A 72,089-nucleotide genomic window follows, 5' to 3' on the forward strand; every position below is an offset into this window, starting at 1 on the left:
GATGACGTAGGTAAGGGGGAGTGCACAGTTTTTCGGGTTAATTATAAATCCAACCTCCCTGTTTCCTTTAGTCATTGTGACCTGTAGAAGCACATACGTGCGAAACAGCTGTCGTCTTTTTATCTGCACGTTTTTCCTCGTCTGTAACCGCCTTATGTCCAAATAAAGGAAACTGATTTATGGGACCGGTGAGTGCACATAATTTTTTTCTTTTTTTTACCTTGGACTTTGTTTTGTCTATGGATGTAGCACCCGAAGTGATCCCATATAAGATTTGAGGCATTGCTGACACAGCCAAATGGATGGTATGGAAATGATGGGTTAATTGCCAGCAGCGGTGCGGATTTACATTTTCTCCTATTGTTGGATTGTTTATTTGTAACGAGACATGTCTATGTTCATAAAAATCTTGTAAATTGCTTACATGACCTTCTAATAATTAGTGTTTCTCCTTATCCTCTACCCTTTCCTTCCCCCATCCTAACGCCAATAAAGTTATTATTCCCCTTTCCCTATCCACCCTTCTCTCCCATCTTCTCCTTCCCCTTCACTAAATAGTAGTGTTGAGCGATACCTTCCGATATCGGAAAGTATCAGTATCGGATTGGATCGGCCGATATTCAAAAAATATCGGATATCACCGATACCGAAACCCGATCCCAATGCAAGTCAATGGGACCAAAATATCGGAATTAAAATAAACCCTTTCTTTCCTTGTAGGTTCATTCTACATGAAGGAAAACAACTAAGAATAATGCAGGATGTATTTGGGGAGGTGGCGGAGACATTAAAGTCATAGAGGTTTAGCCCAATCAAATAGAATAGCCTTATTTTTTTTTTTTTAAAGACGTTCGGAGTGACAAAGATATTGACTATGTAATTTTTTTTTTTTTTATTTTGTCAGATATTGATGTTTCACTATTCCATGCCCTTCCCCTTTTTTTTTTTTTTACTTTTCCCACACTTTCATCTTCATCATCATCAGCATCTTTGACATCAACTTCTTCTTCACCTTATTCATCTTCTTCTTCATCTTCTACCTATTTTTTTTTAATTACATTCTTCATATTCATTTTATTCAACTATTATTATTCTTCCTATTCTACATATTCATTTTATTCAACTATTATTATTCTTCCTATTCTACTTCTTCATCATATTCTCATTTGTGACAGGCATTCTCGTAGTTGTTATCTATAAAAGTTTGAAGATTACACCTTCCGTTCTGCCAGTCACAAAAGTTACATTTGTCCGGGTTCAGTTTGGCCTGCAGCATCAGGCTTTATCCAGGGGCACCACGAGGAGGAACGGACTCACCCCCATACACTGCTTAGTCTTCTTCTGCATATAATTTAGATAATATCTTTTGCTCTGATATTAAGTGTTATGCTTAATGTTCTTCTGCTCTTTGCTCTGCAGCCTCTTGTTCTTCTGCTTCTCGGTCTTCCATGTCGTCTCCAGGGTCGTCGTCTACGCCGTCGTCGTCGTCATCGGGGTGGTCTTCCGGGTCGTCGACTTTAGGGTCTTCAACTTGGAAATGTAGCAGAAGGTACAAGAAGGCTGAGAAAATGCCAAGAACCAGCTGATGGAACTGGAACTCGGATGGCTACCCGAAGGTTCAAGAGCCTATGGAACTACCGAGGACCAGCTGACGTTACTGGAACCCGGTTACTAAGCAGGAGGTACCCGTGCTAAAAAGCACTACCAAGGACCGCCTGACGTTGGCGGAACTCGGATACCCAGAAGGAGGCACCTAAGCCAAAGGCTCTGCCCGGAACCAGCTGACGTTACTGGAACCAGGATGGGGAGCAAAAGGTACAAGAGCAAAAGACACTGCCGAGAACCAGCTGACGGTACTGGAACCCGGATGGGTAGCCGAAGGTCCAAGAGCCAATGGAACTACCGAGGACCAGCTGACGTTACTGGAACCCGGTTACTAAGCAGGAGGTACACGTGCCTGAAAGCACTACCAAGGACCACCTGACGTTGGTGGAACTTGGATACCCAGAAGGAGGCACCTAAGCCAAAGGCTCGGCCCGGAACCAGCTGACGGTACTGGAACCAGGATGGGGAGCAGAAGGTACAAGAGCAAAAGACACTGCCGAGAACCAGCTGACGGTGCTGGAACCAGGATGTGGACCAGAAGGTACACAGGAGAGGAGAGAACAGCTAGGCCGCGAGGCAGCCACAGTTACCGAACCCCAACAGTCCTACAGGGGGAGCTTGGCCTACTGGCACTACAGAACCAGCCTTGACTACCAATTCACGCAGCCCACATAGGAAGCTCCTAAACTGTAGGCACCCTGGAGTTGGCTAACTCGACCGCAACACGACGGGGCAACGCATAGATGTCTCAGTGAGTTTGACAGTACCCGGAAACAGCTGACGGTGCTGGAACCAGGCTGGGCACGAGGGAGCACCCGTGACAAAAACACTGCAGAGAACCAGCTGGCGGTGCTGGAACCCGGATGCGTCGCCCCAGTGTGCAAGAGCCAATGACACGACCGAGGACCAGCTGACGGTGCTGGAACCCGGTTACTAAGCTGTAGGTGCCCGCACTTAAAAGCACTACCAAGGACCGCCTGACGTTGGCGGAACTCGGATACCCAGGAGGAGGCACCTAAGCCAAAGGCTCGGCCCGGAACCAGCTGACGGTGCTGGAACCAGGTGGTGGACCAGAAGGTCCACAGGAGAGGAGAGAACAGCTAGGCCGCGAGGCAGCCGCAGTTACCGAACCCCAACATTCCTACAGGGGGAGCTTGGCCTACTGGCACTACAGAACCAGCCTTGACTACCAATTCACGCAGCCCACATAGGAAACTCCTAAACTGGAGGCACCCTGGAGTTGGCTAACTCGACCGCAACACGACGGGGCAACACATAGGTGTCTCAGTGAGTTTGACAGTACCCGGAAACAGCTGACGGTGCTGGAACCAGGCTGGGCACGAGGGAGTACCCGTGACAAAAACACTGCCGAGAACCAGCTGGCGGTGCTGGAACCCGGATGCGTCGCCCCAGTGTGCAAGAGCCAATGGCACGACCGAGGACCAGCTGACGGTGCTGGAACCCGGTTAATAAGCTGTAGGTGCCCGCGCTTAAAAGCACTACCAAGGACCGCCTGACGTTGGCGGAACTCGGATACCCAGGAGGAGGCACCTAAGCCAAAAGCTCGGCCCAGAACCAGCTGACGGTGCTGGAACCAGGTGGTGGACCAGAAGGTCCACAGGAGAGGAGAGAACAGCCAGGCCGCTAGGCAGCCGCAGTTACCGAACCCCAACAGTCCTACAGGGGGAGCTTGGCCTACTGGCACTACAGAACCAGCCTTGACTACCAATTCACGCAGCCCACATAGGAAGCTCCTAAACTGGAGGCACCCTGGAGTTGGCTAACTCGACCGCAACACGACGGGGCAACGCATAGGTGTCTCAGTGAGTTTGACAGTACCCGGAAACAGCTGACGGTGCTGGCACCAGGCTGGGCACGAGGGAGTACCCGTGACAAAAACACTGCCGAGAACCAGCTGGCGGTGCTGGAACCCGGATGCGTTGCCCCAGTGTGCAAGAGCCAATGGCATGACCGAGGACCAGCTGACGGTGCTGGAACCCGGTTACTAAGCTGTAGGTGCCCGCGCTTAAAAGCACTACCAAGGACCGCCTGGCGTTGGCGGAACTCGGATACCCAGGAGGAGGCACCTAAGCCAAAGGCTCGGCCCGGAACCAGCTGACGGTGCTGGAACCAGGTGGTGAACCACAAGGTCCACAGGAGATGAGAGAACAGCTAGGCCGCGAGGCAGCCGCAGTTACCGAACCCCAACAGTCCTACAGGGGGAGCTTGGCCTACTGGCACTACAGAACCAGCCTTGACTACCAATTCACGCAGCCCACATAGGAAGCTCCTAAACTGGAGGCACCCTGGAGTTGGCTAACCTGACCGCAACACGACGGGGCAATCATAGGCGTCTCAGTGAGCTTGACACTACCCGGAAACAGCTGACGGTGCTGGAACCAGGCTGGGCACGAGGGAGTACCCGTGACAAAAACACTGCCGAGAACCAGCTGGCGGTGCTGGAACCCGGATGCGTTGCCCCAGTGTGCAAGAGCCAATGGCACGACCGAGGACCAGCTGACGGTGCTGGAACCCTGTTACTAAGCTGTAGGTGCCCGCGCTTAAAAGCACTACCAAGGACCGCCTGGTGTTGGCGGAACTCGGATACCCAGGAGGAGGCACCTAAGCCAAAGGCTCGGCCCGGAAGCAGCTGACGGTGCTGGAACCAGGTGGTGGACCAGAAGGTCCACAGGAGAGGAGAGAACAGCTAGGCCGCGAGGCAGCCGCAGTTACCGAACCCCAACAGTCCTACAGGGGGAGCTTGGCCTACTGGCACTACAGAACCAGCCTTGACTACCAATTCACGCAGCCCACATAGGAAGCTCTTAAACTGGAGGCACCCTGGAGTTGGCTAACCCGACCGCAACACGACGGGGCAAGCATAGGCTTCTCAGTGAGCTTGACACTACCCGGAAACAGCTGACGGTTCTGGAACCAGGCTGGGCACGAGGGAGTACCCGTGACAAAAACACTGCCGAGAACCAGCTGGCGGTGCTGGAACCCGGATGCGTTGCCCCAGTGTGCAAGAGCCAATGGCACGACCGAGGACCAGCTGACGGTGCTGGAACCCGGTTACTAAGCTGTAGGTGCCCGCGCTTAAAAGCACTACCAAGGACCGCCTGGCGTTGGCGGAACTCGGATACGCAGGAGGAGGCACCTAAGCCAAAGGCTCGGCCCGGAACCAGCTGACGGTGCTGGAACCAGGTGCTGGACCACAAGGTCCACAGGAGAGGAGAGAACAGCTAGGCCGCGAGGCAGCCGCAGTTACCGAACCCCAACAGTCCTACAGGGGGAGCTTGGCCTACTGGCACTACAGAACCAGCCTTGACTACCAATTCACGCAGCCCACATAGGAAGCTCCTAAACTGGAGGCACCATGGAGTTGGCTAACCCGGCCGCAACACGACGGGACAACGTATAGGCGTGTAAGTGACATTGACACTACCCGGAACCAGCTGACGGTGCTGGAACCAGGCTGGGCAGGAGGGAGTACCCGTGACTAAGACACTGCCGAGAACCAGCTGACGTTGCTGGAACCCGGATGCGTTGCCTATTAAAGATTGTCTTCCTAGAGCCCCAACTAGCAGGGTTGGAGCAAAGGGTAAGCAGGGGGAGCAGAGTGTAGGCCGAAGCCTGCACTGGAGGCAGCTTTGTGTCTGCGTTGCGTTTGCAGGACACATTGCCGGCTACACAGCAGGGGAACAGCTGGCGGTGCTGAACCCCACTAACACAATGGCGGGTGTTCTTCTCTGTGCAGCTAGCACTTCCAGGCAAAAACTAGCGGTGTTTGAGCCCAGGGTCAGCAGGAGGAGGAGAGGAGCAGAGTGTAGGCCGAAGCCTGCACTGGTGGCAGCTTTTGGTCAGTTGTGCCAGCGTGGCTTGTGCTGTACACGATGCCGGCTACACAGCAGGGGAACAGCTGGCGGTGCTGAACCCCACTAACACATTGGCTGGTGTTTTTCTCTGTGCAGCTAGCACTTCCAGGCTACAACTGGCGGTGTTATAGCCCAGGGGCAGCAGGAGGAGGAGAGGAGCAGAGTGTAGGCCGAAGCCTAGTTGAACCAATTTCAAAGGTAACCTTTAACCCCCCCTCTGGTGTTGCAAGGTACAAGAGCCACACCTTGTGCAGCATTAATGCTGCACAAGTAAAAGGTTGCTCTATTAATTTTGCTCCTTGCACACGCTGAATAAAACACGTACACTATTTAGCCCATTATACAGTCAAACTGTAGTGGAGGCATGATTTGTCTTTTTAAGGAGACGCAGCACAGGTGTCCAAAATAACACCTTGGTGCATGGGCGCAGCTTCCTGAGCATTGTTATTTGCTGTACAGGAGTCTGCGCTCTTGTTATCCCTTGGCCATGCGCTGTTAGTGCTGCCTGTCTTCTGACCTCATTTCATGTCGGCCGTTGCGGTTAGCGATGGACATGAATCCCAGACCCACAGTGTGTTTGCAAAAATTCACACTGCGTGGCTGGGATTCGTGGCCTTGTGCAGTAAATATGTCCTTACACCTGCTTCAGACTGGGCGGCCTCATCTGATCCCTTATCGCATGCCGCGGCCATGAGGCCGCCCAGTCTGAAGAAGGCGGAAGGAGATGAGTGAACACAGGCAAACATATGCACTGCACATGCCCATCAATCACACCTTCGCTGTCCAAAGAAATAAGACACCGAGGGGCGTTGTTTCGCGCAGGGCAGACGCACAGGCGCAGCCAGCTAACCAATGATGTCAAAAGACGGGCAGCGCTACCAAGGGTGGTGCTGCGTATCATTAGAAAGGAAAGTCACACCTCAGGGACAGTGGAATGGTCTCAATGAGACACATTTTGTACGTGTTGATGTTGAGTTACACGTGGGCAAGGAAAAAAAGTCAGCCACCTTGTACAAATGCAGCATTCCTGCACTGGTGGCAGCTTTTGGTCTGTTGTGCCAGCGTGGCTTGTGCTGGACACGATGCCGGCTACACAGCTGGGGAACAGCTGGCGGTGCTGAACCCCACTGACACATTGACCGGTGTTTTTCTCTGTGCAACTAGCACGTCCGGGCAAAAACTGGCGGTGTTAGAGCCCAGGGTCAGCAGGAGGAGGAGAGGAGCAAAGTGTAGGCCGAAGCCTGCACTGGTGGCAGCTTTTGGTCTGTTGTGCCAGCTTGGCTTGTGCTGGACACAATGCCGGCTACACAGCAGGGGAACAGCTGGCGGTGCTGAACCCAACTAACACATTGGCTGGTGTTTTTCTCTGTGCAGCTAGCACTTCCAGGCTACAACTGGCGGTGTTATAGCCCAGGGGCAGCAGGAGGAGGAGAGGAGCAGAGTGTAGGCCGAAGCCTGCACTGGTGGCAGCTTTTGGTCTGTTGTGCCAGCGTGGCTTGTGCTGGACACGATGCCGGCTACACAGCAGGGGAACAGCTGGCGGTGCTGAACCCCACTGACACAATGGTGGGTGTTTTTCTCTGTGCAGCCAGCACTTCCGTGCCCCAACTGGCGTAGTTAGAGCACAGGGTCTGCAGGAGGAGCAGAGTTTCGGCCGAAGCCTAATTGAACCAATTTCAAAGGTAACCTTTAACCCACCCTCAGGTGTTACAATGTTGAAGAGCCACACCTTGTGCAGCAGTAAAGCTCCACAAGTTAAAGGTTGCTCATAAAGTTTTGCTCATTGCACACGCAGAATGAAAGACGTACACAATTTAGCCCATTGAACAGTAGTTCAGTTCTGTATTGGAGGCGTGACTTTTCTTTTTAAGGAGACGCAGCACAGGTGCACATAAATAACGCCTTGGTGCTGGGCGCAGCCTCCTGAGCGTTGTTATTTGCTGTACAGGAGTCAGCGCTATTGTGATCCCTTGGCCATGCGCTGTGAGCGCTGCCTGTCTTCTGACCTCATTTCATGTTGGTCGGTGCGGTTAGCAATGGCCATGAATCCCAGACCCACAGTGTGTTTGCAAAAATTCACACTGCGTGGCTGGGATTCGTGGCCTTGTGCAGTAAATATGTTTGCCGCTCACACATGTCCTTACACCTGCTTCAGACTGGGCGGCCTCAGCTGATCCCTTATCGCCTACCACGGCCATGAGGCCGCACAGTCTGAAGAAGGCGGAAGGAGATGAGTTAAGACAGGCGAACATATGCACTGCACATGCCCATCAATCACACCCTCGCAGCCAAAATATATGAGACAACGAGGGGGGTTGTGTCGGGCAGGGCGGACGCACAGGCACAGGCAGCCAACCAATGATGTCTGAAGACGGGCAGCGCTACCAAGGGTGGTGCTGCGTACCATTAGAAAGGAAAGTCACACCTCAGGGACAGTGGAATGGTCTCAATGAGACACATTTTGTACGTGTTGAGTTCCACGTTGGCAAGGAGAAAAAGTCAGCCACCTTGTACAAATGCAGAATTACTGCTGTACAAGGTAGCTGTTATACATAGAAACACCTTGGGGTGGGTGGCAGGGTCCCTTTAATTTCAGTTCATGTGCCTGCGTGGCGTTTGCAGGTCACGTTGCCGGCTACACAGCAGGGGAACAGCTGGCAGTGCTGAACCCCACTAACACATTGGCTGGTGTTTTTCTCTGTGCAGCTAGCAGTTCCGGGCAAAAACGGGCGGTGTTAGAGCCCAGGGTCAGCAGGAGGAGGAGAGGAGCAGAGTGTAGGCCGAAGCCTGCACTAGTGGCAGCTTTTGTTCTGTTGTGCCAGCGTGGCTTGTGCTGGACACGTTGCCGACTACACAGCAGGGGAACAGCTGACGGTGCTGAACCCCACTGACATATCAGCTAGTGTTTTTTCTGTGTAGACAACACTTCCAGGTGGCAACTGACAGTGTTGAAACCCAGGGAATCAAAGAGGAGCAGAGTGTAGGCCGAAGCCTGCAGTGGAGCAAGTTGAAATTATTGAATTATGCTCCTTGCAAACGCTGAAGTACACACTCATATAATGTGTCCCCTCACACCGTCAAACTGTCCCGGAAGTGGGACTTTCCTTTGTAATGTGACACAGCACAGCCGTCATTCCAACCCCCTTGGTGCCGTGCGCCACCTCCTCAACGTTGTTTGGTTCTGTCACGGAGCCCGCGCTGTAATGTTATCCCTTGGCCATGCACAGTTAGCGGTGCCCGTCTTCTGACATCATTTAGGTGTCAGGCTGGCAGTGCCTGTGCGTCCAAGCTGCCCGAGATCCAACCTCGCAGTGTCATCTAATGTAATCCCACTGCGGGCCAGGGATCCATGGGCATGCGCAGTGCATATCATCGCCTCTCACTCACCTCCTTCCTGCTTCTTCAGACTGTGCGGCGTCACGGCCGTGGCATGCTACTAGGGATCAGCTGACGCCGCCTAGTCTGAAGAAGCGTGAAGAAGGGGAGTGAGAGGCTAGTATATGCACTGTGCATGGCCATGGATACCAGGCCCACTGTGGGATCACATTAGACGACACTGCGAGGTGGCATTTCGGGCAGCGTGGACGCACAGGCGCAGCCAGGACGACAACAAATGATGTCAGAGGACGGGCAGCGCAAACTGTGCATGGCCAAGGGATAACATAACAGCGCAGGGTCCATGACGGAATCAAACAACGCTAAGTAGGCAGCGCACGGTGCCAAGGGGGTAGCAATGACGGCTGTGCTGCGTCACATTACAAAGGAAAGTCCCACCTCCGGGACGGTTGGACGGTGTGAGGGGACACATTACATGAGTGTGTAGTTCAGCGTTTGCAAGGAGCATAATTTCAAGAGCGACCTTTTCCTTGTGCAGTATTAGTGCTGCACAAGGTGGCTCTTTCAGTAACAAATGCCTAGGGGGGGGGGACAGGTCCCCTTACATTTTAGTTGTGCCAGCGTGGCGGTCGCATGACACGTTGCCGGATACACAGCTGGGGATCAGCTGATGTTACTGAACCCAAATAACAGAGGAGCGACTGTTGACTGTGCAGACAGCACTTCCAGGCACCAATTGGCGGTGTTAGAGCCCAGGGACAGCAGGAGGAGCAGATTGGAGGTATTGCCGCACACACAGCTGGGGATCAGCTGACGTTACTGAACCCCAATAACAGAGGAGCGACTGTTGACTGTGCAGACAGCACTTCCAGGCACCAACTGGCGGTGTTAGAGCCTAGGGACAGCAGGAGGAGCAGATTGGAGGTATAGCCGCACACACAGCTGGGGATCAGCTGACGTTACTGAACCCCAATAACAAAGGAGCGACTGTTGACTGTGCAGACCGCACTTCCAGGCACCAACTGGCGGTGTTAGAGCCCAGGGACAGCAGGAGGAGCAGATTGGAGGTATTGCCGCACACACAGCTGGGGATCAGCTGACGTTACTGAACCCCAATAACAGAGGAACGACTGTTGACTGTGCAGACAGCACTTCCAGACACCAACTGGCGGTGTTAGAGCCCAGGGACAGCAGGAGGAGCAGAGGAACAGAGTGTAGGCCGAAGCCTGATTGGAGCAAGTTGAAAGTGAACCTTTAACCCCCCCCCCAAGACGTTTGTAGCTGAAAGAGCCATCTTGTGCAGCACTAAGGATGCAAAAGGAAAAGGTTGCTCTTTTAATTATGCTCCTTGCAAATACAGAAGTAAACACTAAAAATGTGTCACCTTATACCGTAAAACCGTCCCGGAGGTGGGAATTTCCTTCGTAATGGGACGCAGCACAGCTGTCATTCCTATCCCCTTGGTGCCGTGCGCTGCCTCCTCAGCGTTGTTTTAAGCTGTCACGGAGCCTGCGCTGTTCTGTTATCCCTTGGCCATGCCCAATTAGCGCTGCCTGTCTTCTGACATAATTTGGTGTCAGGCTGTCAGTGCCTGTGCATCCACGCTGCTCCAGATCTCACCTCGCAGTGTCGTCTATTGTAATCCCATTGCGGGCCTTGGATCCATGGACATGCACAGTGCATATCCTCGACTCTCACTCCCCTCCTTCCCTCTTCTTCAGACTCTGCGGCGTCATGGCCGTGGCATGCTATTAGGGATCAGCTGACGGCGTACAGTCTAAAGAAGGCGGAGGGAGATGGGCGAGAGCCCGAAGTGAAGATATGCACTGCGCATGCCCATGGATCCCAGGCTCGCAGTGTGATTCAATCAGAAGACACTGCAAGGCGGGTTCTCGGGCAGCGCGGGCGCACAGGCGCAGCCATCCTGACACCAAATTATGTCAGAAGACAGGCAGCGCAAACTGGCCATGGCCAAGGGATAACAGAACAGCGCAGGCTCCGTGACAGCTTAAAACAACGCTGAAGAGGCAGCGCATGGCACCAAGGGGGTAGGAATGACGGCTGTGCTGCGTCACATTATGAAGGAAAGTCCCAGCTCCGGGACGGTATAACGGTATCAGTGAACACATTTTATAAGTGTTAAGTTCTGCGTGTGCAAGGAGCTAAAATAAAAGTGCTACCTTTTCCTTGTGCAACATTACTGCTGCACAAGATGGCTCTTTCAGTAACAAACGCCAAGGGGGGGGGACAGGTTCCCTTACATTTAGGTTGTTGTGCCAGCGTGGCGGTCGCAGGACACATTGCCGGCTACACAGCTGGGGATCAGCTGACTTTACTGAAACCCAATAACACTGGGTCGTATGTTTAGACTGTGCAGCCTGCACTTCTGAGCCGCAACTGGCAGTGTTGGAGCCCAGGAATAGCAGTTCAGGTGGTAGAAAGATGAACACATCAGGAGACCTGGATGACACCCAATTACTTAATCAGGCAGAGGAGTGGCAAATTCCTGCGAGATCCAGGCCTGGTTCATTTTCAGGAAAGTAAGCCGGTCAACGTTATCGGAGGATAGTCGCATGCGACGGTCCGTTAGTACACCACCTGCGGCACTAAAGACACGTTCCGATAAGACACTAGCCGCAGGGCAAGCCAGCACCTCCAATGCATACTGGCTTAGCTCTGGCCATATATCCAGCTTAGAGACCCAAAACTTGAACGGGGAAGAGCCGTCTGGGAGTACACTAAGAGGGCAAGCCATGTAGTCTGTCACCATCTGACGGAACCGTTGCCTCCTGCTGACTGGAGCCGCCCGTGATGGTGTAGACATTTGGGGCGGGCACACAAAAGTTTTCCACAGTTGTGCCATACTTGGCTTGCCTTGGGCAGAGGCACTGCTTCTGCTCCCTCTTTGTGCAAAGCCTCCTCCTCCACTGCCTCGACGCACTGAGCTGCTTTGTAAAGCACTAGCAGCACTCCTCTCAGTTGGACTGGAGAAGATGATGGAATTCACCAGTGTGTCGTGGTACTCCCACATTTTACGCTCCCGTGTCAACGCCGGGATGAGGTTTTGGACATTGTCACGGTAGCGAGGATCGAGGAGGGCGTACACCCAATAATCAGGCACGTTGAGAATGTGGTCGATGCGGCGGTCGTCTCTCAGGCACTGCAACATGAACTCAACCATGTGCTGCAGACTGCCAACTGGCCCAGAAACGCTGTCCCCTGCCCGCTCTTCATCACCCCACCCTCGCTGTACACACTGACCACTGGACAATGGTGTAACTCCCTCCTCTGGACGTAGCTCTTCCTCGTCCATTGACTCCTCCTCATCCTCCTCACAAAGGGTCCCCTGCCGACCCCTTTGTGAAGAACCACGTGGCGCTGACTGTCCAGAAGCTGATGGAAAAGGTCACTCCTCATCCTCCACCTCTTCCACATCATCCCTTATCCCTTGCAGGGTTTCTTGAAGCAAGCAGATAAGGGGGACAGTCATGCTGACTAGTGCATCATCTGCACTTGCCATCCGCGTGGAATAATCAAAAGGACGCAAAACCTGGCAGACGTCCTTCATAGTGGCCCACTCTGTGGTTGTGAAGTCTGAGCGGCGCTGACTGCGACTTTTTTGCGCCTGATGCAGCTGATACTCCATTACTGCTTGCTGCTGCTCACACAACCGCTCCAACATATGTAACGTGGAATTCCACCTGGTAGGTAGGTCACATATGATGTGATGTTCAGGAAGGCGAAACCGACGCTGCAGAGCAGCAATGCGGGATCTTGCCAAGCTGGAACGCCGAAAGTGAGCACACTCTAGGCGGGCCTTGTGCAGAAGTGCATCAAGATCCGGATAGTCCCTCAGAAAACTCTGCACAACCAAATTGAGCACATGTGCCAGACATGGGATGTGAGTGAGGTTGCCAAGGCCTAAAGCTGCCACCAGATTTCGGCCATTGTCACACACTACCATGCCTGGCTGGAGATTCGCTGGCACAAACCACACATCGCTCTCCTGCTTTAGGGCATTCCAGAGCTCCTGCGCTGTGTGGCTTCGATTCCCCAAAGAAACTAATTTCAAGACGGCCTGCTGACGTTTGGCCACGGCTGTGCTCTTGTCAGTCGTAACAGGTAAACGTTCACGGGTCCATGTGGAGGTGGACTGTGACGGATCCTGCAGCGATGAATCTGAGGAACTGGTGTAAGAGGAGGAGTCAATGCGTACAGACTGGATTCCTTCAATCCTTGGAGTGGGCAGGACACGTCCTGCGCCACTCGCACGGTCTGTACCCGGCTCAACAACATTAACCCAATGGGCAGTGACGGAAAGGTATCGCCCCTGTCCATGTTGACTGGTCCACGCATGGGTGGTGAGGTGGACCTTGCTACTGACGGCGTTCAGTAGCGCATGTTTGATTTGTCCCTCCACATGCTTGTGCAGGGCAGGGACAGCTTGCCTGCTGAAGTAAAAGCGGCTGGGCACCTTGTACTGTGGGACTGCCAATGCCATCAAGTCACGGAAGCTGTCAGTCTCCACCATCCTGAATGAGAGCATTTCCAGGGACAGAAGTTTGGCAATGCCTGCATTCAGAGCCTGTGCTCGGGGGTGGTTTGCCGAGAATGCCCGCCTTTTCTCCCATGCCTGTACTACCGATGGCTGTAGACTAGGCTGGGAGTGTGAGGATGACTGGGAACGTGGTGCTGTGGGTGGAATTACACTAGGTCTCTGGACAACAGTGCCAGAGGTTCTTCCATGGCGATCCAAGGAGGAAGCCGAACCAGCTGTGCGTGAGCTGGAGGAAGAAGCAACACGAGCTGAAGAGGTGGTAGCTGCCGCTGTTGGTTGGCCTAGGTCTTCAGTGTGTTTTTGGAACTCCACCGCGTGCCTGGTCCGCACATGTTTCCACATATTTGTGGTATTGAGGTTGCTGACACTTTTACCTCTTTTTACTTTCTGATGACACAGCTTGCATTTGACAAAACAAATGTCATCTGCAACTGTGTCAAAAAAGGACCAGGCACTGCAAGTCTTGGGAGCGCCCTTTTTGGCTTTTGAAAGAGACAGGCTCCTAACTGGTGCCAAAGTGGAGGCTACAGGCTCCGCAGTCTTCCCCCTCCCTCTCCCTCTTTGGCCCGTTAGGGGAATCTCTTCCTCTGAGCTGCTCCCACCACCTTCCTGTTCCTCACGCCACGATGGGTCAAGGACCTCATCATCTCCACTACCCTCGGCCACCAACTGCTCCTCCTGGGTAGTCTCGGCAGCACAGTATGCACCAGAAAGCGGCACCTGAGTTTCATCATCAGATGCGTACTGCGCTGTGGTCACCGCAGGCACTGACCCACCCGCCTCTTCAGAGTCAGAGAGACAAAGCTGTTGGGCATCACTGCACACTGCCTCTTCTTCCATTTCTCCAATACTGCTTGGCTGGCCCCCTGTTTCCAAGCCAAGAGATTCAGAGAACAGAAGTAGAGACGGCTCCTGTCCTGGGCTCTCTGACTGCCTGGCCAATTTGGCAGGTGGTGAAGAGACAGATGGCTGCTCTCCAGTGGTCTGTGCCTGAGAGGATGTGGCACTAATTGAAGTCGATGCGTTAACTGCCATCCATCCGACAATGGCTTCAATTTGATCTTCACGCAGCAGCGGTGCACGACGCTCTCCGACAAAGCTGCGCATGAAGGACTGTTCCCTGCTGAAACTGGGTGATGGTGAGTCACCGGTGCCCACAGCAGGCACAGAATCACCACGTCCTCTCCCTGCTCCTCTCCCTGCTCCACGCCCACGCCCACGACCCTTACTCCCTGCCCTCTTCATCTTGGTTGACAGATAAAGATAACAGAAAAGTACTAAGGCCTTAGTGTGCTTATTCCTGAAATGCTCCTCCTAACAGGTGTAAGAAACACTAATGTTGTAAAGTGTGGACTAGACTTTATTATTGATAAAATGTGGCCTACACAAGTGTTAAGTGGTGTTTGGTGAACTTTACTTTTTTTTTTTGGGGCAGATCGGGCTACAGAGCGAGTTTAACTCACACGGAGACCGTGCAGACAGCCGTAAACGGCGCTGCAAGGCCCAAAAACCCTCCTCTAGGTTATCCTATCTAGTGTTTTTCCACTATTTTGCTGGAGACGGGTGGAAAGACACTAATAGGAAATTGTTTACAAAATTTTCAACAGGCTGCACTAGTTGAAAAAAAAGGAAAAGTTATTCAACGGTATGAGGCAGTGACAAACCCTGAGCTGAATACAACGGGCTGTCGCTGCACACAGACTACAGGGCGAGCTGCGCTCACACGGAGACCGTGCAGACAGCCGTAAACGGCGCTGCAAGGCCCAAAAACCCTCCTCTAGGTTATCCTATCTAGTGTTTTTCCACTATTTTGCTGGAGACGGGTGGAAAGACACTAATAGGAAATTGTTTACAAAATTTTCAACAGGCTGCACTAGTTGAAAAAAAAGGAAAAGTTATTCAACGGTATGAGGCAGTGACAAACCCTGAGCTGAATACAACGGGCTGTGGCTGCACACAGACTACAGGGCGAGCTGCGCTCACACGGAGACCGTGCAGACAGCCGTAAACAGCGCTGCAAGGCCCAAAAACCCTCCTCTAGGTTATCCTATCTAGTGTTTTTCCACTATTTAGCTGGAGACGGGTGGAAAGACACGTATAGGAATTTTTTAAATAATTTTTAAACAGGCTGCACTAGTTGAAAAAAAGGACAAGTTATTTAACGGTATGAGGCAGTGACAAACCCTGAGCTGAATACAACGGGCTGTGGCTGCACACAGACTACAGGGCGAGCTGCGCTCACACGGAGACCGTGCAGACAGCCGTAAACGGTGCTGCAAGGCCCAAAAACCCTCCTCTAGGTTATTTTAGAAAAAATGTGCAGCAGGCTGCACTATGAGCAAAAAAGGACAATGGATAGAACTGTGTGAGGCAGTGTGAACCCCCCCTGAGCTGAATACAACCTGGTATATGGCTGCACACAGACTACAGAGTGAGCTGCACACACACACACACTGAGACCTTGCAGAACGCTGTTAAAACAGCGCTGCAAGGCAAGAGCAAGGTGAACTGAACAGTGAACACAGCGTTTGCTAAATTAGACTTGGAAAAGCAAAATAAAGCAATTAGCTATCTCAACTGGCCCTCAGTTAGAACACAGCGTCCTGTCCCTAACTGAAATCACAGCAGAGTGAGCGCAAAATGGCAGCAGCGTTTTTTATAGTGCAGAGTGACATCATTTCAGCAGCCAATCACAGCCTTGCCAGTACTTACATGCCCACCTGTCATGATCCCAATGGCAGGGGATCACAAAAGGACAAGCACAAAAACAAAACAAGCTCTAGGGTGATGGAACCTGAGCTGACCGCGATCCTGAACCTAAACACACAACTAGCAGTAGCCGGGGAACGTGCCTACGATGATTCCTAGACGTCTCGCGCCAGCCGAAGGATTAACTTCCCCTATTAGAAGAAACACAGACCTCACTTGTCTCCAGAGAAACACCCCACAGAAATAGCAGCCCCCCACATGTAATAACGGTGAAATGAGAGGAAAGCACATACGTAGTTATGAAAATAGAATCAGCAAAAATGAGGCCCGCTAAAGCTAGATAGCAGAGGATACAAAAGTGAACTGCGCGGTCAGCGAAAAACCCTTCAAAAAACCATCCTGAAATTACTTGAACTCATGTGCCAACTCATGGAACATGAGGAGTAATTTCAGCCCACTAGAGCAACCAGCAGCAAGGAATCACATATCTGCAAGCTGGACTGAGACAAAAATTAAGCAAAACGTGGAACAGGAAAATCAAAACTTAGCTTGTCCTGAAGATAACAGACGCAGGGAGCAGAGGTAAAAAGACACGCTGATTACATTGATAGCCGGCGAGGAAATGACAAAAAAGCCAGGTTAAATAGGAAACTCCCATAACCTGATGGAACAGGTGGACACCAGAGACCGCAGAGAACACAAGTCACCCAGTACCATCAGTAACCACCAGAGGGAGCCCAAAAACAGAACTCACAACAGTACCCCCCCTTGAGGAGGGGTCACCGAACCCTCACGAGAACCACCAGGGCGACCAGGATGAGCCCTATGAAAAGCACGGACCAAATCGGCAGCATGAACATCAGAGGCAATCACCCAAGAATTATCCTCCTGACCATAACCCTTCCACTTGACCAAATACTGGAGTTTCCGTCTGGAAACACGAGAATCCAAGATCTTCTCCACAACATACTCCAATTCACCCTCCACCAGCACCGGAGCAGGAGGCTCAAGCGAAGGAACAACAGGTACCTCATACTTCCGCAACAACGACCGATGGAACACATTATGAATAGCAAACGATGTCGGGAGATCCAAACAAAACGACACAGGGTTAAGAATTTCCAAGATCCTATAGGGACCGATGAACCGAGGCTTGAACTTAGGAGAAGAGACCTTCATAGGAACAAAACGAGAAGACAACCACACCAAGTCCCCAACAAGAAGTCGAGGACCCACGCGGCGACGGCGATTAGCAAACTGCTGAGCCCTCTCCTGGGACAACTTCAAATTGTCCACCACATGACTCCAAATCCGATGCAACCTATCCACCACCATGTCCACTCCAGGACAATCAGAAGGCTCCACCTGACCAGAGGAAAAACGAGGATGAAACCCCGAATTACAAAAGAAAGGAGAAACCAAGGTAGCAGAACTAGCCCGATTATTAAGGGCAAACTCGGCAAGCGGCAAAAAGGAAACCCAGTCATCTTGATCAGCAGAAACAAAACACCTTAAATAAGTTTCTAAAGTCTGATTAGTTCGTTCCGTCTGGCCATTCGTCTGGGGATGGAATGCAGACGAAAAGGACAAATCAATGCCCATCTTAGCACAGAACGTCTGCCAAAATCTAGACACAAACTGGGATCCCCTGTCAGAAACGATGTTCTCCGGAATGCCATGCAAACGGACCACGTTTTGAAAAAACAGAGGGACCAACTCAGAGGAGGAAGGTAACTTAGGCAAGGGTACCAGATGAACCATCTTAGAAAAGCGGTCACACACAACCCATATGACGGACATTTTTTGAGAGACAGGGAGATCCGAAATAAAGTCCATGGAAATGTGCGTCCAAGGCCTCTTCGGGATAGGCAAAGGTGACAACAATCCACTGGCCCGAGAACAGCAAGGCTTAGCCCGAGCGCAAACTCCACAAGACTGCACGAAAGAACGCACATCCCTCGACAAGGAAGGCCACCAAAAAGACCTGGCCACCAAGTCTCTAGTACCAAATATTCCAGGATGACCTGCCAACACAGAAGAATGGACCTCGGAGATGACTCTACTGGTCCAATTATCCGGAACAAACAGTCTTTCCGGCGGACAACGATCAGGTTTATCCGCCTGAAACTCCTGCAAAGCACGTCGCAAGTCTGGGGAGACAGCCGACAAAATCACCCCATCCCTAAGAATACCAGTGGGCTCAGAATTTCCAGGGGAGTCAGGCACAAAACTCCTAGAAAGAGCATCCGCCTTAACATTCTTTGAACCTGGCAGGTATGAAACCACAAAATTGAAACGGGAGAAAAACAGTGACCAACGAGCCTGTCTAGGATTCAGACGCTTGGCAGACTCAAGGTACATCAGATTTTTGTGATCAGTCAAGACCAACACACGATGTCTAGCACCCTCAAGCCAATGACGCCACTCCTCAAATGCCCACTTCATGGCCAAAAGCTCCCGATTACCAACATCATAATTCCGTTCAGCGGGCGAAAATTTTCTAGAAAAGAACGCACATGGCTTCATCACTGAGCCATCGGAGCTTCTCTGTGACAAAACCGCCCCCGCTCCGATCTTGGAAGCATCAACCTCAACCTGAAAAGGAAGCGACGTATCTGACTGACGCAACACAGGAGCAGAAGAAAACCGGCGCTTAAGTTCCTGAAAGGCCTCCACAGCCGCAGGAGACCAATCAGTACATCAGCACCCTTTTTAGTCAAATCCGTCAAAGGCTTAACAACACTAGAAAAATTAGTTATGAAGCGACGATAAAAATTAGCAAAGCCTAAGAACTTCTGTAGACTCTTAAGAGATGTAGGCTGCGTCCAGTCACAAATAGCCTGAACCTTGACGGGATCCATCTCAATAGTAGAAGGGGAAAAAATATACCCCAAAAAAGAAATCTTCTGGACTCCAAAGAGACATTTAGAACCTTTTACAAACAAAGAATTGGCCCGCAGGACCTGAAACACCTTCCTGACCTGCTGAACATGAGACTCCCAGTCATCAGAAAAAACCAAAACATCATCCAAATACACGATAATAAATTTATCCAGATATTCACGGAAAATATCGTGCATAAAAGACTGGAAGACAGAAGGAGCATTAGAAAGTCCAAAAGGCATCACCAAATACTCGAAATGGCCCTCAGGCGTATTAAATGCGGTTTTCCACTCATCACCCTGCCTTATCCGCACAAGATTATACGCACCCCGAAGATCAATCTTAGTGAACCATTTAGCCCCCTTAATGCGAGCGAACAAATCAGTCAACAATGGCAAAGGATACTGATATTTGACTGTAATCTTATTCAAAAGACGATAATCTATGCAAGGCCTCAAGGAACCATCTTTTTTGGCCACAAAAAAAAAACCTGCTCCCAAAGGGGACGAAGATGGACGGATATGTCCCCTTTCCAAGGACTCCTTAACATAATCCCGCATAGCAGTATGCTCTGGCACTGACAGATTGAACAAACGACCTTTAGGGAATTTACTGCCAGGAATCAAATCTATAGCACAATCGCAATCCCTGTGAGGAGGAAGCGAACTGAGCTTAGGCTCCTCAAAAACCTCCCGATAATCAGACAAAAATACCGGAACCTCAGAAGGAGTAGATGAAGCGATAGAAATCGGAGATGCATCATCATGAACCCCCTGACATCCCCAGCTTAACACAGACATTGTTTTCCAGTCCAGGACTGGGTTATGAGTTTGTAACCATGGCAGACCAAGCACTAAGACATCATGTAAATTATACAGTACCAGGAAGCGAATCACCTCCTGATGAACGGGAGTCATACGCATGGTCACTTGTGTCCAGTACTGAGGTTTATTCATAGCCAAAGGTGTAGAGTCAATTCCTTTCAAACGAATAGGAACTTCCAGAGGTTCCAGACTAAACCCACAGCGATTGGCAAATGACCAATCCATAAGACTCAGGGCAGCGCCTGAATCCACATAGGCATCGACGGAAATGGATGATAATGAACAAATCAGCGTCACAGACAGAATGAACTTAGACTGTAAAGTACCAATGGCAACAGACTTATCAACTTTTTTTGTGCGTTTAGAGCATGCTGATATAACATGAGCTGAATCACCACAATAAAAACACAATTTATTTTTCCGCCTATAATTTTGCCGTTCACTTCTGGACTGAATTCTATCACATTGCATTATCTCAGGTGCCTGTTCAGAAGACACCGCCAAATGGTGCACAGGTTTGCGCTCCCGTAAACGCCGATCAATCTGAATAGCCATAGTCATGGACTCATTCAGACCTGTAGGCGCCGGGAACCCCACCATAACATCCTTAATGGCCTCAGAAAGGCCATCTCTGAATTTTGCAGCCAGAGCGCACTCATTCCACTGAATAAGCACTGACCATTTCCGAAATTTCTGACAATATATTTCTGCTTCATCTTGCCCCTGAGAGAGAGCCAATAAAGCTTTTTCAGCCTGAATCTCTAGGTTAGGTTCCTCATAGAGCAAACCCAATGCCAGAAAAAACGCATCCACATTGAGCAACGCAGGATCCCCTGGTGCCAATGCAAATGCCCAATTCTGAAGGTCACCCCGCAGGAAAGATATAACAATCTTGACCTGCTGAGCAGGGTCTCCAGAGGAGCGAGATTTCAAGGAAACAAACAACTTGCAATTGTTCCTAAAATTCAGAAAACTAGATCTATCTCCAGAAAAAAACTCTGGGATAGGAATTCTAGGTTCAGACATAGGCGTATGTACAACAAAATCTTGTATATTTTGAACCTTAGCAGCAAGATTATTCAGGCTGGAAGCCAAACTCTGGACGTCCATGATAAACAGCTGAGGTCAGAGCCATTCAAGGATTAAGAGGAAGAAAGAAGCAGCCAAGCTGCAATTAAGGCTAGGCAGCAAACAGGGGAGGGGAAAAAAAAAAAAAACTTCCTCAGACTACTTTTCCTCCTACTTCAGCCAAAACGATGACCAATTTTTTTTTTGGGGCCGGCTATACTGTCATGATCCCAATGGCAGGGGATCACAAAAGGACAAGCACAAAGACAAAACATGCTCTAGGGTGATGGAACCTGAGCTGACCGCGATCCTGAACCTAAACACACAACTAGCAGTAGCCGGGGAACGTGCCTACGATGATTCCTAGACGTCTCGCGCCAGCCGAAGGATTAACTTCCCCTATTAGAAGAAACACAGACCTCACTTGCCTCCAGAGAAACATCCCACAGAAATAGCAGCCCCCCACATGTAATAACGGTGAAATGAGAGGAAAGCACATACGTAGTTATGAAAATAGAATCAGCAAAAATGAGGCCCGCTAAAGCTAGATAGCAGAGGATACAAAAGTGAACTGCGCGGTCAGCGAAAAACCCTTCAAAAAACCATCCTGAAATTACTTGAACTCATGTGCCAACTCATGGAACATGAGGAGTAATTTCAGCCCACTAGAGCAACCAGCAGCAAGGAATCACATATCTGCAAGCTGGACTAAGACAAAAATTAAGCAAAACGTGGAACAGGAAAATCAAAACTTAGCTTGTCCTGAAGATAACAGACGCAGGGAGTAGAGGTAAAAAGACACGCTGATTACATTGATAGCCGGCGAGGAAATGACAAAAAAGCCAGGTTAAATAGGAAACTCCCATAACCTGATGGAACAGGTGGACACCAGAGACCGCAGAGAACACAAGTCACCCAGTACCATCAGTAACCACCAGAGGGAGCCCAAAAACAGAACTCACAACACCCACCATGCTAAACAGGATGTGCCCACACTTCCATTCATTCCTCATTGGCTGCTGCGTTCAGTTTGAATTATGGGAACTTCCGATTCCGGTATCCGATACGCGGGAAGTATCGGAATTCGGTATCGGAATTCCGATACCGCAAGTATCGGCCGATACCCGATACTTGCGGTATCGGAATGCTCAACACTACTAAATAGCTTTCCACAATCTACATCACTGATTATTTGTTATTATTTGTTTCCCCTGCAGACTGTGACCCCTCGCGGGCAGTGTCCTCCCTCCTTATGTACCTGTGTGCCTTGTTTTTTCGCTCATGTTTAATTGTATTTGTCTATATTTTCCCCCTTTTCACATTTGTATTGCTTTAACATTTTAGCAAACAAATGTATCATTATTAGTGTTGAGCATTCCGATACCCCAAGTATAGGCCGATATTTGCGGTATCGGAATTCCGATACCGAGTTCCGATATTTTTGCGATATCGGGAATCGGTATCGGGATGAAGATTGATGTGTAAAATAAAGAATAAAAATAAAAAATATTGATATACTTACCCTCGGACGCGCCCTGGTTGTAACCGCTGCAACCGCCATGCTTCTGTTCCTAAGAATGAGCGCATGAAGGACCTTCGATGACGTCGCGGCTTGTGATTGGTCACGTGAGCGGTCACATGAGCGGTCACGCGACCAATCACAAGCCGCGATGTCATCAAAGGTCCTTTACGCGCTCATTCTTAGGAAGGGAATCAGGGTAGTTGTAGCGGTTACAACCAGGGCGCGTCCGAGGGTAAGTATATCAATATTTTTTATTTTTATTCTTTATTTTACACATGAATATGGATCCCAGGGCCTGAAGAAGAGTTTCCTCTCCTTCAGACCCTGGGAACTATAGAGGATACCTTCCGATATTTGTGTCCCATTGACTTGTATTGGTATCGGATATCGGTATCGGCGATATCCGATATTTTTCGGATATCGGCCGACACCATCCGATACCGATACTTTCAAATATCGGACGGTATCGCTCAACACTAATTATTATTATTATACATTTTTATAGCTCCATGTATTCCATGGCGCTATAAAAATGTATAATAATAATAATAATACATTTGTTTACTAAAATGTTAAAGCAATAAAAATTATTGGAACAAAAAGTAGTGAAAACAGAAGAGGAAAAATAAATAAATATACCGTATACAATATATGTGAAATAATAATAAACCTGTGAGTATGTGAATGTGTAAATGTAAATAAAAAGGTAGCACCCAAAGATTGTTAAAATTAGGCTCCAAGAAGGTAAACTGGGGCACAAAAACATTGTGACTTAATAGTTAGAGGCTTATAAACCAAGGCTTCAGCTCACATTTTTCTCACATGAGTCAATGATATACAGTATCACAAGATTTCGGAGACCTTTTAAAAGTAATTGTCTGGAAATATTTCCTATCAGTATATTGCTGGAGATAGTAAAGCTAGTGGGTGATTTTTGACCCAAATGCATAACCTGCAAATGCTTAAAACAACCTGACAGAAGAAAGATTTCATCTGTTATTTTTAAAACCATGAAATACATGAAAGATACAAGCAAGATCCTTCTTTGTATAATTTGTTTCCATGGTTAAGGTATATGAGCCTATTGATTGCAAGTTATAATTAAAATATGCAAATGCTGTATATTGTACAGCTGCAGCATGGAGTTATATTTATCATAAAAAATCTAAAATTAAACCTTTAGTTACTGAACCATATTGAAACAGAACTTAAATGCAGAATATAGTAAGATTGGATTGTGATTGCAGAGATGCATGTTGGCTTCACCACTAGTGGAGGTTGGGGAGTCTGTACTTTGTGAGGTGCATTTTTGGGTGGACAAGCCATTTAACATGGGAATGTTGTTAAAGGCAAACATACTGGTAGACCAAGGAAGACATCAAAGCATCAAGACCGGAAAATTAAAGCAATATGTCTCCAAAACAGGAAATGCACAGCAAAACAAATGAGGAACGAATGGGTGGAAACTGGAGTCAACGTCTGTGACCGAACTGTAAGAAACTGCCTAAAGGAAATGGGATTTACAATTACATGCAGAAAAGCTAAATGAAAGCCATCATTAACACCTAAATAGAAAAAAGTTACAATGGGCTAAGGAAAAGCAATCGTGGACTGTGAATGACTGGATGAAAGTCATATTCAGTGATAAATCACGAATCTGAATTGGGCAAGGTGATGATGCTGGAACTTTTGTTTGGTGCCGCTCCAATGAGATTTATAAAGATGACTGCCTGAAGAGAACATGCAAATTTCCACAGTCATTGATGATATGGGAATGCATGTCAGGTAAAGGCACTGGGGAGATGTCATTACATCTTCAATAAATGCACAAGTTTATGTTGAAATTGTGGCCACTTTTCATATCCCATCAATTGAAAGGATGTTTGGGGATGATGAAATCATTTTTCACGATGATAATGCATCCTGACATAGAGGAAAAACTGTAAAAACATTCCTTGAAAAAAGACACATAAGATCAATGTCATGGCCTGCAAACAGTCCGAATCTCAATCCAATTGAAAATCTTTGGAGGAAGTTGAAGAAAATGGTCCATGACAAGGCTCCAACCTGCAAAGCTGATCTGGCAACAGCAATCAGAGAAAGTTGGAGCCAGATTGATGAAGAGTCCTGTTTGACACTCGTTAAGTCCATGCCTCAGAGACTTATAAAAGCCAGAGGTGGTGCAACAAAATACTAGTGATGTTTTGGAGTGTTTTTTTGTTTGTCTTTCATTATTCCATGATTTTTTCCTCAGAATTGAGTGATTCCATTATTTTTCCCCTATGCTCCACATTTTTTGTTCTTGATTTCCTTTAGTGTTTCTTAAAGCCAGAAAGTTGCCATTTGAAATGACTTTAGTTTTGTGCCATGTCTGTGATCTGCTTTTTTTTTCTACAAAATTAAACAACTGAATGAACATACTCGAAGTTCGGTGATTCCATAATTTTTGCCGGGGGTTGTATGTGGTACTGTGATTACGCGTACAGTGTGTGGAAGTGTATAGGTGGTTTGAGTAAAGAGTTAGCAGGTGTGAGTTTTATTGACTGGCATGTTGCGATGTTTGAAATTGGTGAATGTGGTCGTGTGAAAAATAGAATACTATGGTTAATTATGACTTGTGTGATGTAGAGTTTGTGGGATGTGAGGAATTTAGGACTTTTCAAAGAGAAGCATGTATCTGTGAATAAGTGTGTTGGGCTGATGCTTTCTAGATTATTCTTGATTTATAAATTAGACAGCAAAGGCGGTGGTGGTTCTGATGCAGAGGGAGTTTGGAAATTTAAAACATGGCAGCATCTGATCAAATATCAGTGAATTTAATTGAGATTTAGCTATAGGGTTTTATGATGTCTTTTGATTATATCTTTGGTTTGTTATTCTAAAATAAATATGAACCATGATGATGAGAGTTTGAAACAACGACATTTGAGTTGATGAGCTTATATTGAGTTGTTTATAACTAACCTGAATGGTTTAAAAGAAAAAAAAAGAAAGAAACACTGTGTCTGCGAATTGAGATACTGATTTGGCTTTTATCCTAAGTCATATTGCAAGACTTGTGGTGCTATAGAGTTCAAGTCCTCTTTTTCTCTGAAGAGGCAATTTGCATACAAGACTATCAAGGGATTTTAGAGAAAAATGTGCTGCCCAGTGTCAGAAACCTTGGTCTCAGTCACAGGTCATGGGCTTTGCAACAGGATAATGACCCAAAACACAAAGCTAAAAACACCCAAGAAATGCTAAGAGGAAAACATTGAACTATTCTGAAGTGGCCTTCTATGAGCCCTGACCTAAATCCTATTGAGCATCTTTGGAAAGAGCTGAAACATGACATCTGGAAAAGGCAACCTTCAAACACAAGACAACTGGAGTAGTTTGCTCTTAAGGAGTGGGCCAAAATACCTGTCGAGGGGTGCAGACGTCTCATTGACAGTTACAGGAATCGCATGATTGCTTCAAAAGGTTGTGCAACAAAATATTAAGTTAAGGGTGCCATCATTTCTGTCCAGGCCTATTTCATGAGTTTTATTTTTGTAAAAATTCTGTGGAAGCATGGTTGAAAAGCAATATTTGACTTTCATTTGTTCATTTTCATAGATCTTTTATTTATTATTACTTTTGTCAGATTAAAGTTATTTCTGCGACCATTTTTCTGTCATTAAACGAGGTGTACCAACAATTTTGACCACGTGTGTATGGTGGAAAATAAGTATTTGGTCATTAACAAAACTTCATCTCAATATTTTGTTATATATCCTTTGTTGGCAATGACAGAGGTCAAATGTTTTCTGTAAGACTTCACAAAGTTGGCACACACTGTTGGTGGTATGTTGGCCCATTCCTCTGTGCAGATCTCCTCTAGAGCAGTGATGTTTTAGGCCTGTCGCTGGGCAACAAGGACTTTCAACTCCCTCCCCTATGGAGTTGAGATCCTGAGACTGGCCTGGCCACTCCAGGACCTTCATATGCTTCTTACGAAGTCACTCCTTTGGTGCCCTGGCAGTGTGCTTGGGATTATTATAATGCTGAAAGACCCATCCATGTTTCATATTCAATGCCCTTGCTGATGGAAGGAGGTTTGCACTCAAAATCTCATGATACATGGCCCCATTCATTTTTTCATGTACACGGATCAGTCATCCTGGTCCCTTTGCAGAGAAACAGCCCCAAAGCATGATGTTGCCATCCCCATGCTTCACAGTAGGTATGGTGTTCTTTGGATGCAACTCAACATTCTGTCTCCTCTAAACACGACGAGTTTTGTTTCTACCAAACAGTTCTACTTTGGTTTCATCAGACCATATGACATTCTCCCAATACTCTTCTGGATAATCCAAATGCTCTCTAGCAAACTTAAGACAGGCCCGGTGATGTACTGGCTTAAGCAGGGGAACACGTCTGGCACTGCAGGATCTGAGTAACTGGCGGCGTAGTCTGTTACTGATGGTAGCATTTGTTACGGTCGTCCCAGCTCTATGCAGGTCATTTACTAGGTCCCCCATGTGGTTCTGGGATTTTTGCTCACCGTTCTTGTGATCATTTTGACCCCACGGGGTGAGATCTTGTGTGGAGCCTCAGATCGAGGGAGATTATCAGTCATCTTGTATGTCTTCCATTTTTTTATTATGGCTCCCACAGTTGATTTCATCACACCAAGTTGCTTGCCTACTACAGATTCAGTCTTCCCAGCCTGGTGCAGGGCTACAATTTTGTTTCTGGTGTCCTTCGACAGCTCTTTGGTCTTCACCATAGTGGAGTTTGGAGTGTGACTGTTTGAGGTTGTGGACAGGTGTCTTTTATACTGATAACAAGTTCAAACAGGTGCCATTACTGCAGGCAATGAGTGGAGGACAGAGGAGCCTCTTAAAGAAGAAGTTACAGGTCTGTGAGAGCCAGAAATCTTGCTTGTTTTAAGGTGACCAAATACTTATTTTCCACCATAATTTGCAAAATAAATCTTGCCAAATCAGACAAGGTGATTTTTTGGATTTGTTTTCTCATTTTGACTTTTATAGTCTACCTGTGATGTCAATTACAGGCCTCTCTGATCTTTTTAAGTGGGAGAACTTGCACAATTGGTGGCTGACTAAATATTTTTTTCCCCACCGTATGTTCTACTGTATCCAACAGATAAAAAAATTTACAAAATGAATGTATTGCTTTTTAGATTTTTAAACGTGTTAATCATTGTAGACAATATATAGAGATTATATCTGAGCTAATCTTCTGTAAAACTGATTGTATTGCTGATTCTCTTTTTAGACTTTCCATTATTCTTCAATCCTAGTACAATATATACAGAGCAAGATATCCATCACTTTAATTGTGTCAAGAGATTCAAAACAAGACAAGACATAAACCGTGCCTCCACTTGATGGTATACAGTACATTTCCAAGAATATAATCTACATGGTAATTTTCTGTACTTTAAAGGAGTTGTTCACTACTGGACAAACCCATATTAAAGTTGTGGTACAAAACCTATGAAGTCCTTTATAAATGTCTATCTTTAACCCCTTCATGACCGTGGGATTTTTCATTTTTCCGTGTTCGTTTTTCACTCCCCTCCTTCCCAGAGCCATAACTTTTTTATTTTTCTGTCAATTTGGCCATGTGAGGGCTTATTTTTTGCGGGACGAGTTATACTTTTGAACGACATCATTGGTTTTAGCATGTCGTGTACTAGAAAACGGGAAAAAAATTCCAAGTGCGGTGAAATTGCAAAAAAAGTGCAGTCCCACACTTGTTTTTTGTTTGGCTTTTTTGCTAGGTTCACTAAATGCTAAAACTGACTTGACATTATGTTTTTCCAGGTCAGTACGAGTTCGTAGACACCTAACATGACTAGGTTATTTTTTATCTAAGTGGTGAAAACAAATTCCAAACTTTGCTAAAAAAAAAAAAAAAATTGCGCCATTTTCCGATACTCGTAGCGTCTCCATTTTTCGTGATCTGGGGTCGGTTGAGGGCTTATTTTTTGCGTGCCGAGATGACGTTTTTAATGATAGCATTTCGGTGCAGATACGTTCTTTTGATCGCCCATTATTGCATTTTAATGCAATGTCGCGGCGACCAAAAAAACGTAATTCTGGTGTTTCGAATTTTTTTCCCGCTACGCTGTTTAGCGATCAGGTTAATGCTTTTTTTTAATTGATAGATCGGGCGATTCTGAGCGCGGCAATACCAAATATGTGTAGATTTGATATTTTTTTTATTGATTTATTTTGATTGGGGCGAAAGGGGGGTGATTTAAACTTTTATATTTTTTTTATTTTTTTAACATTTTTTTCAACTTTTTATTTTTATTTTTGCCATGCTTTAATAGCCTCCATGGGAGGCTAGAAGCAGGCACAACGCAATCGCCTCTGCTACATAGCAGCGATCTGCTGATCGCTGCTATGTAGCAGAAATGCAGGTGTGCTGTGAGCGCCGACCACAGGGTGGCGCTCACAGCCACCGGCGATCAGTAACCATAGAGGTCTCAAGGACCTCTATGGTTACAATGGAGACGCATCGCCGACCCCGATCATGTGACGGGGGTCGGCGATGACGTCATTTCTGGCCGCCCGGCCGGAAGCGGTAGTTAAATGCCGCTGTCTGCGTTTGACAGCGGCATTTAACTAGTTAATAGGTGCGGGCAGATCGCAATTCTGCCCGCGCCTATTACGGGCACATGTCAGCTGTTCGAAACAGCTGACATGTCCCGGCTTTGGTGCGGGCTCACCACGGAGCCCTGCATCAAAGCAGGGGATCTGACCTTGGACGTACTATCCCGTCCAAGGTCAGATAGGGGTTAAGCACTAACTTTTGTAATTAGCATTATTCTAAAATTCCCTCCACTTTTCCTTATCCTTATATTTCTTATATGTGCTTTTTTACTTTACTCACAGTGACATTTTATTTGATCGGAGTCTCAAACGGGACCTTACAGGAGGCTGGGCCTCCACTCACTACCCGCAGCCTCAAAATTAAATCCATCAATCTCTGAAAGGTTGCAGGTACTCCATGTAAACCAAATAGTATGTTCTTGTACGGTTACAAACCATCTAGGGTGGAAAAAGACGTTTTTCCTTGGCCCTCTTTGTTACCGGAATTTGCCAATATAACCCTTGGTAAGATCCAGAGTCATTATATATCGGGCATTAACAAGTTTATCAATTAATTTATCTACCCTAGCATGGAATATGCATCAAATTTAGAGATTCCATTTAATTTCCAAAAATCATTGCAAAACCTCCAGGTCATGTTTGGTTTGAGAATCAGCACAACTGGGCTAGACCATTAGGCTAAGTGCCAGAATTGGCACATTTTATGTGTCATTTCTGGGGCGACTGAGAGCTGATGTTTTTAGCCTGGGAGAGGCCTATATCCATCGCCTCTTCCTAGGATACTAATATGAGCACACAGCTGTCTGTATAGCCTTTGCGATTATAGGGGGACCCTACGTCATTTTTGGGGGGTTCCCCATTTTAATAGCCAGTAAAGGCTACATATACAGCTGTGAGCTGGTATTAATAGCTTTGGAAGCTTCAGGGGTATTACCCTGTTCCCAGGCTATAAACATCTGCCCTCAGCTGTCAGATTTCCCTCTGCTGGTTAAGAAAATTATGCAGGAGCCCACACTATTCTTTCCAGAAAAATAATCTTTTATTAATTAAATATATGTACAGTAAGCTGCACACACTGTACTAATTGTATGTATTTCTGACATCTGTATAACCACCTATTCTATGTGTATTTACTGTATGCAATCCATCTATTCTATCCTGTCAGCTCCTGCTGTGATTTCACAGTACACAGCTGCTAAATTGCTGGCTTTTCTTCTATCTATCTATGGAATATATACTGTATATATATATATATATATATATATATATATATATAAATACAGTTAAGGCCAGAAATATTTGGACAGTGACACAAGTTTTGTTATTTTAGCTGTTTACAAAAACATGTTCAGAAATACAATTATATATATAATATGGTCTGAAAGTGCACACTCCCAGCTGCAATATGATAGTTTCCACATCCAAATCGGAGAAAGGGTTTAGGAATCATAGCTCTGTAATGCATAGCGTCCTCTTTTTCAAGGGACCAAAAGTAATTGGACAATGGACTCTAAGGGCTGCAATTAACTCTGAAGGCGTCTCCCTCGTTAACCTGTAATCAATGAAGTAGTTAAAAGGTCAGGGGTGGATTCCAGGTGTGTGGTTTTGCATTTGGAAGCTGTTGCTGTGAGCAGACAACATGCGGTCAAAGGAACTCTCAATTGAGGTGAAGCAGAACATCCTGAGGCTGAAAAAAAAGAAAAAATCCATCAGAGAGATAGCAGACATGCTTGGAGTAGCAAAATCAACAGTTGGGTACATTCTGAGAAAAAAGGAATTGACTGGTGAGCTTGGGAACTCAAAAAGGCCTGGGCGTCCACGGATGACAACAGTGGTGGATGATCGCCGCATACTTAATTTGGTGAAGAAGAACCCGTTCACAACATCAACTGAAGTCCAGAACACTCTGGTGAAGTAGGTGTATCTGTCTCTAAGTCAACAGTAAAGAGAAGACTCCCTGACAGTAAATACAAAGGGTTCACATCTAGATGCAAACCATTCATCAATACCAAAAATAGACAGGCCAGAGTTAAATTTGCAGAAAAACACCTCAAGAAGCCAGCTCAGTTCTGGAAAAGTATTCTATGGACAGATGAGACAAAGATCAACCTGTACCAGAATGATGGGAAGAAAAAAGTTTGCAGAAGAAAGGGAACGGCACATGATCCAAGGCACACCACATCCTCTGTAAAACATGGTGGAGGCAACGTGATGGCATGGGCATGCATGGCTTTCAATGGCACTGGGTCACTTGTGTTTATTGATGACATAAGAGCAGACAAGAGTAGCCGGATGAATTCTGAAGTGTACCGGGATATACTTTCAGCCCAGATTCAGCCAAATGCTGCAAAGTTGATTGGACGGCGCTTCATAGTACAGATGGACAATGACCCCAAGCATGCAGCCAAAGCTACCCAGGAGTTCATGAGTGCCAAAAAGTGGAACATTCTGCAATGGCCAAGTCAATCTCCAGATCTAAACCCAATTGAGCATGCATTTCACTTGCTCAAATCCAGACTTAAGACGGAAAGACCCACAAACAAGCAAGACCTGAAGGCTGCGGCTGTAAAGGCCTGGCAAAGCATTAAGAAGGAGGAAACCCAGCGTTTGGTGATGTCCATGGGTTCCAGACTTAAGGCAGTGATTGCCTCCAAAGGATTTGCAACAAAATATTGAAAATAAAAATATTTTGTTTGGGTTATGTTTATTTGTCCAATTACTTTTGACCTCCTAAAATGTGGAGTGTTTGTAAAGAAATGTGTACAATTCCTACATTTTCTATCAGATATTTTTGTTCAACCCTTCAAATTAAATGTTACAATCTGCACTTGAATTCTGTTGTAGAGGTTTCATTTCAAATCCAATGTGGTGGCATGCAGAGCCCAAATCGCGAAAATTGTGTCACTGTCCAAATATTTCTGGCCCTAACTGTATATATATATATATATATGTATGTGTCACTGACATCTATATATCTATGTATTCTATGTGTATATATCTATTCTATCTATTCTATTCTAACCTGTCAGTGTGATTTTACTGTACGAGGCACATAAATTGCCGTCTTTTCAAAGGATCTAGAGTTATGGTTCTACAGGAAGTAGTTTTTTTTAATCTGGGGGCACTCAACTTTATTAGCATGCACAAAGAGACAAAAGTTATACCACAAAACGCATGAAAAAACAAACCAAAACCACAACAAAAACGCAAACAAAAACGCACCAAAAATGCACCAAAACATACGTTTTTGCCGCAGCTTCTTTCCTGCCAAGAAATCAGGTTTTGCTGCTGAAAAAAATGCTACAAAAATGCCCAGTGTGAACATACCCTTATAATATACTTCTCCAACCTTCTCAAATAACTTATATGGATCTTGCCACTTGGATAAAAACTTGCTTTCAACTGTCTGCACTAACACCAAGACTCTATCTCCTGGGTTGAAGTTCCTGATTCTGGCCTCTTATACACTCGGCTTTGGGCCTCTTGGGCCCTCGGCATGTGCTCTCTGACAATAGGTAAAACGTTTTCAATTTAGTCCTGCATCTTCGTTACGTGTTCAATAACACTTTATATGGGTGGCCTCAGCTTCCCATGTTTCTTTCGCTATGTCCAGCACACCTCTTGGGTGCCTTCCATACACTATCTTGAAAAGCGAGAAACTGGTGTAAGCCTGATGAACTTCTCTCACGTAGAACATTAAATATGGAAAAAAAGATAATCCCAATCACATCCATCTTTTTCCACTCCCTTTTTTAACATGTGCTTCAGTGTCTTATTGAACCTCTTAACTAGTCCATCCATTTGTGGATGATATACCGAGGTATGTATGTGCATCATCTTCAGCATTCGGCACAGCTCCTTCATTACCTTTGACATGAAGAGTATGTCTTGGTCTGTAAGGGTTTCCTGCAGAACCACAGTCCAAGAAAACATAAAAAATAACTCATAGGCGACACTTTTGAACATGGTATTTCTTAGGGGAACAGCTTCAGGATAGCAAATGGCATAATATACTACAACAAAGATATACTGGTGCCCACCAGATCCATCCCAATCCTCTCAAGGAGTATTTCAATGATAAGGAGGGGTATTATTGGACTGCGAAAATGGGTCAGGGGTGCAGTTATTTGCCATATGGGGCAGGACTTCAATAATCCTCAATCTTCATGTACATCTCTATCCAGAAGAACCTTTGGAGAATCCTCTCCTGGGTCTTCTCAGTCCCCAAGTGTCCTCCTAGAACATGACTATGAGCCATTTCAAACACCCTGCACCGATAGGCTTTTTGAAACCTGTAATTGCGCAAAGATTTCTATATCTTTCTAGATCACTCATTACAAGAGCTCATTATTCATAGCAAAGTGGAGAACCGTTGGTCAGCTCCTGGATATTGGGAAACTCCATTAATGAAGACGACATTCTCCCTTACATATTTAACACTAGGACTACTGGTATAGTCATTTTGACTACTTGCACTTCAGTAGTACTAGTCAGGGTCCTAATCCTGTGGCCAGACAAGAGGGAGCTGAAATCAGGGACTGGTACCGGCCGGCATCACATTCCATAGGCTCTGGGCTTAATGGGCATTGAGCCTTGACATGACCGAACTTTCTTCGCCTCCAACACTGGATCAGCTTGGGTTTTCTATTCATAGAGTCCCTACGAGGGCTGTGATTCTTTTTCTTGGCTGCCCCTTCCACCACCCTTTGGACGGTGGGACGTTTCTGACTGGGAGTGAGTTGACGGCTCTGTATGGGTGATGGGTTGGGAGAAAAGTCATGGAGATTTCCCTCCGTAGTGACAAATCTCTCCACCAACTCCACTAGATGATCTGCACTCTGGGGGTCACCATGGCCGACCCAACACTGCAGTTTACTGGGAAGGCACCATGGTAAGCGTTTTCAGACACTTCTATCAAGTAGGGCACAAGTATATTCACCCATTCTGACATGGGAAGCTGCTCCCTTTGGACCGCCTGTTCAAAGATAGTGAAGTAAGTCTCTGTAACACCCCAGGTAACCGGTTGTTACAGTGGCATTGCTTTCCTCACGGGGAGAGTGATGTTACGCTTGGAAGCAGGGAAGGATCCATTTAACAGGTAATCAGCACATACAACACCATTCTGACTTCAGGCCAGAAGTGGGAGCTCTACACCTGACTTCAGGGGAGCTTCTCTCTGGTCAGGAGGAGGAGTCAGTTGCTAGGCAGTTGCTAGGCAGTTAGGAAGAGTTAGTAGTTGGTGAGAGGAGAGCGACATGTGAGGAAGGAAAGCTGAAGCCGGGCAGACGAGTGATTCTGCAGCTCCTGGGAAGGAAAGACAGATCAGAGCAACTGATAAAGAGACTGAACGGGAAAAGAGGCAAAGGTGACGTTAAGACCAGAGGAGAATAGCTGCTATTGAGCTACCTCTTGACAGAGCACAGACACCGGTGACCGGGTACCAAGGTTGTGAGGGGCTCTAAGACTCACAGCAGAAACCGGCAGGACAACTGAACTACAGGTCACTTGCCCGCCCTAACACTTGAAGACACAGTGATGTATAGAGCCCGGGTCGTGATAGAGACCCTGTGAAAAGGCTCGAGCCACCTGTCATACAGGTTAGTGCCCCACTTACACAAAAGGGCAGAAACCTCGTGCGGACCTTGTTGGACAGCTATAGGCAGCAAGGAACTACACTACAGCGCTAGAGGGAAAGCTTCTAACCCCACCTGGTAAGGGGAAAATCCCAACTTGCTTCCAAGCCGGCCGGACCACCACCAGCACTTGTGATCTGGTACCCTGGACTGTGACTGCCTGAATTGCTTCACTAAAGAGGTAAAGAGACTGCCATAACATCACCCCAGAGGACCCCTTTAAGCAGCGTCAGTCCCTACTGACCGAGTACCACAGGTGGCGTCACGAACTTTCCTTATTTCTACAAATCCCTTTAAAGACTATCCCTTTAACATGGGCGCCCAGGGCCACGCACCGGGTCGCCGCCGTGATACATCCCTTTAAGTAACGGACCCAGTACAGAGTACCCCATGGCCCTGTCGGACGTTTCATTTCCACTTCGTCATTTGGAGTTATTTTTTGCAGGGCGCATTGTACCACCTCCCTAGCACTCCACGACACGAGGCCCCTAGCTGGCCTTGTCTCAGAGCATGTCACAAATTCCCCTTTGAACAATATCATCTGCTGCAGCATTAGGGGAGTGGGCTTCTCTTGGGTCTGGAGCTGCTCCAAGGCTCGTTGCTGGACCTGGTCCAGAGTTTTGGCCACTTCCTCCATAGTGCAGGCTTGTGATTGCATAATATTCAGCGACTGCACCCAGGACATCAACCGGACACTCCCCAAACTGCAGGGTAGACCCAAATGCCCACATTCTCCACCATATTGTAACATGCTAGGGGTGTTGTGGGGCAGCATGACCGTGTCATAGACGGACATAGTCCATATAAAGGAAACATGGGGCTTTTGTTTTCAGCCAAAATGCAGCAAACAATAAAGCAACTGAAAAGCAACAAATACTTGTCCGGCTAGGCGCTAACTCATACATCATACCTCTGACACATGCTACCAGAGATGTGTGTGGGGCTTGGTTCTCCAGCAACTCAGCATTTAGCACATTTAATTGCTGCGCATATCCTTCTCATAAATACACCATATCAGTCCGGAGGCTGTTTCTTTCTGAGGCTTTTCTTCAGCCCTTTATTTGTATGTAATGAGGCAACCTCCTCAGCTGAGCTGGCCAAATCTCCAGTACTTCCCGTACAGGATCGGGAGTCTGCGTGATAAGTCACACTACCAAATCCTACCCATCACTCCAACAAAACCGGCCCGGAACTACCATGAATAAAACGGCTCAGCATCTATGCCAGTACTACCCAGCTTTTAATATCTCGCCCGGCTTAACCTTCTGGGAGAGATAGATACTCTGCCTACACCTCATCATCCCGTCCAGTGCTCATCTTTATCTTAACAATGCCATGTACTACCTTCATAAATAGCATACGTGGACCAAAATAACTGCTATACTATGTCAATGTTATTATTATTATTATTATTTATTGTTATAGCGCCATTTATTGCATGGCGCTTTACATGTGTTGTGCTTTTTCCTTATTTTTTTCTGCTTTTATTTACTTAGAATTTTTTTTCCAGTTGTTATATTGTGGTAATTTATGGCGCATGGCAATAAGGTGCCCCTATATGCAACTAATGTAACATATGAATGCCATTCAAAGTATTGAACAAAACTATTTATATATGCTGGTAATTACTGGAGTGAGTTTGGTAAATGTTTCTATTTGAGGGGAGTTTCCGCTTTCATCTATGTAGACATTTGAAGAGAATGATTGAAAGATAAGTTCTAAAAACCCGAGAACGTTAATAAAAAGAAAGATAACAGAAATGAGTCTCACATTTTAAAAAGTGCATTAATAATAACACAACGTAAAACCTTTGAAATATATAGCACAAGATGAGAGAGATGATAAGCATAAAAAATGATTTGTACATTGTATTGTATTTCAATTAACCTTTGAGTCTTAGACCTGAATAAAATTGCTTCCCTTCTCTGTTTTCAGCCCTTTGCATGGTGAATGCTGGCAGCAGATGTCGGCTTTATCTTGGCAAGCCCCTGTACCAACTGTTCTTTGTGGTGTATTGTGACAGATGGAGGGCATTGAACTGAGATCTATCCACGCCAGGTGCCAAATTCAACGGATATTTAAAAAACCAATGATCCATAAAACTAAGCTGATTGTATATCACTGGGGATAAGGAGAGATAAGTCTTTTTGGGACCAACAACCAAAAACTAGGTCATTGTTATAAATGTTAATTGTAACTGGAAAATAAATTATGGAACCTAAACCATATCAAAGGTTGCTGTTTGTGATGTCATAGGTAAAGGGTGGATCTCTACCCACTACTCAGACATTCTCATACCATCTATCCTGTACTATCATTCTTAAAGGTGTTGTCCCATAAATAAGAAGGGGAATACCCCTATAAGTGTGTCCAATAGCTTGATGCATCCATCCATCCAAATTATGGATTGTCAAAGCTCTTTATAGTTAGAGTTGTGAAAAAAAAGTGTCTACAGGACATCTGTGGAATCCCTATTCATTATTGCTTGACTTTCACTTGCTTGCCTGGTGAAAGGTGTATGGCTTACAGTGGCATGTTGAAGCTTGGGCACCCATGGTCAAAATTATTTTTATTGTGAACAGCTAATTAAGATAAATAAGATAATGTGTGCAAAATGTAAAGTGTAAATGTAAAGAATATGTTAGCGCTTGTGGGCAGCACGGTGGCTCAGTGGTTAGCACAGCAGCCTTGCAGCGCTGGAGTCCTGGGTTCAAGCCCCACTAACGACAACATCTCCGTGTTTGCGTGGGTTTCCTCCGGGTACTCCGGTTTCCTCCCACATTACAAAGACATACTGATAGGGACATTAGATTGTGAGCCCCAACGGGGACAGCAACGATAATGTGTGCAACCTGTAAAGCGCTGCGGAATATGTTAGCGCTATATAAAAATAAAGATTATTTATTTATTTATATAAAAATAAAGATTATTATTAAGTTGAAGATGAAAATATCTCGAAAACAGCTAATGTTAAAGATGACACATTTGCTTTGTATTTTAGGCAAAAAAAATTAAATTTTCTTTTTTTGCATTTTTTTAAATTACAAAGAGGAAAATTGGTAGTTGAAAAAGTTTGGACACACTTGGAGATGTGTGTGAAAATTTTGGAGGCACACAAGCATGAGAAGGCTATAAGAATATAGCAAATTGCTTTCAAGGTGCCCTTTCCTTATTTCGTAATTAAGAAATGGCAGTTAACAGGAACAGTGGAGGTCAAGATAAGGTCTGGAAGACCAAGCAAAAATTCAGTGAGAGCTGCTCGTAAGATTGCTAGAGAGGCAAATCAAAATCCCTGCATGACTGAAAAAGACCTTCAGAAAGATTTAGTAGACTCTGGATTTGTGGTTTATTGTTCTACTTTTCGGAGACACCTGTGCAAATTTGGCCTTCATTAAAGAGTCATCAGAAAAAAATCTCTCCTGCGTCCTCACCATAAAATTCAGCATCAAAAGTATGCAAAAGAACATCTAAACAAGACTGATGCATTTTGAACTGATGTGGCTAAAATAGAACTCTTTGACTACAATGAACAAAGATATGTGTGGAGAAAAAAGGGCACAGATTTTCACAAAGAGAACGTCTCGCCCTCCATTTAGCTTGGGTGTGGATCAATCATGCTTTGGGGTTGTGTTGCAGCCAATGGCAAGGGGAACATTTCATGGGTAGAGGGAAGAATGGATTCAATGAAATTTCAACAAATTCTTTATGCATACATAACACCATCTTTAACCCCTTCATGACCTCTGCCGTACTCGTACGGCAGAGGTCGGATCCCCTGCTTTGATGCTCCTATGTAGCAGAGCCGATAGAGTAGTGCCAGCTTCTAGCCTCCCATGGAGGCTATTGAAGCATGGCAAAAGTAAAAAAAAATGTTTTAAAAAATATGAAAAAATAAAAAATATAAAAGTTTAAATCACCCCCCTTTCGCCCCATTGAAAATAAAAATAAAAAAATCAAACCTACACATATTTGGTATCGCCGCGTTCAAAATCGCCTGATCTATCAATAAAAAAAAGGATTAACCTGATCGCTAACGGCGTAGCGAGAAAAAAATTCGAAATGCCAGAATTACATTTTTTTTGTCTCCATGACATTGCATTAAAATGTAATAATGGGCGATCAAAAGAATGTATCTGTACCAAATGGTATAATTAAAAATGTCAGCTCGGCATGCACAAAATAAGCCCTCCCTTGACCCCAGATCACGAAAAATGGAGAACATGGTATTTCTTATTTTAATTTTTTTTTTTAGCAAAGTTTGGATTTTTTTTACCACTTACGGTAGATAAAACATAACCTAGACATGTTTGGTGTCTATGAACTCATAATGACCTGGAAAATCCAAATAGCAGGTTAGTTTTATCATTTAGTGAACATAGCAAAAAAGCCAAACAAAAAACAAGTGTGAGATTGCACTTTTTTTGCAATTACATCGCACTTGGAATTTTTTTCTGGTTTCTAGTACAGGACATGGTAAAACCAATGGTATCGTTCAAAAGTACAACTTGTCCCAAAAAAATAAGCCCTCACATGGCCATATTGATGGAAAAATAAAAACGTTATGGCTCTGGGAAGGAGGGGAGCGAAAAACGAAAACGCAAAACCGAAAAAGGGCAAGGTCTTGAAGGGGTTAAAAAAGCTGAAGTTGAAAAGAGAATGGCTTCTACAAATGGATGGTGATCCTAAACACACGTCAAAATCAATAATAGTCTACCTCCAAAGGCACAAGCTGAAGGTTTTACAATGGGTCTGAACATCATTGAAAATCTGTGGCTAGACCTCAAAATAGCAATGCATTCAATCCAGGAATCTCACAGAACTGGAAGAATTTTCCAAGGAAGAATGGCTAGAAATCCTTAAAACAAGAATTGAAAGATTCTTGGCTGGCTATAAAAAGAGTTTACAAGATGTGATACTTTCAAAAAGGGTTGCTACTATGTACTAACCATGCAGGGTGCCCAAACTCTTACAAAGGAAACTTTATCCCTTTTAGTGATCATTTCATCTGCAACTTGCTTAACTACTCACAATAACAGTAATATTGACTAGGGGTGCCTAAACTGTTACATGCCACTGTATGTTAGCACTGGTGTTAATGAAGCCTTACAGTAATGCCTAACTTCTAACATCCTGTTATATGTAGGCTCAACATTATGTGCTAAAGTGATGGAAGCATTTTTTGGGGGGATATGGTGCTTTTATCTGCCATTATAGGCAAACAGTTAAATAATGAAATAATGGAAGCCTGCAGCCACATACTGGTATAACATCGAGCTTCGTTTTCATATGGGATTAAATTTACTTCTAAGCTTCCTCTAGTGCAGGAGTCGCAAATATGCTGTCTGCGGACTGTATACGGCTCCCGACATTCCATTGTGCAGCCCTCGGGCCCCTGATACAGCCGTGGCCCGGTCCAGGGACAGCTGATGTCAGCGTTTCTTTTCAACTGAATGGGCACCCTTGAACGCCCATTCAATTGAAATGTATTGTGGTGCAGAGAACAGCTGTCTGCACAGCAATACCAATATCAGCCACAGGCCAATCAAAGGCCTGCAGCTGACGTCTGCCTCTCCGTCACTGCCGCGCATGACATCACTGCCATGTGCCACCCTGGCTGCAAAGGAGAAAGAGGACACTGTTCACCGAGGATGCGAGGTCAAGTGAGAAGAGTCTTTATTTGTGTGTGTGTAAAGAGTGACAGAATGTGGGAAATTGTTACAAATACAAGTTGAGAACATTACTATAAGATGGGGACAAGGATGTAAACATTAATATATGAAGGGGACAAGGTTGAGTTAATTACTATATAATGGCAACCAGGATGGGGACATTACTCCAAGATGGCAACCAGGAGGGGGTCATTACTATAAGATGGGGATCAGGATGGGGACATTACTATGTGATGGCAACCAGGATGGGGACATTATTATAAGATGGCGACAAGGATAGGAACATTACTATAAAATGGGGACCAGGATGGGGACATTACTTTAAGACCTTTACCATAATCCTTATGATAAACACCATTAAAAAGAATAACATGCCAAAAAATGATAATAATCAAAAAGAAATGTAGAAAAAGAATGGTATCTTCATTGAACTCTGTTTATGTAGGTAATTTAGGCTACTTTCACACATCAGGTTTTTTGCCGCATGCCGATTCCGGCGTCGCGCCGCAGCACCGGATCCGGCTTATTTTGTGCTGTGGAACAAAAGAGAAAAACAAACAATTAATATACTGACATTGCATGGCCCTGGCTGAAAGAGCAAAAGAGGTTTACACATGTTAAACATTGGTTATTACATATGGTGGGTCACCATCGTTGGCCTGAGGAATGACAGGGCTTCGGCATATTTGTATCTGCTCCTGCGTCCTCCAGAACCACTCGGGGCCCGCATCTCTTTGTTGAACTCCTTCTTAAAGCGATCCCTGATCGACCGCCACCATTTCACAATCCTCTCACCTGTTAAAAAAGGAGAAACACAAATTGGTTAGAAACAATACTTAGAATGCATCAAGAGAACTGAACTGAGTATACTTACGTTCTTGATTCTGGGCCCGAACATCAAGGTCCTCCCACTTCTCTATAAGCTGTTGGCAGACTTGCTCCCAGAATCGACGGGTCACGATGATATCAGCATGGCGGCGGTCACCCATGTTCCACAGCGGCTCCCTGTCTCGGATCAGCTCGATGAGGAGGTCAATATCGAGTCCGACCTCCTCACCGTCCGAATCAGGAGCACGCTGTGAAGCCTGTTATAAAAAAGGGCAAAAAAATAAAATTAGATTCAAAAGAAAAAAAATACCAAAACCAAACAAAAAAAAAAGAAGATGCTTACACGATGATGGCTGCCCTGACTCTAACGCCGACGACCCTGGGAGCCACTGGGAGTACCTTTGGATCGAGCACCAGAATCCGAACTCTAGAAGAAAAATAACATAAAAATGATGTGCTTGTATGTAGCCTTTTTATGTGTTGTGTGCCGTATGATATCTATAATGATCATTTTGTATGTGTTGTGTGATGTCTGAAGTGGGCAGTTTGGATGTGTAGTGTGCTGCGATCTTTCTGTAAGTATCTTGTGTTGTTATGTGTTGGGTGTAGTGTGAGGTTGTGGTTCTGCAGTAAATGAAAGAAACATACCAATAGTGATCCCGCTCCAGGTATTTCTCCACCCCTTCGCTCTTCTTCTGGCAGCACCTCTTGTGCTGCGGCAGCAGCTTCCTACAAAAAAGAAAGATGGCAAAATAAATTAAGATATAAACACACACACACACACACACACACATACACACACACAGAGAGAGGGAGAGAGCGAGAGCAAAATTAAAAGCATATATATTTACCTCAGTGCGCTGCCGACGGGAGGGAGGGCTCCTAGAAGAAGACATGGCTTGGCTCCGCTCTCTGGCAGGCTTGGCTCAGCTCTCTGGCAGGCTTGGCTCCGCTCTCTGGCAGGCTTGGCTCAGCTCTCTGGCAGGTTTGGCTCCGCTCTCTGGCAGGTTTGGCTCCGTTCTCTGGCAGGCTTGGTTTCGCTCTCTGGCTGGCTCTTTCGGCAGGGTTTGGAAGATTCTTGGCAGGATGCGAGCTCTCTGGCTGGCAGTATGGCTGGAAATGAGTGAGGGCCTCAATGGCATTGGTATATATATGTGTCCTGGGGGCAGGCCAATAGCTCCTGAGCATGCTCAGTTTAAAAAGTCGGATCAGGCCGCCGGATCCGCCTTTTTCCGGATCTGGCGCAATCCGGCGTCCATAGACAGGCATTGTAGTGAAAAGCCGGAAGAGCCGGATGCGGCCCTTCCGGCTTTATCGCCGCAGACAAAAAAATCGTTACAGTAGACGTTTTTTCCAGGCGCCGGAACCGGAATTTTAGCCTGATCCGGCAAAATTCTGCAGAAACGCAGGGCCATCCAGCACAATCCGGCGCTAATGTTTTTTTTTAACGGTTCCATTTTTTCTCTAAAGAGCCGTAAACAGCCGGAATTTAAAAACCTGATATGTGAAAGTAGCCTTAGACATGAAAACTTAGCTCCGACCAGGCATTTGTGTTCAAGAATAGTTACTCAAATAGAGTAAGGTTTCAAAGACACTTGACATGGCATGCGCCACTTCACTTTTCTCGTCAGTAGAAAGGAAAAAATGGCCTTCATGTGTAAGTGTATGTGATATTAGAGGATTGATGTTGCATATTTTGCAGCATGTCCCAGGAGTTTAAAATTACATCATTGGTAGTGATGAGCGAATATACTCGTTACTCGAGATTTCTTGAGCACGCTCGGGGGTCCTCCGAGTATTTTTTAGTGCTCAGAGATTTAGTTTTTCTTGCCGCAGCTGAATGATTTACATCTGTTAGCCAGCATAAGTACATGTGGGGATTCCCTAGCAACCAGGCAACGAGTAACGAGTATATTCGTTCATCACTAATCATTGGTCTTGAGGCTATGTTTGTTTTCTCTTATGTATAATTAAATACACTTTTAAATATTGTTTAAACTGTTATAATCCCAATTCAATACTGTTTATTGTCAGGGTTCAAGTCCTATATTTCCCACTAATTGCTTAAACGAAGTGTCATAAGCATTTTGCAAGCGCAAGCAGAGCAGTATACAGAACCATAGAAATTCAACTAAGCCCATCCACCACATTACTCCTGCTCGAGCAGATCCTGTATCATTCTGTCCCTTGCTTTGAGTGATCATTTGGGGTTTCAACACTCAGATCCCTATCAATCAAAATGATTGAACAGGGGCTGTAATACATCAGAAATTATTCAAAACATATTTGCCATGTACACACTTTTCAGCACGTGATGTGGGGTGCGTCCACAAGGATAAATTTATCTCCTCACTCAATTCAACACTCAACCTCTGTTCTAGACTATAAAGTTATCATAAATCACACCCCAGCACATTCAGCACACGCTGATTTCTTAGTGCGCTGCCATCACTCATCATACTAACTGGGTGATGAGTCCCCAAAATATGTTACTGTCGGACAATCAAAAGCTCACACACTCTCTGAAAGGCTATGGATTCATTAGACCATACAAGGACCAAACTTATTAAAGATTTTAAGCTTTAATATAAAAATGTACAGTGCTAACAATAAAAGATGTAAAATTGTAAAAATAAAACTACTTACAAATATGCAAAACATTGATAAAAATAAAAAGAGAGCAATATAAGAAATACGTAAACGTTTGCGTCTACAGTTATCTTCTGTTTCCTTGAGAGGAGAAATGAGTTATGGATCACACCAGCATCCTAAGCAGCTCCCACATGTGAAACAACTTCTTTTGTGCCAACCAGCTTTTTATAGTCTTGAATATAGGCTCATATTTCCTGAATGACTCAGATCAGCCCATTTAAAAGTTAAGGTACCTTCACACTGAACGATATCGCTAGCGATCCGTGACGTTGCAGCGTCCTGGCTAGCGATATCGTTCAGTTTGACACGCAGCAGCGATCAGGATCCTGCTGTGATGTCGTTGGTCGCTGCAGAAAGTCCAGAACTTTATTTCGTCGCTGGACTTCCTGCAGACATCGCTGAATCGGTGTGTGTGACGCCGATTCAGCGATGTCTTCACTGGTAACCAGGGTAAACATCGGGTTACTAAGCGCAGGGCCACGCTTAGTAACCCGATGTTTACCCTGGTTACCAGCGTAAACATAAAAAAAACAAACACTACATACTTACCTTCTGCTGTCTGTCCCCGGCGCTGTGCTTCTCTGCTCTGGCTGTGAGCACCGGCCAGCCGGAAAGCACAGCGGTGACGTCACCGCTCTGCTTTCCGGCCGCTGTGCTCACAGTCAGTGCAGGAAAGCACAGCGCCGGGGAGAGACAGCAGAAGGTAAGTATGTAGTGTTTGTTTTTTTTACGTAAACATCGGGTTACTGTTGTGAATTCTGTGGCAGAGCTCCCTCCTGTGGTCACAAGTGGTACTTCGGCTGATTCTCTCTGTGAGCTTCCGTTAGTGGAGGAGAGTGGTTCTGCGGCTTCTGAGTTTCCTTCCTCAGGTGATGTGGTGAAGTCGTTAGGTGCTGCTCTATTTAACTCCACCTGGTGCTTTGATCCTGGCCTCCAGTCAATGTTCTAGTATTGGACCTGTTTCCTCCTGGATCGTTCCTGTGGCCTGCTGCTCTGCATAGCTAAGTTCTGCTTTGCTATTTTGTTTGCTGTTTTTTTCTGTCCAGCTTGTCTTTTGGTTTTTTCCTTGCTAGCTGGAAGCTCTGGGACGCAGAGGGTGTACCTCTGTGCCGTTAGTTTGGTACGGAGGGTCTTTTTGCCCCCTTTGCGTGGTTGTTTGTAGGGTTTTGTGTTGACCGCAAAGTTACCTTTCCTATCCTCGCTCTGTTTAGTAAGTCGGGCCTCACTTTGCTAAATCTATTTCATCTCTACGTTTGTCTTTTCATCTAACTCACAGTCATTATATGTGGGGGCTGCCTTTTCCTTTGGGGTATTTCTCTGAGGCAAGGTAGGCTTATTTTCTATCTTCAGGCTAGCTAGTTTCTCAGGCTGTGCCGAGTTGCATAGGGAGCGTTAGGCGCAATCCACGGCTGCCTCTATTGTGGTTTGAGAGGATTAGGGATTGCGGTCAGCAGAGTTCCCACGTCTCAGAGCTCGTTCTATGTTTTTTGGGTTATTGTCAGATCACTGTATGTGCTCTGACTTTTATGTCCATTGTGGTACTGAATTATCTCAGCATAACAGGTTACTAAGCACGGCCCTGCGCTTAGTAACCCGATGTTTACCCTGGTTACCAGGGGACTTCGGGATCGTTGGTCGCTGGAGAGCTGTCTGTGTGACAGCTCTCCAGCGACCAAACAGCGACGCTGCAGCGATCGACATTGTTGTCGGTATCGCTGCAGCGTCGCTGAGTGTGAAGGTACCTTTACTCTTTGTGATTGGACAATGGGCTAATTTATGGTCTTTAGGGATGAGCAAGTGTACTTGTTGCTCCGGTTTTCCCGAACACGCTTGGGTGACCTCCGAGTATTTGTTATTGCTTGGAGATATAGTTTTCATCGCCTCAGTTGCATGATTTACGGCTTCCAGATAAGCTGAATACATGTGAGGAATGCCTGTTTGTTAGGGAATTCCCACATGTATTCAGCTTATCTGGAAGCTGTAACTTATGCATCTGAGGCATGAAAACTATATCTCCGAGCAATAACAAATACTCGGAGGTCACCTGAGCGTGCTCGGAAAAACCCGAGCAAGGAGTATATTCGCTCATCACTAATGGACTAGCATTTCAAATATCCTGTGTCTCCCCCACTCCTCTCTATACAGTCAATGTCAGGATTCCCTGACTGCTGCCACCAATTTGTCACGATTCACACCGAGACCATCACCCCTACGTCACGGGTCGGGGTGACTTTAGAACAACAGACAGCTATCACATGTGCAGGGGGCTTATCTTAGTTATCCCTCCACTGCTAACAATGCAATGAAAAAACACACACAAGGCTATTGACCTCTTAGGTTACAGCAGGGGCTTATTCTAGGTATCCCACTGCTCTTCAATATACCACGAACTGCAGGGATTTATGTATATCCCGCTTACAGTTCCACTTAACACTTGCAGCTCTCTGGCGCCCCCCTTACTCTCAGGTCAGATTAGGTACTGCACCCTGGGTAATTAGTCGCCAGACAGGCTGCCTGCTATGTACTGGCTATTGGGCACGCTGCAGCGACGCGATAAACTACTCCCACTCAGGCAGGAACAATAATTATCAACGCCGCAGCTGCTACAACATAACCCAAAAGTCTGCACACGGTATCACTGCCACCAGCTTCGATTAAACGGGTCCGAAGCTAACCCAACACAGTAGCGTAATTCTCTTCGGGAGACAGGGTACGTTTAGAGCATGGAGAATGAACTAATATTAAATATTATATCCCATAAAAATTAGGCAGTGCTTTATCAAAAATATTTTATAAAGATGTTACAAATGAGACAATTGCAAATATGTACAAGGGTAATTATAAAATAAACAGGGATTAAATGAGAAAAGGTAACACTCACATGTTCTCAGTTCATTGCATGGCAGGCAACCATACATCCCAGCTCATTGGACGTGCTCAGGGCTTCAGGAGACAAGAAGTCAAGAATAGGGTTGAGCGAAACGGATCGTTCATTTTCAAAAGTCGCCGACTTTTGCCAAAGTCGGGTTTCATGAAACCCGACCCGATCCCTGTGTGGGGTCGGCCATGCGGTACGCGACTTTCGCGCCAAAGTCGCGTTTCGTATGACGCGCTTGGCGCCATTTTTTTCAGCCAATGAAGGGGCGTGGGCAGAGTGATGACATAGGTCTTAGGGGCGTGGACGCCTATCGCCATGTTGTCGCTTGTGCGCTGTAGCGATTTGCACTGTGTAACACCAGCTTTTCAGTTCAGGGACGGACGGAGGGGAGAGGGGGAGAGAGAGAGAGAGAGAAAGAGAGAGAGAGAGAGAGAGAGAGAGAGAGAGAGAGAGAGAGAGAAAAAAAAAGAAAAAAAAAAAATCCCATTGCCTTTGCATTGGGTTTCGTGTTTCGGTCGATCCTCGACTTTTCGCCATAATCGGCCGATTTCACTCGACTCGACTTTTGAGATAGTCGGGTTTCGCGAAACCCGGCTCGACCCTAAAAAAGTCAAGGTCGCTCAACCCTAGTCAAGAAGAAAGAGAAACTGCTGAGAGCCTGCCACAAACTTAAGACCTGCAGCTAGTGACATCACAGAAAGGCTGGCTTATCCAGACCCTCCTCTCTCTACCTTCTGAGTACTTCCAATCTTAAATTTATCTACTTTCTATAACTTCGCTACAAAACATGTCATAGTCATAACAAACCCAGCATTCATCTCAGATTAACGTGGGCATTCTAATGAGATCAAATATGTCCTATCTGGGATACATATTTACAGAGAAATACCTACTTCTTTACTAGATGGAGCTAGAAGCTCAGGTTTACCGTGGTGAATAGATCCACCGAGGGATGTAAAGAATATATATTTTTGTGTTCTTTACGTAAACGGTTTGTGTAATATCTTACAAAAACAAAACAAAGAACTTCCATGAATTTTGGAGCCATGTTTCCAGTTCCAGCTAGTGCAGGTGGGAGGGGCGAGTGATTTTCATCGAGCCTGGAATTTATGACCCCACGGCAATAAAAAACCCCCTTCTAGCATACAGTCCGTAGCCCAGAGAGAAACAAGGAGAGTCAGCTAGAGAAGGGGGGGTTTAGCCCACTTCATGAGCTGAAGAGCAACTAAACTTATATGATATTTCATAATATATCGTGACAGTCAATAGGAAATATTCTGTCTAGTACAGACCACTTGCTAACTCCTTTGAAGCCAGGGTCAAGGAGCTAAGGTGTCATGTTTGACACCTCTAGAAAAAGCCTCTTTGTTTTTGCAATACTGGCATATCAATATACATAGTAACATAGTAACATAGTTAGTAAGGCCGAAAAAAGACATTTGTCCATCCAGTTCAGCCTATATTCCATCCTAATAAATCCCCAGATCTACGTCCTTCTACAGAACCTAATTGTATGATACAATATTGTTCTGCTCCAGGAAGACATCCAGGCCTCTCTTGAACCCCTCGACTGAGTTTGCCATCACCACCTCCTCAGGCAAGCAATTCCAGATTCTCATTGCCCTAACAGTAAAGAATCCTCTTCTATGTTGGTGGAAAAACCTTCTCTCCTCCAGACGCAAAGAATGCCCCCTTGTGCCCGTCACCTTCCTTGGTATAAACAGATCCTCAGCCAGATATTTGTATTGTCCCCTTATATACTTATACATGGTTATTAGATCGCCCCTCAGTCGTCTTTTTTCTAGACTAAATAATCCTAATTTCGCTAATCTATCTGGGTATTGTAGTTTTCCCATCCCCTTTATTAATTTTGTTGCCCTCCTTTGTACTCTCTCTAGTTCCATTATATCCTTCCTGAGCACCGGTGCCCAAAACTGGACACAGTACTCCATGTGCGGTCTAACTAGGGATTTGTACAGAGGCAGTATAATGCTCTCATCATGTGTATCCAGACCTCTTTTAATGCACCCCATGATCCTGTTTGCCTTGGCAGCTGCTGCCTGGCACTGGCTGCTCCAGGTAAGTTTATCATTAACTAGGATCCCCAAGTCCTTCTCCCTGTCAGATTTACCCAGTGGTTTCCCATTCAGTGTGTAATGGTGATATTGATTCCTTCTTCCCATGTGTATAACCTTACATTTATCATTGTTAAACCTCATCTGCCACCTTTCAGCCCAAGTTTCCAATTTATCCAGATCCATCTGTAGCAGAATACTATCTTCTCTTGTATTAACTGCTTTACATAGTTTTGTATCATCTGCAAATATCGATATTTTACTGTGTAAACCTTCCACCAGATCATTAATGAATATGTTGAAGAGAACAGGTCCCAATACTGACCCCTGCGGTACCCCACTGGTCACAGCGACCCAGTTAGAGACTATACCATTTATAACCACCCTCTGCTTTCTATCACTAAGCCAGTTACTGACCCATTTACACACATTTTCCCCCAGACCAAGCATTCTCATTTTGTGTACCAACCTCTTGTGCGGCACGATATCAAACGCTTTGGAAAAATCGAGATATACCACGTCCAATGACTCACCGTGGTCCAGCCTATAGCTTACCTCTTCATAAAAACTGATTAGATTGGTTTGACAGGAGCGATTTCTCATAAACCCATGCTGATATGGAGTTAAACAGTTATTCTCATTGAGATAATCCAGAATAACATCCCTCAGAAACCCTTCAAATATTTTACCAACAATAGAGGTTAGACTTACTGGCCTACAATTTCCAGGTTCACTTTTAGAGCTCTTTTTGAATATTGGCACCACATTTGCTGTGCGCCAATCCTGCGGAACAGACCCTGTCGCTATAGAGTCCCTAAAAATAAGAAATAATGGTTTATCTATTACATTACTTAGTTCTCTTAGTACTCGTGGGTGTATGCCATCCGGACCCGGAGATTTATCTATTTTAATCTTATTTAGTCGATTTCGCACCTCTTCTTGGGTTAGATTGGTGACCCTTAATATAGGGTTTTCATTGTTTCTTGGGATTTCACCTAGCATTTCATTTTCCACCGTGAATACCGTGGAGAAGAAGGTGTTTAACATGTTAGCTTTTTCCTCGTCATCTACAACCATTCTTTCCTCACTATTTTTTAAGGGGCCTACATTTAAGTATAGAATGTAAGTCCTCAAGGACAGGGTCTTCTCCCCTCTGTACCAGTCTGTCATTGTAAATTTGTTTACTGTAAATGATATCTATAACTCTATATGTAACCCCTTTCTCATGTACAGCACCATGGAATTAATGGTGCTATATAAATAAATAATAATCCACTGCTGTTATGTGTTTCGTCACACCTCCCCCTTTTGAACCTGCATGGAAGTTTGACTTACTTGTCAGCTTCCTAGCACATATCCAGTTCTGGCCCCCCTTGGTGAGATAAACCAAATGCTGTAAACAATTTTAATTTTTATTTGTAGTCTATACAAACCCGGGTGGTACAGTCCTTCTTCGGGACAAGAACCATAGGTGAGGCCAAGGCACTTCAGGATTTTCAAATTACACCAAGGCCCAACATCTCCTCTACCTGTCCCTCCAAGTTTGCTTTCACCTCTGCTGATATCTGGTTATCTGGTATGCAGATAGCCTTGCAGGAGAATGAGTACCAATAGCTAAATGATGATTTGCTAAATGAGTCCTCTCAGGCTTCCCTGTGAAGACTTCTATGAATTTCTTGGGCAGATTTCAGGGAATCCATACACTGAGTGCCAGTCATCAAATCCGACAATAGGTCACCCTCTCACTCCTCAGACATACTGTAGACAGGCGAGACACAGGTCTCCCTGATATGATGAACTGTCAGCATATTGACATGACAACTTTTTCAAAGATTTGTCAGTCCATCCAAGGTCACAGCATAGTTAATAACACAAACGCTTTTATACAGTGTACAGTCCATCCCATGTGGCCTTAATGTGTTCTGCAACATAGGAACCGACACCCAAATTTTACTCCTCCTCATAGGGCTTCAGTCTGGCATTACGGTCATACCAGACATTCTGGTTCATTTGGGCCTGTGTCTCATTCTCATGAGCCATGTCACTCAGTTTCTGCATTCTCTCCAGGAGTCTCAGTACATATTCCACCAAAGAGACTCCTGGAGTTTTAGGGTCACCCTTCCAACAGACCTTAATTAAATCAATTGGCCCCCTGAACCTTCTCCCATAAATGAGTTCAAAGGGGGAATATCCTGTAGAGGCCTGAGGTACCTCCCAGATGCAAACAAGAGATGAGGGAGGTAACATTCCCAATCCTTCTCTTCAGTATCCACCAGCATCCAGAGCATTTGATTTAGAGTTCTATTAAAACGTTCACATATCCACATATCTGAGGATGATAGGGACTCGCTACAAGATGCTGCACTTGTGTTTTCTTGCGGAGACTTTACATCTGATTAGACATGAATTGGGTCCCCTGATCATTTAACGTCTCCCTGGGGAATCCCACATGAGAGAATACAGTCCTTAGTACATTGGCCACTTTATCAGCTTGCATGGAAGACAATGCCACAGCTTCTGCATAGTACGAATGTAAGTAGGTGCGGGAATGGGCAGCACAGGCGTAAGCATGGGTGGCACGGTGGCGCAATGGTTAGTACTGCAGCCTTGCAGCACTGGAGTCCTGGGTTCGAACCCCACCAAGGACAACATCTGCAAAGAGTTTGTATGTTCTCTCCGTCTTTGCGTGGGTTTCCTCCGGGCACTCCGGTTTCCTCCCACATTCCAAAGACATACTGATAGGGAATTTAGATTGTGAGCTGGGACAGCGATGATAATGTGTGCAAAAAATGTAAAGTGCTGCGGAATATGTTAGCGCTATATAAAAATAAAGATTATTATTATTAATGCAGTAATGCAGGGATTGCAGAGCGAGGCTGTATAACAAGATTGTTTAATTGGTTAGCAAAGAAAAGGGTGGCAATAGTCTCCTCACAGGAAGCTAATAACATTACCCAATGGATAGTAACAAGGGGAGTAAACAAAGAGTTAACACGACAGTCTGATATATAAATGGTCCTCATTCGAATACAGTCTGAAGGGGGTTGTAGTACCATTAACGGCCGGTGCGACGTCCTTAGGTGGATCTGGCAAATCATGGTCTGGCTTCTGGAGGCAACGGGCGGTTTTACCCGTTGAGCCCCTAGTCCATAAATCTGTGCAGCCAAAGTAGGGAGCGCTGCAGGAGTCTCTGTACAACACGTGTGTTGCTGCTGCTGCTCATCTATCTGTAAAGTGGGACACCCCTTGGGACCCTGCACCTGGCACACACTCCTCCGCATGAGCACAGCCCTCTGCCTAGCTGGGTACGCAGCGCTCTGCACACTCACTGTCTGTCTGGAGCGCTCGCTTAATCTCTGCCACGGCTCACCTCCGCACTGTCTGTCACCCTGCAGAAAGCACCGCACGCCTCCTTCTGCTCACCCTGTCGGCAGGAGACCAACTGTTGATTCATGCGCTTTCAGCTCAGTTTCCAGCTTAAACGCGCCCCCTCTTTCTGGGTCATGGGACCTGTCTGGTTCCCTATTCCTTTCCTTGGACAACATGGGATGCAACCTCGAGAGTTCCGGACCCGGCCCAATGCAGGCACCCTCAGCCCAGTCTTCCTCCTTACACATAGAATAGTCAACAGCTGGATCAATAAAGCATGTTTCAGGTCTGCTAGGTATTGTAAGTGGCCCTATAATATCCACATCTACTCGTTGGAAATTTCCATCAATTATTGGTAGTGGTATAGATGGGCTTTTAGTCTTTTGCACTCTAAAGTGTCCAGCAAGAGGAATCATGAGTTTTCCGGAAGCTCTGACTATCCGTCTATAGGCCCCGAATGCCAGATCCTGGTCAGATGAAGAGTCTGCTATCGGGGACCTCAGTAGGTCTGCCAAGTGGGAAGGCTCCATCGCCATAGTAAGGCCCTTTTCTTCTGGCAGTTCGTCTTTCTTAGACTCATCCTCTAATCACTGGCGTTTAGTTTTATCAGGAGCCTGACACAGTGCATTTTCCTGTGTTTCTCAGGCTCTTAGGTATGTTACTGGCTTCCACCTTCTCCATGACCTTGATTTGCAAGACAGGGATACAGTAGGATAACATCCTGCCAGGTCCTTGTCTAGCAACACATTGGAAGGGATAGTGTCTGATACACCAACTACCCTCAGTCCTTTTCATGTTCCCCAGTCCAGATACATAGGCCATGGGTATGGCAGGGCTGACACCATCCCACCCACCCCCCCACCCCCCCCCCCCCCCTAACTCCAGTTACAAACAATGTATTTTCTGGAATTACTGTATATACTCGAGTATAAACCGAGATTTTCAGCCCAAATTTTTGGGCTGAAAGTGCCCCTCTCGGCTTATACTCGAGTCAAGATGGGTGGCAGGGTCGGCGGGTGAGGGCGCTGAGGCATACTTACCTGCTTCCAGCGATCCTGACGCTCCCCCTGCCGTCCCACGGTCTTCGGTGCTGCAGTTCTTGCCCTCTTCAGCGGTCACGTGGGACCGCTCATTAGAGAAATGAATAGGCGGCTCCACCTCCCATAGGGGTGGAGCCGCCTATTCATTTCTCTAATCAGCGGTAACGGTGACCGCTGATAGAGAAAGAGGCTGCGGCACCGAAGACAGCTGTCCGGGAGAAGGAGCCGGACGCCGGGACCAGGTAAGTATGTCATATTCACCTGTCCCCGTTCCAGCCGCCGGGTGCCGCTCCATCTTCCCGGCGCCGCTCTGTCTTCCCGGCATCTCTCCGCTCTGACTGTGCAGGTCAGAGGGTGCGATGACGCATATAGTGTGCGCGGCGCCCTCTGCCTGATCAGTCAGTGCGGAGAGACGCCGGGACCGGACGCTGGGAGCTGCAAGCAAGAGAGGTGAGTATGTGTTTTTTTTTTTATTGCAGCAGCAGCAGCAGCAGCAATGGCAGAGCTTTCAATGGAGCATCTATGGGGAAATATGAACGGTGCAGAGCATATATGGGGCACAGCAATGGGGAAATATGAACGGTACAGAGCACTATATGGCAGCTATGGGGAGATGTGAACGGTGCAGAGCACTATATGGCAGCAATGGGGCAATATGAACGGTGCAGAGCACTATATGGCAGCTATGGGGAAATATGAACAGTACAGAGCACTATATGGCAGAGCTATGGGGAGATATGAACGGTGCAGAGCACTATATGGCAGCTATGGGGAAATATGAACGGTACAGAGCACTATATGGCAGCTATGGGGAAATATGAACGGTGCAGAGCACTATATGGGGCACAGCTATGGGGAAATATGAACGGTACAGAGCACTATATGGCAGCTATGGGGAGATATGAACGGTGCAGAGCACTATATGGCAGCTATGGGGAGATATGAACGGTGCAGAGCACTATATGGCAGCTATGGGGCAATATGAATGGTGCAAAGCACCAAACCAGGGATTCAAGCTTCAGGAGGCTAATTTGCATATTCCAGGTGCCTTCTGGGAGAAGCGAAGTCTCCCTAAGCTAGAAGATCGTTGGGTACAGCCGGGACCAGCTGCTTCGAAAGCATCACCAAACCGCGCGCCGTAGAATTTTTGCCTGTAGGACATTATTGCAAGAGAGCTTGGCTGAGTAGATTACACAAGAAGGAAAACACACAGCAAGTCAGCAGGATCTAGGAGCAACATGGCAGATGTGACAACCTACATGGTGAGCTGCAGCATGTGCTACATGTTCACAGATCGACCAGAAGAAGAATCCAATTTCACCTGTCAGAAGTGTAGACTAGTGGCCCTTTTAGAAGAAAAGGTGCGGGGTCTGGAAGAAAGAATAGCAACTTTGAAACTCATCAAAGAGAATGAAGACTTTCTAGATAGAACAGAAGCATCTCTACTGGTCACAGAAGGTGCAAAAAGTGTCAGAGAACCTCCAAAAGCAGATGAGTGGAAGCATGTGACCAAAAGAAGCAAGAAGACCATGGAGAAATCACCAACCACACAACTGAAGAACCGATATCAAATCTTTGTAGAGGATGAAGATGGCACACCTAAGAATGAAGCAATACCAGCAAGCAAAAAAGAAAAGGGCACACAGCAACAAGTGACAGCAAAAAGTACAGCCAAGAAGCAACGAAGAGTGGTGGTGGTGGGAGACTCACTACTGAGAGGCACCGAAGCAGCCATCTGCAGACCGGACATAACTGCACGAGAAGTATGCTGCCTTCCAGGTGCGATGATCAAGGATGTGACCGATAGGATACCAAAGCTCTTCAGCTCCAAGGACGTCCACCCATTTCTTCTGATACATGTTGGCACCAATGACACGGCAAGGAAGGACCTACCGACAATCTGCAAGGACTTTGAAGAGTTGGGGAAGAAAGTAAAGGAACTGGATGCACAGGTAGTTTTTTCTTCTATCCTTCCAGTAGACGGGCATGGAACCAGGAGATGGAACCGGATCCTTGATGCAAACAACTGGCTAAGACGATGGTGCAGACAACAAGGATTTGGATTCCTGGACCACGGTGTGAATTACTGGTATGATGGACTCCTCGCCAGAGACGGACTACACCTCAACAAACCTGGGAAACACACATTCGCCAGAAGACTCGCTACACTCATCAGGAGGGCGTTAAACTAGAAGAAGAGGGGACGGGAAGAAAAACATTAGACTCGAACAAAGACGACCCAGGAAAACATACTCAGAAGGGAGGTAAGAACATTTCTAAAACAATCCACAGTGAGGAGATTGGAACAAAACAAAATCCTCTAAACTGCATGCTCGCAAACGCCAGAAGCCTGACAAACAAGATGGAAGAACTAGAAGCAGAAATATCTACAGGTAACTTTGACATAGTGGGAATAACCGAGACATGGTTAGATGAAAGCTATGACTGGGCAGTTAACTTACAGGGTTACAGTCTGTTTAGAAAGGATCGTAAAAATCGGAGAGGAGGAGGGGTTTGTCTCTATGTAAAGTCTTGTCTAAAGTCCACTTTAAGGGAGGATATTAGCGAAGGGAATGAGGATGTCGAGTCCATATGGGTTGAAATTCATGGAGGGAAAAATGGTAACAAAATTCTCATTGGGGTCTGTTACAAACCCCCAAATATAACAGAAAGCATGGAAAGTCTACTTCTAAAGCAGATAGATGAAGCTGCAACCCATAATGAGGTCCTGGTTATGGGGGACTTTAACTACCCGGATATTAACTGGGAAACAGAAACCTGTGAAACCCATAAAGGCAACAGGTTTCTGCTAATAACCAAGAAAAATTATCTTTCACAATTGGTGCAGAATCCAACCAGAGGAGCAGCACTTTTAGACCTAATACTATCTAATAGACCTGACAGAATAACAAATCTGCAGGTGGTTGGGCATTTAGGAAATAGCGACCACAATATTGTGCAGTTTCACCTGTCTTTCACTAGGGGGACTTGTCAGGGAGTCACAAAAACATTGAACTTTAGGAAGGCAAAGTTTGAACAGCTTAGAGATGCCCTTAATCTGGTAGACTGGGACAATATCCTCAGAAATGAGAATACAGATAATAAATGGGAAATGTTTAAGAACATCCTAAATAGGCAGTGTAAGCGGTTTATACCTTGTGGGAATAAAAGGACTAGAAATAGGAAAAACCCAATGTGGCTAAACAAAGAAGTAAGACAGGCAATTAACAGTAAAAAGAAAGCATTTGCACTACTAAAGCAGGATGGCACCATTGAAGCTCTAAAAAACTATAGGGAGAAAAATACTTTATCTAAAAAACTAATTAAAGCTGCCAAAAAGGAAACAGAGAAGCACATTGCTAAGGAGAGTAAAACTAATCCCAAACTGTTCTTCAACTATATCAATAGTAAAAGAATAAAAACTGAAAATGTAGGCCCCTTAAAAAATAGTGAGGAAAGAATGGTTGTAGATGACGAGGAAAAAGCTAACATATTAAACACCTTCTTCTCCACGGTATTCACGGTGGAAAATGAAATGCTAGGTGAAATCCCAAGAAACAATGAAAACCCTATATTAAGGGTCACCAATCTAACCCAAGAAGAGGTGCGAAACCGGCTAAATAAGATTAAAATAGATAAATCTCCGGGTCCGGATGGCATACACCCACGAGTACTAAGAGAACTAAGTAATGTAATAGATAAACCATTATTTCTTATTTTTAGTGACTCTATAGCGACAGGGTCTGTTCCGCAGGACTAGGGCATAGCAAATGTGGTGCCAATATTCAAAAAGGGCTCTAAAAGTGACCCTGGAAATTATAGGCCAGTAAGTCTAACCTCTATTGTTGGTAAAATATTTGAAGGGTTTCTGAGGGATGTTATTCTGGATTATCTCAATGAGAATAACTGTTTAACTCCATATCAGCATGGGTTTATGAGAAATCGCTCCTGTCAAACCAATCTAATCAGTTTTTATGAAGAGGTAAGCTATAGACTGGACCACGGTGAGTCATTGGACGTGGTATATCTCGATTTTTCCAAAGCGTTTGATACCGTGCCGCACAAGAGGTTGGTACACAAAATGAGAATGCTTGGTCTGGGGGAAAATGTGTGTAAATGGGTTAGTAACTGGCTTAGTGATAGAAAGCAGAGGGTGGTTATAAATGGTATAGTCTCTAACTGGGTCGCTGTGACCAGTGGGGTACCGCAGGGGTCAGTATTGGGACCTGTTCTCTTCAACATATTCATTAATGATCTGGTAGAAGGTTTACACAGTAAAATATCGATATTTGCAGATGATACAAAACTATGTAAAGCAGTTAATACAAGAGAAGATAGTATTCTGCTACAGATGGATCTGGATAAGTTGGAAACTTGGGCTGAAAGGTGGCAGATGAGGTTTAACAATGATAAATGTAAGGTTATACACATGGGAAGAGGGAATCAATATCACCATTACACACTGAACGGGAAACCACTGGGTAAATCTGACAGGGAGAAGGACTTGGGGATCCTAGTTAATGATAAACTTACCTGGAGCAGCCAGTGCCAGGCAGCAGCTGCCAAGGCAAACAGGATCATGGGGTGCATTAAAAGAGGTCTGGATACACATGATGAGAGCATTATACTGCCTCTGTACAAATCCCTAGTTAGACCGCACATGGAGTACTGTGTCCAGTTTTGGGCACCGGTGCTCAGGAAGGATATAATGGAACTAGAGAGAGTACAAAGGAGGGCAACAAAATTAATAAAGGGGATGGGAGAACTACAATACCCAGATAGATTAGCGAAATTAGGATTATTTAGTCTAGAAAAAAGACGACTGAGGGGCGATCTAATAACCATGTATAAGTATATAAGGGGACAATACAAATATCTCGCTGAGGATCTGTTTATACCAAGGAAGGTGACGGGCACAAGGGGGCATTCTTTGCGTCTGGAGGAGAGAAGGTTTTTCCACCAACATAGAAGAGGATTCTTTACTGTTAGGGCAGTGAGAATCTGGAATTGCTTGCCTGAGGAGGTGGTAATGGCGAACTCAGTCGAGGGGTTCAAGAGAGGCCTGGATGTCTTCCTGGAGCAGAACAATATTGTATCATACAATTATTAGGTTCTGTAGAAGGACGTAGATCTGGGGATTTATTATGATGGAATATAGGCTGAACTGGATGGACAAATGTCTTTTTTCGGCCTTACTAACTATGTTACTATGTTACTATGTTACTATATGGCAGCTATGGGGAGATATGAACGGTGCAGAGCACTATATGGCACAGCTATGGGGAGATATAAACGGTGCAGAGCACTATATGGCACATATATGGGGAAATATGAACGGTGCAGAGCACTATATGGCACAGCTATGGGGCAATAATGAACGGTGCAGAGCACTATATGACAAAGCTATGGGACAATAATGAACGGTTCAGCGCACTATATGGCACAGCTGTGGGGCAATAATGAACGGTGCAGAGCACTATATGGCACAGTTATGGGGCAATAATGAACGGTGCAGAGCACTATATGGCAGAGCTATGGGGAAATAATGAACGGTGCAGAGCACTATATGGCACAGCTATGGGGAAATAATGATCTATTTTTATTTTTGAAATTCACCAGTAAATGCTGCATTTCCACCCTAGGCTTATACTCGAGTCAATAAGTTTTCCCAGTTTTTTGTGGCAAAATTAGGGGGTCGGCTTATACTCGGGTCGGCTTAAACTCGAGTATATATGGTATATCCGCAGTGCTCACCAATTCTGCACGCACCAGAGTTAATTTTGCTCCAGTGTTTCTGAGGCCAATAACTTCGTCCAGGGGGATAGTCTCAATCCCTTCGTCCAGGGGGATAGACTATCCCCCTGGATGAAGCTTAACCGCGAAACGCGCGTCGGGGTCCATCTACTGGTCTGCTGCTATAGGTAAATACATTCCTACCTCCACCTATGCCTTTGCACTTTAGCACAGCATGCACTTTTTGGCTATTATATGAATAGATACAGCCTTATCATTCAGGGATCCTCAATGTTCATATACTTTATGTGTTATTCTAGCTTTGTCTGCCAACATACACTTCATTTAACCCTTGGTATCCGTGACATTTTTCAGTAGTCATTGCTCTCTTAGGCATATTAATTCAGCCCATATTCCTTAGGCATTTCTTTTTCTATGGCACACTTATGGTCCTTATATGTATATGTACTGTGTAACACTCATGCCTTATTGACTCTTGTGGGTTTTATATGTATTTATTTGGGATCATTTGATTTATGTTAGATATTATATATGTATTTTCCTCAGCGGACAGTATAATTCTGTCTCATGTATTTCCACTGACTGTTATTGGACTCTATTAGAATTTTAATTGTACTATTAATAAAATTCAGTTTTTATTGGCATTCAAGCTTCCGCTGTGGCTCTATTATCTGATATTTGCTTTGATATCAGTCTTCAGCTTGTCTTCATTGTTGGGTCTGGTATCTCATCTTCGTCTTGGCAATACCCCATAGATTCTCTATGGGGTTAAGGTCAGGCGAGTTTGCTGGCCAATCAAGCACAGTGATACTGTTGTTTTTAAAGCAGGTTGTTAGGGTTGGTGGATTGCGCTAAATAAAATAAATAATAAAGTGCAATTGCAACTCGGTGTCCACCGTGCAGAGATGGAAAACTGCAGCTAGTATGAACAATGACGGAGCAATAGAGAGCGGTTGCTTGCACACACTGAGTTAAACACCACTCAGTGAACAGCACAAGAAATGAACATGCATGGAGAAACTAAACAGATGCTCTGCTACAGAGCTGTGTCACTCGCACACAGTAACGGAATAGAAATGACGCTAGATACGATCCCTGTTAACCTCACAGGGAAACGAAGCCCGCTCATGGGGCAAGAAGCAATCAGTGGTCAAACAGTCAGCAAAAGCACACAACCAACTCCTCTCCGGAGGTGCTGGAATTCTGATGGCTAGACGCCAACCCTGAATTCATTCAATCTCTTCTCCGGAGAACACATGCTGATCAAGACCATACTGATGCAATGTCCCATACACACACGCAATGAGATTGATACTAGCGTGCTGGTGGGCGTCGCTGGGAGTCTTTTATACCCAAAGCTCCACCCCAAACACTCACGCTGACATCGCCCGTGCGCCAATCCGGACCTGCCACATCACCAGAGCAGGTGACGTCTGAACACCAATGAGAAGACACCACATCACGGACATGCTCAGAAGTGATTTCTGGACTTAGGCTCCAGAGCACAAGACTGCACCGGCGCAACACTGGTTACTATAGGTTTGCCTGGAGAGCCAGCAGTAACCAAGCATGCACCAGGAGCCTGAGCCAGACGCTGGGAACGACATCTATGCTGAGCAGCAATCTGAGCGGCCAGACCTGAATGGGAGACCACTGAGGCAGATAAGGCTTGGGATCTATCCTGTACAGTGGGAGAATCCCGACGCCTAACACAGGTATTGGTACTTTTGGCAGTATGGAAAGGTGTCAAGTCCTGCTGGAGAATGAAATTTCCATCTTCAAAAAGTTTGTCAGCAGAGGAAAGAATGAAGTGCTCTAAAACTTCCTGGTAGATGGCTGCGCTGACTTTGGTCTTGATAAAACACAGTGGACCTAAACCACCAGATGACATGGATCCCCAAACCATCACTGATTGTGGAAACTTCACACTAGACCTCAAGCATCTTGGATTGTGTGCCTCTCCACTCTTGCTCCAGACTCTGGGACATTGATTTCCAAATGAAATGCAAAATGTAATTTCATCTGAAAACACCTTGGACCACTGAGCAACAGTACAGTTCTTTTTCTCCTTGACCAAGGTAAGACGCTTCTGGCGTTGTCTATTGGTGCGACACTTGTAGCTCATGTCTTGGATACGTCTGTGTATTGTGGCTCTTGAAGCAATAACTCCAGCAGCAGTCCACTCCTTGTGAATCTCCCCAAATTTTTGAATGGCCTTTTCTTAACAATCCTTTCAAGGCTGCAGTTATCCCAGTTGCTTGTGCTCTATTTTCTACCACACTTTTTCCGTCCAGTCAACTTTCCATTAATATGCTTGGATACAGCACTCTGTGAATATCCAGCTTCTTTAACAATGACCTTTTGTGGCTTATCCTCTTTGTGGAGTGTGTCAATGACTGCCCTCTGGACATCTGTCAAGTCAGCAGTCTTCCCCATGATTGTGGAGCCCACCGAAAGAGACTAATAGAACTTTTTAAATGCTCAGAAAGCATTTGCAGGTGTTTTTTGTTAATTATTCTAATTTACTGAGATAATGACTTTTGGGTTTTCATTGGCTGTAAGCCATAATCATTAACATTAACAGAAATAAACACTTGAAATAGATCACTCTGTTTGTAATGACTCTATATAATATATGAGTTTCACTTTTTGCATTGAAGAACTGAAATAAATTAACTTTTTGATGATATTCTAAATTTGTGAGAAGCACCTGTATGTAGAGGAACTGATCATTAACCATAAGATCATCTAATTCCTCAAAGCTGGTAATAGAAAGTCCTTGGATCCATTGACCGTGGTGCTTATTACATCCGCATAGCTGTTAGTTGATCCAAGCTGTAGATTCCAGAACTTTGTCCGATATACCTCTGAGTGAGGTTGTATTTCCGGGCCGAGGCCTTTTTATGGTGTCATAGTCCCCATCTAGCTCTGGTAAAAGATAGCAAAAACTTCCAAGGCTTTATCTTTCAGCTCTGGAGTTAAATACTGTGCCCACTGATGACAGGGTAGTTTGTATTGCTTGTCGTTTTTTTTCAAACCCCCCCAAAAAAAGTATCTAAGCCTGCATCTTTCTCCATAACAGGGAAGTTTTCCAAGCGCGGACTCCTTAGTTTTATGTCCTGGGAATGGGGTAGCTGAAAACTGTTACCCCTTGTTAGTTGGGCCAATTGAACATGGAAATCTCTCTCAGCCTGTCATTCGGCAGCCTGCTGGCACTTTAGAATAAGCTGCAGGCGCATACTGACATCATAGTCTCCCAGCTGTTGTAAGGCTATTGCAAAAAAAGTCCCTGCTCATCTGAGTGTCTGCAAATAGTGGTATATATCTGAATGAGTCCTTAATGAGAAGCACTTCACATTACAAAGGGTACCCTATTTCTATATGTCAAAGCATTTAACCCCTTCCCGACCCATGACGCCACGTAGGCGTCATGAAAGTCGGTGCCAATCCGACCCATGACGCCTATGTGGCGTCATGGAAAGATCGCGTCCCTGCAGATCGGGTGAAAGGGTTAACTCCCATTTCACCCGATCTGCAGGGACAGGGGGAGTGGTAGTTTAGCCCAGGGGGGGTGGCTTCACCCCCCGTGGCTACGATCGCTCTGATTGGCTGTTGAAAGTGAAACTGCCAATCACAGCGATTTGTAATATTTCACCTATTAAAACTGGTGAAATATTACAATCCAGCCATGGCCGATGCTGCAATATCATCGGCCATGGCTGGAAACACTAATGTGCCCCCACCCCACCGATCGCCCCCCAGCCCTCCGGTCTGTCCGGTACACTGCTCCGGCTCCCCTCCGTCCTGTGCTCCACTCCCCCCATGGTCTTGTCCGCTCCCCCGTGCTCCAATCACCCTCCCCGTGCTCCAATCACCCCCCTGCACTCCGATCCACCCCCCCGTGCTCCGTTCCACCCCCCCGTGCTCCGTTCCACCCCCCGTGCTCCGTTCCACCCCCCCGTGCTCCGTTCCACCCCTCCCGTGCTCCGATCCACCCCCCCATGCTCCGATTCCCCCCCCATGCTCCCCTCCCACCCCATCATACTTACCGATCCTGCCGGGGTCCGTCCGTCTTCTCCCTGGGCGCCGCCATCTTCCAAAATGGCGGGCGCATACGCAGTGCACCCGCCGAATCTGCCTGCCGGCAGATTCGTTCCAAAGTGCATTTTGATCACTGAGATAGATTATATCTCAGTGATCAAAATAAAAAAAATAATAAATGACCCCCCCCCCTTTGTCACCCCCATAGGTAGGGACAATAAAAAAATAAAGAATTTTTTTTTTCCACTAATGTTAGAATAGGGTTAGGGGTAGGGTTAGGGCTAGGGTTAGGGTTAGGGTTTCGGTATGTGCACACGTATTCTGGTCCTCTGCGGATTTTTCCGCTGCGGATTTGATAAATCCGCAGTGCTAAACCGCTGCGGATTTATGGCGGATTTACCGCATTTTTTCTGCGCATTTCACTGCGGTTTTACAACTGCGATTTTCTATTTGAGCAGTTGTAAAACCGCTGCGGAATCCGCACAAAGAAGTGACATGCTGCGGAATGTAAACCGCTGCGTTTCCGTGCAGTTTTTCTGCAGCATGTGTACAGCGATTTTTGTTTTCCATAGGTTTACATTGAACTGTAAACTCATGGGAAACTGCTGCGGATCCGCAGCGTTTTCCGCAGCGTGTGCACATACCTTTAGAATTAGGCTATGTGCACACGGTGCGGATTTGGCTGCGGATCCGCAGAGGATTGGCCGCTGCGGATCCGCAGCAGTGTTCCATCAGGTTTACAGTTCCATGTAAACCTATGGAAAACCAAATCCGCTGTGCCCATGGTGCGGAAAATACCGCGCGGAAACGCTGCGTTGTATTTTCCACAGCATGTCAATTCTTTGTGCGGATTCCGCAGCGTTTTACACCTGTTCCTCAATAGGAATCTGCAGGTGAAATCCGCACAAAAAACACTGGAAATCCGCGGAAAATCCGCAGGTAAAACGCAGTGCCTTTTACCCACGAATTTTTCAAAAATGATGCTGAAAAATCTCACACGAATCCGCAACGTGGGCACATAGCCTTAGGGTTAGGGTTGAAATTAGGGTTGTGGTTAGGGGTGTGTTGGGGTTAGGGTTGTGATTAGGGGTGTGGGTTGGGGTTAGGGTTAGGGCTAGGGTTAGGGCTAGGGTTAGGGGTAGGGTTAGTGCTAGGGTTAGGGGTAGGGTTAGGGGTAGGGTTAGGGGTAGGGTTAGGGTTAGGGATAGGGTTAGGGTTTCGGTATGTGCACACGTATTCTGGTCCTCTGCGGATTTTTCCGCTGCGGATTTGATAAATCCGCAGTGCTAAACCGCTGCGGATTTATGGCGGATTTACCGCGTTTTTTCTGCGCATTTCACTGCGGTTTTACAACTGCGATTTTCTATTTGAGCAGTTGTAAAACCGCTGCGGAATCCGCACAAAGAAGTGACATGCTGCGGAATGTAAACCACTGCGTTTCCGTGCAGTTTTTCCGCAGCATGTGTACAGCGATTTTTGTTTCCCATATGTTTACATTGAACTGTAAACTCATGGGAAACTGCTGCGGATCCGCAGCGTTTTCCGCAGCGTGTGCACATACCTTTAGAATTAGGCTATGTGCACACGGTGCGGATTTGGCTGCGGATCCGCAGCAGTGTTCCATCAGGTTTACAGTACCATGTAAACATATGGAAACCAAATCCGCTGTGCCCATGGTGCGGAAAATACCGCGCGGAAACGCTGCATTGTATTTTCCGCAGCATGTCAATTCTTTGTGCGGATTCCGCAGCGTTTTACACCTGTTCCTCAATAGGAATCCGCAGGTGAAATCCGCACAAAAAACACTGGAAATCCACGGAAAATCCACAGGTAAAACGTAGTGCCTTTTACCCGCGGATTTTTCAAAAATGATGCTGAAAAATCTCACACGAATCCGCAACGTGGGCACATAGCCTTAGGGTTAGGGTTGGAATTAGGGTTGTGGTTAGGGTTAGGGGTGTGTTGGGGTTAGGGTTGTGGTTAAGGGTGTGTTGGAGTTAGGGTTGTGATTAGGGTTGTGGTTAGGGTTAGGGGTGTGTTGGAATTAGGGTTGTGGTTAGGGGTGTGTTGGGGTTATGGGTGTGATTAGGGTTATGGCTACAGTTGGGATTAGGGTTAGGGGTGTGGGGGGTTAGTGTTGGAGGTAGAATTGAGGGGTTACCACTGTTTAGGCACATCAGGGGTCTCCAAACGCAACATGGCGCCACCATTGATTCCAGCCAATCTCGTATTCAAAAAGTCAAATGGTGCTCCCTCAATTCCGAGCCCCGACGTGTGCCCAAACAGTGGTTTACCCCCACATATGGGGTACCAGCATACTCAGGATAAACTGCGCAACAATTACTGGGGTCCAATTTCTCCTGCTACCCTTGTGAAAATAAAAAAATGCTTGCTAAAACATCATTTTTGAGGAAAGAAAAATGATTTTTTTATTTTCATGGCTCTGCGTTATAAACTTCTGTGAAGCACTTGGGGGTTCAAAGTCCTCACCACACATCTAGATTGGTTCCTTTGGGGATCTAGTTTCCAAAATGGGGTCATTTCTGGGGGATCTCCAATGTTTAGGCACACAGGGGCTCTCCAAACGTGACATGGTGTCCGCTAATGATTGGAGCTAATTTTCCATTTAAAAAGCCAAATGGCGCGCCTTCCCTTCCGAGCCCTGCCGAGTGCCCAAACAGTGGTTTACCCCCACATATGAGGTATCGGCGTACTCGGGAGAAATTGCCCAACAAATTTTGTGATCCATTTTATCCTATTGCCCATGTGAAAATGAAAAAATTGAGGCGAAAAGAATTTTTTTGTGAAAAAAAAGTACTTTTTCATTTTTACGGATCAATTTGTGATGCACCTGGGGGTTCAAAGTTTCATGAAACCCGACCCGATCCCTGTGTGGGGTCGGCCATGCGGTACGCGACTTTCGCGCCAAAGTCGCGTTTCGTATGACGCGCTTGGCGCCATTTTTTTCAGCCAATGAAGGGGCGTGGGCAGAGTGATGACATAGGTCTTAGGGGCGTGGACGCCTATCGCCATGTTGTCGCTTGTGCGCTGTAGCGATTTGCACTGTGTAACACCAGCTTTTCAGTTCAGGGACGGACGGAGGGGAGAGGGGGAGAGAGAGAGAGAGAGAAAGAGAGAGAGAGAGAGAGAGAGAGAGAGAGAGAGAGAGAGAAAAAAAAAATCCCATTGCCTTTGCATTGGGTTTCGTGTTTCGGTCGATCCTCGACTTTTCGCCATAATCGGCCGATTTCACTCGACTCGACTTTTGAGATAGTCGGGTTTCGCGAAACCCGGCTCGACCCTAAAAAAGTCAAGGTCGCTCAACCCTAGTCAAGAAGAAAGAGAAACTGCTGAGAGCCTGCCACAAACTTAAGACCTGCAGCTAGTGACATAACAGAAAGGCTGGCTTATCCAGACCCTCCTCTCTCTACCTTCTGAGTACTTCCAATCTTAAATTTATCTACTTTCTATAACTTCGCTACAAAACATGTCATAGTCATAACAAACCCAGCATTCATCTCAGATTAACGTGGGCATTCTAATGAGATCAAATATGTCCTATCTGGGATACATATTTACAGAGAAATACCTACTTCTTTACTAGATGGAGCTAGAAGCTCAGGTTTACCGTGGTGAATAGATCCACCGAGGGATGTAAAGAATATATATTTTTGTGTTCTTTACGTAAACGGTTTGTGTAATATCTTACAAAAACAAAACAAAGAACTTCCATGAATTTTGGAGCCATGTTTCCAGTTCCAGCTAGTGCAGGTGGGAGGGGCGAGTGATTTTCATCGAGCCTGGAATTTATGACCCCACGGCAATAAAACCCCCTTCTAGCATACAGTCCGTAGCCCAGAGAGAAACAAGGAGAGTCAGCTAGAGAAGGGGGGGTTTAGCCCACTTCATGAGCTGAAGAGCAACTAAACTTATATGATATTTCATAATATATCGTGACAGTCAATAGGAAATATTCTGTCTAGTACAGACCACTTGCTAACTCCTTTGAAGCCAGGGTCAAGGAGCTAAGGTGTCATGTTTGACACCTCTAGAAAAAGCCTCTTTGTTTTTGCAATACTGGCATATCAATATACATAGTAACATAGTAACATAGTTAGTAAGGCCGAAAAAAGACATTTGTCCATCCAGTTCAGCCTATATTCCATCCTAATAAATCCCCAGATCTACGTCCTTCTACAGAACCTAATTGTATGATACAATATTGTTCTGCTCCAGGAAGACATCCAGGCCTCTCTTGAACCCCTCGACTGAGTTTGCCATCACCACCTCCTCAGGCAAGCAATTCCAGATTCTCATTGCCCTAACAGTAAAGAATCCTCTTCTATGTTGGTGGAAAAACCTTCTCTCCTCCAGACGCAAAGAATGCCCCCTTGTGCCCGTCACCTTCCTTGGTATAAACAGATCCTCAGCCAGATATTTGTATTGTCCCCTTATATACTTATACATGGTTATTAGATCGCCCCTCAGTCGTCTTTTTTCTAGACTAAATAATCCTAATTTCGCTAATCTATCTGGGTATTGTAGTTTTCCCATCCCCTTTATTAATTTTGTTGCCCTCCTTTGTACTCTCTCTAGTTCCATTATATCCTTCCTGAGCACCGGTGCCCAAAACTGGACACAGTACTCCATGTGCGGTCTAACTAGGGATTTGTACAGAGGCAGTATAATGCTCTCATCATGTGTATCCAGACCTCTTTTAATGCACCCCATGATCCTGTTTGCCTTGGCAGCTGCTGCCTGGCACTGGCTGCTCCAGGTAAGTTTATCATTAACTAGGATCCCCAAGTCCTTCTCCCTGTCAGATTTACCCAGTGGTTTCCCATTCAGTGTGTAATGGTGATATTGATTCCTTCTTCCCATGTGTATAACCTTACATTTATCATTGTTAAACCTCATCTGCCACCTTTCAGCCCAAGTTTCCAATTTATCCAGATCCATCTGTAGCAGAATACTATCTTCTCTTGTATTAACTGCTTTACATAGTTTTGTATCATCTGCAAATATCGATATTTTACTGTGTAAACCTTCCACCAGATCATTAATGAATATGTTGAAGAGAACAGGTCCCAATACTGACCCCTGCGGTACCCCACTGGTCACAGCGACCCAGTTAGAGACTATACCATTTATAACCACCCTCTGCTTTCTATCACTAAGCCAGTTACTGACCCATTTACACACATTTTCCCCCAGACCAAGCATTCTCATTTTGTGTACCAACCTCTTGTGCGGCACGATATCAAACGCTTTGGAAAAATTGAGATATACCACGTCCAATGACTCACCGTGGTCCAGCCTATAGCTTACCTCTTCATAAAAACTGATTAGATTGGTTTGACAGGAGCGATTTCTCATAAACCCATGCTGATATGGAGTTAAACAGTTATTCTCATTGAGATAATCCAGAATAACATCCCTCAGAAACCCTTCAAATATTTTACCAACAATAGAGGTTAGACTTACTGGCCTACAATTTCCAGGTTCACTTTTAGAGCTCTTTTTGAATATTGGCACCACATTTGCTGTGCGCCAATCCTGCGGAACAGACCCTGTCGCTATAGAGTCCCTAAAAATAAGAAATAATGGTTTATCTATTACATTACTTAGTTCTCTTAGTACTCGTGGGTGTATGCCATCCGGACCCGGAGATTTATCTATTTTAATCTTATTTAGTCGGTTTCGCACCTCTTCTTGGGTTAGATTGGTGACCCTTAATATAGGGTTTTCATTGTTTCTTGGGATTTCACCTAGCATTTCATTTTCCACCGTGAATACCGTGGAGAAGAAGGTGTTTAACATGTTAGCTTTTTCCTCGTCATCTACAACCATTCTTTCCTCACTATTTTTTAAGGGGCCTACATTTAAGTATAGAATGTAAGTCCTCAAGGACAGGGTCTTCTCCCCTCTGTACCAGTCTGTCATTGTAAATTTGTTTACTGTAAATGATATCTATAACTCTATATGTAACCCCTTTCTCATGTACAGCACCATGGAATTAATGGTGCTATATAAATAAATAATAATCCACTGCTGTTATGTGTTTCGTCACACCTCCCCCTTTTGAACCTGCATGGAAGTTTGACTTACTTGTCAGCTTCCTAGCACATATCCAGTTCTGGCCCCCCTTGGTGAGATAAACCAAATGCTGTAAACAATTTTAATTTTTATTTGTAGTCTATACAAACCCGGGTGGTACAGTCCTTCTTCGGGACAAGAACCATAGGTGAGGCCAAGGCACTTCAGGATTTTCAAATTACACCAAGGCCCAACATCTCCTCTACCTGTCCCTCCAAGTTTGCTTTCACCTCTGCTGATATCTGGTTATCTGGTATGCAGATAGCCTTGCAGGAGAATGAGTACCAATAGCTAAATGATGATTTGCTAAATGAGTCCTCTCAGGCTTCCCTGTGAAGACTTCTATGAATTTCTTGGGCAGATTTCAGGGAATCCATACACTGAGTGCCAGTCATCAAATCCGACAATAGGTCACCCTCTCACTCCTCAGACATACTGTAGACAGGCGAGACACAGGTCTCCCTGATATGATGAACTGTCAGCATATTGACATGACAACTTTTTCAAAGATTTGTCAGTCCATCCAAGGTCACAGCATAGTTAATAACACAAACGCTTTTATACAGTGTACAGTCCATCCCATGTGGCCTTAATGTGTTCTGCAACATAGGAACCGACACCCAAATTTTACTCCTCCTCATAGGGCTTCAGTCTGGCATTACGGTCATACCAGACATTCTGGTTCATTTGGGCCTGTGTCTCATTCTCATGAGCCATGTCACTCAGTTTCTGCATTCTCTCCAGGAGTCTCAGTACATATTCCACCAAAGAGACTCCTGGAGTTTTAGGGTCACCCTTCCAACAGACCTTAATTAAATCAATTGGCCCCCTGAACCTTCTCCCATAAATGAGTTCAAAGGGGGAATATCCTGTAGAGGCCTGAGGTACCTCCCAGATGCAAACAAGAGATGAGGGAGGTAACATTCCCAATCCTTCTCTTCAGTATCCACCAGCATCCAGAGCATTTGATTTAGAGTTCTATTAAAACGTTCACATATCCACATATCTGAGGATGATAGGGACTCGCTACAAGATGCTGCACTTGTGTTTTCTTGCGGAGACTTTACATCTGATTAGACATGAATTGGGTCCCCTGATCATTTAACGTCTCCCTGGGGAATCCCACATGAGAGAATACAGTCCTTAGTACATTGGCCACTTTATCAGCTTGCATGGAAGACAATGCCACAGCTTCTGCATAGTGCGAATGTAAGTAGGTGCGGGAATGGGCAGCACAGGCGTAAGCATGGGTGGCACGGTGGCGCAATGGTTAGTACTGCAGCCTTGCAGCACTGGAGTCCTGGGTTCGAACCCCACCAAGGACAACATCTGCAAAGAGTTTGTATGTTCTCTCCGTCTTTGCGTGGGTTTCCTCCGGGCACTCCGGTTTCCTCCCACATTCCAAAGACATACTGATAGGGAATTTAGATTGTGAGCTGGGACAGCGATGATAATGTGTGCAAAAAATGTAAAGTGCTGCGGAATATGTTAGCGCTATATAAAAATAAAGATTATTATTATTAATGCAGTAATGCAGGGATTGCAGAGCGAGGCTGTATAACAAGATTGTTTAATTGGTTAGCAAAGAAAAGGGTGGCAATAGTCTCCTCACAGGAAGCTAATAACATTACCCAATGGATAGTAACAAGGGGAGTAAACAAAGAGTTAACACGACAGTCTGATATATAAATGGTCCTCATTCGAATACAGTCTGAAGGGGGTTGTAGTACCATTAACGGCCGGTGCGACGTCCTTAGGTGGATCTGGCAAATCATGGTCTGGCTTCTGGAGGCAACGGGCGGTTTTACCCGTTGAGCCCCTAGTCCATAAATCTGTGCAGCCAAAGTAGGGAGCGCTGCAGGAGTCTCTGTACAACACGTGTGTTGCTGCTGCTGCTCATCTATCTGTAAAGTGGGACACCCCTTGGGACCCTGCACCTGGCACACACTCCTCCGCATGAGCACAGCCCTCTGCCTAGCTGGGTACGCAGCGCTCTGCACACTCACTGTCTGTCTGGAGCGCTCGCTTAATCTCTGCCACGGCTCACCTCCGCACTGTCTGTCACCCTGCAGAAAGCACCGCACGCCTCCTTCTGCTCACCCTGTCGGCAGGAGACCAACTGTTGATTCATGCGCTTTCAGCTCAGTTTCCAGCTTAAACGCGCCCCCTCTTCCTGGGTCATGGGACCTGTCTGGTTCCCTATTCCTTTCCTTGGACAACATGGGATGCAACCTCGAGAGTTCCGGACCCGGCCCAATGCAGGCACCCTCAGCCCAGTCTTCCTCCTTACACATAGAATAGTCAACAGCTGGATCAATAAAGCATGTTTCAGGTCTGCTAGGTATTGTAAGTGGCCCTATAATATCCACATCTACTCGTTGGAAATTTCCATCAATTATTGGTAGTGGTATAGATGGGCTTTTAGTCTTTTGCACTCTAAAGTGTCCAGCAAGAGGAATCATGAGTTTTCCGGAAGCTCTGACTATCCGTCTATAGGCCCCGAATGCCAGATCCTGGTCAGATGAAGAGTCTGCTATCGGGGACCTCAGTAGGTCTGCCAAGTGGGAAGGCTCCATCGCCATAGTAAGGCCCTTTTCTTCTGGCAGTTCGTCTTTCTTAGACTCATCCTCTAATCACTGGCGTTTAGTTTTATCAGGAGCCTGACACAGTGCATTTTCCTGTGTTTCTCAGGCTCTTAGGTATGTTACTGGCTTCCACCTTCTCCATGACCTTGATTTGCAAGACAGGGATACAGTAGGATAACATCCTGCCAGGTCCTTGTCTAGCAACACATTGGAAGGGATAGTGTCTGATACACCAACTACCCTCAGTCCTTTTCATGTTCCCCAGTCCAGATACATAGGCCATGGGTATGGCAGGGCTGACACCGATACCCCCCCCCCCCTAACTCCAGTTACAAACAATGTATTTTCTGGAATTACTGTATATACTCGAGTATAAACCGAGATTTTCAGCCCAAATTTTTGGGCTGAAAGTGCCCCTCTCGGCTTATACTCGAGTCAAGATGGGTGGCAGGGTCGGCGGGTGAGGGCGCTGAGGCATACT

The sequence above is a fragment of the Ranitomeya imitator genome, chromosome 1 (genome assembly GCF_032444005.1).
Source record: "Ranitomeya imitator isolate aRanImi1 chromosome 1, aRanImi1.pri, whole genome shotgun sequence".
In the NCBI taxonomy this organism is placed as follows: Eukaryota; Metazoa; Chordata; class Amphibia; order Anura; family Dendrobatidae; genus Ranitomeya; species Ranitomeya imitator.